We start from the raw sequence: 72089 nt of genomic DNA, 5'->3' as shown, positions 1-72089 counted from the left end.
ATCAACGTCGACGAAGATTCGAAGACTTCGGCAATTGACTCGCCGGAACGGCAAGTTTACCATCCGGCATCACCGGCATAGCGCGCACAAGGCGCGCCGCCTCCTCTTCCCTTCGCGGCATGTGTACACCGCGACTCCCTCCGTCCTGACCGACCATCCCACGGCCTTCGACCGCGATGTTCCGGCGAACTCCCACTCAACCGGCAGCTTCGCGCGAACCAGCAGCTGTAGCGCAAGGCGCGGCTGCTCTCGGTCGTGCGTTGTCGGTGGCGGGCGACTAGGGTTCTAGGGTTTAGGGTTGGTTAGGGTTTTAGTAGAGACTCGGCGCCTCGGCGGCTCTCGGACGAGCCACCGCGCCTCTTCTCCTCCTCGCGATACAGCAGGCTCCGGCTGGGGGTCGCGGTCTCGATCGGCGGCGCGCACGAGCCCATGCTCGTCAGCGCGTCGCCGCGTGATCGCCCCCTTCGGCTCCCACTCATCGTCGGGAATCGTTGTACTCGATCCGGGCGCCGGCTAGGGTTTTATCGGGCTTGGCCGGTGGCGCGCGCGAGCCCTTGCTCGCCGGCGCGTCGCCCCATGGCCGTTGCCCTCGGCTCCCACTCAATTCGACAACCCTACTCCGATCGCACGTAGTGCGATTCGTCCCGGCGCAAGCGCCGACGAATCGCACATCTCGTTCGTTCGAATAATTCAAGTTCTATGATTCGAATGTTCTTGAGTTCATCATGCATAAACATAAAAATAACAAAAACACAAGAACATGCTTCGCAATCAAATAAGACATGCATACATGAATTTCGCGAAATTTAATCCAAATAATTAGAGCCAAAGATTGGCTCTGATACCAATTGTTGGAACTGGCAGCGGAAGCGCTCACATAAATCAATCACATAATAATCAGATCTAATTAGCAGATTATTTAGACAAAACCTATTCGCATAATTATCACATGTATCATGCTCATAACTTGAATTAATCATGCTTTAAGAATATTGAAACCTAAAACATACTTTTCTACGAATCAGAAAAATACCTAATTAATTCTCCAAAGAATTGAAGATGGCTAGCTTCTTCTCCACGTGATGCTTTGAGTACTAGACCACAAATCTTCTCTCTGGTTCCCGAACTGTATCCCAATATCAGTGTGGGCTGGTCTTACTAGAATACTAGGACTTAAATAAAGAAGACAGAAGAAATCCTTTTGGGAATAGGAGAGGAATTCGAAAATCTCCTAGCTGGGGAAGGGAATTTTCGAAAATTACAATAATGAAAATTGTGTTATTTCTGTCTCCTTTATTCTCCTATTTATATTAAGTTCCTTTTGGGCCCAGACAGGGATCTATGAAAGGTTTTGGATATGGGCTCATCCAATTTACTTTTTACTAATTAAATTGAACCCACAATTTAATATAAGTTATAATTGGAATATTACGAGCAGCCACTACAGAAGTAATATTGAACTCTCCACATCCAAATCCGAAATTACAAGTAATCCGGGTTTCCGTTTAACTTTTATTTCCCGTGCTTAAGATTAAAATGTCCATTAATTAATTAATGTCTGCTATTGACTTAATTAATTAACTTCTTATTAATTCCAAGAGTGGACTTAGCATGAAACGCTTATTTATTATTCATAGAGTAATCAAACTCCAACTAGCTAGGTTTCGAATAATAAAACCTTGTTTCGCACTCCTCTCGAGGACATTATCAAACGAGACTCAGCTCGTGCACGATTCAATATAATAGCAATCCTAGCACCGCTAGATATTGATCACCACTACCCAATATATCAGGATAATTGGGTTACGAAAAACCCGCACCATTTGATAAGTCAAAGTAGTGCATAATCAATACCGTATGCTCAATGCTAACCTACATTGATTAAGAAATAAATATTTATCAAGACCTCGCCTTTCAGTAGATAGCCTAAGGGCAAGTCTTGCTGTTAGATCCGTTCAGTGCTATACCACACCAATGTCATCTTATTTCAGTAAGGCTTAGAAATATGCGGACTGACATTGCAACCTTTCTCGATGGATAGTCAAATTCCAACTAGGTTGTGAAATTCATCTTTTTCTTTGTTTAGAACTGACCGTGTTACCTTAAAGTGGACGACGCCCACAACCGGTCTACTAAAACAAAGACTTAGACTTTGTTAAGTTAACTTATACATTTAAACATGCATTAACATCCATTAAATTTAAAACATAACAACATTATGACAAAAACAATCTGTTTTATTTATTGGAAAATAAAATAAGAGTTTTACAGTATTCAATCACTCGAAACGTGATTTCTAGTATACAAACTCTAACATTCCTTGGGTTAGTTAGTTTTTGCTATCTTATTTTGTAAAGGAATTGGAGAGATAAGGAGGAAAGTATAAAAAGTAGTGTGCTTAATATAAAGAAAGTACAAGTTGTGAAATTGAGAAAAATTCCAAATATGTGCTTGATCTTAAAAAAAAAAGGATGTGTAAGAAAGAAAAAAAAAAGTGTGAAAGGTTGTGATAAGAAAAGAAAATAAAAGGTTTGGAAAGTGAGTTGAAGGAGAAATAAATAAAGTTTTAAAAGTGTCTTGGGTTTAGAAAAGTGAAGTTATCTTTACTCTACTTGGGATATTTTTATTTTTAAGTCACTTTTTAGCCAAATATTCCTCACCTACCAAAGAGCCTACATTACAACCAAAGATAAAGACCTTTCGGACTTTTGTAGCTTAATCACATTTAGTAGAGGAGAGATTAGACTTTGAGCAAGCCTATGGTAAACTTTGCATGATGCATGATTTGAGTGTTTATATACACATTACCTTCATACACTTCGAGAGTGAGAGAACACTTCCCATATTTGGATGTTTGCCACATGTGAGGGCTTGAATTCAAGGTGTTCCACGAGTTAGTAATGAAAGTGCACTAATAAGCCTTGCTTGATTTGATTGCGTTAATACATGCTTAATCTATTCTTTCATCTTTTGAGGCAATTATGACGTCTAGTCCTTGTGCATTCCGTGCATCTATTCTTGTGTCTTTATTATTTTGTTCGAGGACAAACAAAACTGTAAGTTTGGGGGAGTTGATTCGCTCGGATTTTGCACTGTTTTAAGGCCATTATTTTGTCCATTTTTTATGTCAAACTCACTCTACACGTCCATTATTTGCATAATTTGTCTATTTTGGTATTTTGACGTGTTTTGTGAGAAATGTGCATAAAATGAGCCGAAAAAGGGAGCCAAAATGCCAAGTTCGGAAATCTGGAGTCAGACGGCGACCGGCGACCGCCGCGGATGTGTGCGGCGACCGCAGGCGCCCGGCGGGCAAATCAATGCAGCGGTCCGCCGCGGAAAAATGTGCTTGGAAGAGAAGTCTCGTCCGGCGACCGCTGGAAGATGTGCGGCGGTCCGCCGCCGAGGGAACAGACTCTCTGGACTCCAATGCGGCGACCGCCGGCCAAGGTGCGGCAGCCCGCCGGAGAAAGGCGGCGAATCCGAGAAGCCCTAGATTTGCGCCCAGTTTTACCATATTTTGGAGATTTTTTTCCTTCTACAACAAGGCATGGCTTTTCCCTATAAATAAGGCCTCAAGCTTCATCAAAAAGAGAGAACTTCTACTTGCAAAATACTTCATAGAGATCAAGACCTAGAGTACTTCATTGGTGCAAGGAGTTGGAGAAGGATTTCAAGAACATCAAGAACGACAAGGATTCAACCCACAGGTTTATTTGCTTTAGTTTTATGTTCAAATTGTCTTCCCTTCAATCTATGTTTTTAGCTTATTCAATTATGTGTAACTAAACTCATAGGATTCTAGGGATGTGTTAGTAACGACTTTGGTTATACAAATTCCTTTTTCTATTTAATATCTGTAACGCCCTGCTTTTTCGAACCCTAATTTTTTGTGACGTGGAAACTTTTGCATTAAATGCTTTTAATGCTATGATATGTGAAATTAAATGATGAGTGATAAATTGCAATATTCTTTGTGACCTAATTGCGATTGTGAGTTGAGATTGAGTTGAATGGTCAACTTGTGGAATATGTGACGTGGCTATTGAATAGTCAATTTTGTGGAAAATATGACGTGGCCGTGGAATGGTCAAAGTCGTTGGAAAATGTGAAGTGGAGATGAAATCTGAATATGTGGATATTTTTGATGTGGGAAAAATTGTGGTAAAATAATATCCTAAGGGATGAGTGAGAATTTAATAGGAGCATTATTTAATCATGTGGAATTTTCGACCCTCCTATTTATTGAAGAAGAAATCCTATTTTTCTTGGATTTAATTATTGCTTGGGATAATTATCCAAATTAAATCCAAAGTCCGATTATTCCTTTTATTTGATGAAATTTTCGGCCCCTATATTATTTCTAAAGGAGATTTTCGAAATCTCCTATTTTATGGGAGAAGAGATTATTTTATTATTTTATTTGATCCCTTGTTTATTCTCTTCCATAATTAAATTCAAATATCCTAGCATATCTTGCGAAATCTAAGAAGATCTTACCAAATCCTAATTAAATTAGGATTTCAGTTAAATTCCTTGTAGGAATTTAATATCACACGCCACTTTTGGCTATTATTGGGGGAGTCTATTATTTTTATTCTTGCTCCGTGATATTTTATTCTACTCCGTGAAATATTCAAATTAAATCATAGGCTAATTAAATAGCCTAAATTTCGAATTCCCTACTTTTCCTCAACCAAATTTAACGCCACTTCCCCAACAAATCTCTCCCAAATCTTTATTTATTTAATTATTGGATTATATCTTGCACTCTATAAATAAGAGGAGAGAAATCAAAACCCTAGCACTACAGAAACCCCCCCCCCCCTCTCTTCACGTCGACCTCTCTCTCCCCACTCTCTCTCAAATTTTTATTCAACTTTCTCCATTAATTCTGCATCTTTTGGAGAAGAATTGAAGCTGCAATTCAAGAATTCATTGAAGAATCAAGATTCTACTTGTTTCTACTGTTTGTTTTGCAAGAAAAGGTACTTCTATTATTAATCTTCTCTTCTTCTACCGATTAATCAATGTTTCTGAGTCCACATGCATTTAGAACGAGTGAAGGGGAAATTAATCGGTGAAATTTTGATGCATGTGTGTGTGTGACCGTGTGTGTGTGTGTGTGCACGCCTCGGTAGGCGTGTACATGCGTGGTGTGTGCGCGTGTGTTGTGTGTGGAAGAACACTCATGCGTGACACGATTTGATGAAAGATCTGGAGTTGTTGTGTGAATAAAAATGATATGATAATCGTACTTTGATTTTGATTGTTGATTTTGAAAATAATCGAAGGGAAAAGGGAAATGTGAGATCATGCATAATTTGAATCCATGATTTGAGACTTATTTGAAAAATATGAACTAAAGGTGATAGTTCGCGTTCCCGGTGGGATATCAAGAAGAAGTGCATTTTTGTTGAACTCGAAAGAAATCGAGGTGGGCTTTATTCTAAACTCTCTTCTATGTGCAAATTTATGATGTTGGAGAAATAAGGGTGGATTGAACTGTTATGCCATGCCTATAAATTATTTTGGATATTGTGATTGCCTGATGCCTAGATTGTGAGTACGCTCCATTAGGCTACAGCGGCTATAAAAACGAATTCGGGTCTGAGTAGGGCCGCAAACCCTATCAGGCTAGTGTACACGGTGGGATCGAGGGCCGTCCTTGCTAGTCGGCCGGTCTCGTGGGCGAATAGTGTGGCCACACTTTCGTCGCACTATGAAATGATGATTGATGAGAAAATGGGAGGTATTATTTGACTGGCCAGTCCATGATATATTTTTGTGATACTCGATGCTTATCTTTAAATAAATGCAAACTTCGAGTTCACTATGGTAAGGGTGGCATAAATATAAAATGTTTTGGCATGAGTCCACTGAGTATGTTTAAAATACTCAGAGCCCTGCATGTGTTTTCCCTATGTGCAGGTTGAGCGGCGATGGGCGGTCGGTGGTGTTGAGATGGTTGATTCGAATAAAATGGATGGTTGGGATTTTGAGTGTTGTCGTGTCTTCATACATGGCTTCGCTTCTCTTGAAATGCTTTCGCTGAATATTTTGAAACTTATTATCTTTGGTTGTGGTGAACTTAAATTCTTTGTTTTGGAATGAGGGGAATTATTGCGTTTTGTTGGAATTATGCTAAACCTTTGACTTTTGAGCCTAATCTATTAAGTCTTGATTCTCGTAAGTTAGTCGTTGACTTATTGCCTTGATCTTCATTAAATACTCTGTAAATCTCTTTAATTGAAACCCTAGTCTTTGTTCTTGTTGCATTTAAGTTCGCCTAAGTAGCAGTCGCCGCATTTATTATACCCTAAAAAATGTCGGGCTGTTACAATATCCGTTTTGTTTTTACTTTGTTTCTTCCCTAAGTAGTTTTGATGCTGCATGATTGAGTGACACAATCGTGTATGATTTAATATAACTTGCTTCATAACTGTGACAGAGTTCTAGCGAGTTAGATTCACTTAGTAGACACTACAGTTAGCTTCCCTTAAAACGACACTGTTAATTGAGAGTGAGGACTTTTCAAGGGTCTTAGGAGCTTTTTGGAGTTACGTGTTAGGATTGACAACCCTAATCTTGTAATCAACATTTGTATCGCATGAGCATAAGCTAGGTGACTCGTCCTTTCAAAGTATAAACTGTGCTAGGGTATTATAGTTGGAATTTTGTATAACCATAACAGTGAACACACATCCCTGGGATTCCCTTATCTCTATTGTCTTCCTCTTGATTTATCTGCTTTTAGTTGATCTATGCTCTTATTGTTTTTTAGTTTTTCAAAAGTTTTCAAACCCCAATTGTTTTTCCAGATAGTATTTGAGTCTTAGTAGAGGATAGACACTTTGTGTTCGTCTTCCCCGTGTTCGATATCCGGTACTAACCTTTAGCTATACTATATATACTCTGTATACTTGCATGTTTATTTAGTGCTAATAAAAAGTGCATCAGTCTCGCTGGCCGGTTGGCACGCTACAATGGCGGCCAGCGCATCGGCCAGCGCCAGGCGATCGGCTAGCCCACGCCGCTTTTTTTGCCGATTTCGGGCTGACCTGCTGCAATGGTTCGGCTAGCCGACCGGCTAGCGACGCGAATCGGCTAGCCGGCATTGGAGATGCTCTAAAGTCATTTATCATGAAATTTTAAAAATGAAATGATACTACTAATTAGACCTGCTTAATAGATTCTCTAGTTCTCAGGTACCCGGAATCGGATGAACTGACCGGATAATTGAGAAACCGGAAATCGGTTTTCTGGTTCCGGTACTGGTTCTAATGTTCCAAAAATTCCGATTTCGGTTCTACCCTGAACCGAATAATAAATCAATTTTAGATTTTCAATTTTATATTTTATAAGATATTAATTAGTATCCAATTATATTATAGGGGATGTGTGTCTATGTTGAGGTTATGTGTGTGCATGGGGTTGTGTTTGTGTGTGTGTAACATGCGGTGTGTGTGTATGTGTTTAAGGTGTTGTGTGTATGTGTTTAAGATGTTGTGTTTGTATGGTGCTCAGTGGCGAAGCCACGTTCGAGCCAGGGGTCCCTGGTCCCCCCTTCAATTTATGTATTACCTACGTATTATATAGGGATGTATTCATATCCTTTTTCCAACTTTTGTTCTATTGTTCTTCTCAATCTCAGCCATTAAATTTCAAGATCTGATGGCCTAGATTCATGCCTCTACTATTAATAAAATTATTATTTTAATATGAAAAAGGGTAGTTTTGGGAGTGATAGTTTTAGACGGTTAATTACTTCCCTTAATTCACTCCTTTTAACTTTGGTAAATATATAATATGATTTATTTTCTTTATTGATTTGTTTCATTTACCTTCTTTACGGTTAATTCACTGGAGTTCGACGTTCTTCTGCAAATTTTTGAGTTATTCTTCAAGTTTTTTTTCGAGAAGCTCTTGTAATATTCCTTAATTGCTTTCGGTTTTGTCAACAATGGAAGAAAGTAATTTCATTTATTTCGTCGTTTTAGTCCAATTTATATGTTTTGAGTTTGAGAATTTTTCATCAATTTTATTAGAAAGACATTCTCCGTTAAAGATATTCTCCCTCAAATCTCACCCATAATTTCTCTTTCTTCTCTCACGTAACTGACTCAAATCTCATGCATAATCAATCTTCCTTCTATTTTATTTCCTTTAATTCAATATTATTGATTCTGATTTTGTGTTCATGATTACACAATAATTTCTCTTTCTTCTCTCACATAACTAACTCGATTTCTCCACGTCTGGTGGTGTAGTTTCTCGCCTAAACCCGAATTTTGGAAGTATTCCTTGATTGCTTTCATTTTTTCAACAATAAGAAAGTAATTTAATTAATTCGTTCATTGATTTACAGATTTCGCGTTTTCTTTTTGTAAGTTACAGTTTGTAAATTTTCGACAAGCAATGTACTATATTAAGTGTATAATGTAGATTGTATTAATGTACAATTATAGTTGTATAATGTATATGCCGTCTTTGAATAATGTACATTACAATGGGTTTAATGTGTGACAGAAGTTAAATCCATTCCCCAAAGGGTTTAGCCATCCATGGGGCTAGAGTATAGTACCGACTCACTAACAAAACCTTGACAACGGGAATGGAGTTAGAGTCATTCCCATAGGGTTTAGCAATCCATAGGACTAGGACATATTACCAACCCATACATCAAAATTCATTTTTGAAATATGTACGTGTTTCAGGGAATAAATGTTTAGGCTAAGTAGAACTAAATAATGTACGGCAAATGGCCTTTAATGTCCACGTATAATACTAAATTATTTACTTGTGTAAGTATTTAATGTTTGGCGAGGGTTGAATCCATACCTTTTGGGTTTAGCAATCCATGGGGCTAGGTTGTAGTACTCACTCACAAACGGAAATCTCACAAAGGGCAGAGAGTTTGAATCATTTCCCTTGGGTTTAGCAACCCATGGGGCTAAGTTATAGCACCACCACATGAATTAAATTTCATTTTTTAATGTGTTTAAGTTCTGGTACGGTAAATAATGTACCAATAGTATCTAATAATGTACATTCGGATCAGTGAATAATGTACAGATTAAAGAGAATAATGTTGAAAAGAAATTAAATAATGTACAGATTGGAGAGAATAATGTTGAAAGGAAATTGAATTCAAACCATCCCAATTGCTTTACATCGTCATAAATCTAGACAAAATATCCTACAAATTTATTTCAAATCAGTTGGACACCTCCTGAACAAGAAAGAAAAAAGCTCCAAAACCCAGTTCATGGATGGCTTCCATCTGCTGTGGAGTTAGGCTTTTTAAACAGTTCAGGAACTCGGTTGGGGTCCGTCGACAGTAGAGATGGTCGACTTTCTTCCCCCTCGACTACCTTTTCTCTGTGTCTTCATGAGAGGTACTCGTCTCGGCCCTTTGCTCAATCAATCTCCCGGAACTTCAAAAATCAATAATGTATTGCATTAATATTATATAATGCACACTACTAGTTGTATAATGTACACATTGAAGCAAATAATGCACGATTGAATATAACATTCAATCAACAATTGATCGATTTTTTTAAAAAAAACACAAAACATAATGTATACCACTGTCTACAGTAATGTACGAATAGCAGCAAATAATGCACATATGAATACAAATTTCACTCATTTTCAGGTATTTTATCACAGCGTACAATAATGAACAACAGAGTGCTATATAATGTACAAAACCCAACAAATAATGCACAATTCAAGGGAACCAATCATTGTAGCTGAACACAAACTCATCATATACACCATATTCTACTATAATGAACAACTTCTCGACGCTAACAAAATGCAAGTGCAACATATTGCTATATGATGTACAAAAACCAACAAATAATGCACAACTTCAAATGACACAATTCCAAGTAGCTTAACACACAAAATTCATATAAACAACTGGCTTGAATAAGGTATAACTTCTTGAAGACTACAAATGGAAAAGACATCATATTGCTCACCTGCACTTTTGGTGTTTTGGGTATTAGATTGTCTGCCTCTTTTCGTCATGGTTGTTCTGTCAGACAAACCAACAATCAATTAAAAATAATAAGATGTAGTCTGCAAAATCCACCATTACATAATTATAAAGCAGTAATTAACTACAAACTTCAACAATGGACAAAACCCTGACAAAAACGACAACGATTTCATGATTTACGGAAAAATAAACAGACGATTTGTGAAAATCGTGAAAAATCAACCCAAGGTTTGTGAAAATCGGAGATTCAAAGTGTCCATTAACCAAAAAATGGAACTTTTAACACCTACCTGTTGTCGACTGGAGATTGACGGTCACGCGCGAAGGGATTGAGTCTTCAACTGCGAAATGACAGCGGAAAGTTGATTTAACGGCGAAAATCGAAGGTTGGGTTGATTTTCGGTGGCTTGGAGTAGCGGCTAGGGTTTGGAAATGAGGGGGAATTAGAGGAGACGAAATTCAATCGTGGGTTTGAGGAGTGAAGCGGTTGGAGTGAGAGAGAGAGAGTACATGGAAAATCCCGCTTAATTCTTGTTCCTTCCATTTTTATTCATTGTTGTTTTACAATTATACCCGTATAATGCACAGAATGAACCTAATAATGCAACACGAGATCAGATCTCTCCTCTTAATCAAGTCCATCCATTCCATCAATCTAATGGATGATATTAAGAAGGAAATAGACACTAAGGGGGCAATAGGACCTTAATGCTCCCCGTATTATATATATTCAAACAACCGTGTATATATAATATAATTGGTTAGATATGGGATCAGGTTGTCCAAAGGACACGAGTTCGACTCTCTATAGCAAAATATTTTCTTTGGCTTTGTTTTTTGTGCTACACCTTTTTTCTCATTTCACACATATTTCCCTTCACTTTGTTTTTTCTCTTTTCTTTCTGCTTATATAATACTAGTATAATGTGTATATTCTGATTTTATTAGCTTTTTTATTTGCTCTTTTATACGCCAGTAATTAGCTTAATTTTAAATCTTTGTCACTTTATGATTGAAAATTGTTTCTATCTATATTAAACTTAAATAAAATTGAAAATATTAAATATTAATTATTTTGAGTCTTCCGACTTTACCAACATTGAATGAACCCTATTATTATTATCAGTGACTTGGGCCCCCCATCATAAAAATCCTGGCTTCGCCACTGATGGTGTTGCATGTGTTTAGGTGTATATTTGTTAGTATTTTGTTGTGTGTTGATTTTAATTTTTAGGTGTTATACTTTTAGGCATTTATTGAATTATTGTTTTTAGGTATTGGAATATTGGATGATGAATATTGTTATCTTATTGGTTTGTATTTTTGTGTGTTTCTTTAAATTTTTAGGTATAAATTGCTATAATTCTAGATGTTGAATTATTCAAAAAAATTAAAATTAAAACTACAAATTGGATCCGATTCATAACCAGAATCGGCCGGGTAAGAACCGGTCGGTTCTGAATCGAAACAGGTTGGATCCAATTCTGAAATTCATGAAAATTTGTAACCGGGTACCCATTCAAACCGGACCGGATAGAACCGGAACCGGCCGGTTAAGCAGGCCTACTACTAGTATATTTTACCGTGGACATCCATTTTTATTAAAATGGGACAATTTATGGTGTCCGAAGAAAATATATCTTCATCAATTCATGTTGTAGATACCAACAATTGCCACCCTTCAAGAAAGATGTCACTGGTCTCCATAATCATGGTAACTCAATCACCTGGAGCTTGAACTCTTGCATTTACCTTGTACTCCATCCGTCTGTCATTAGGAGTCTCATTTCTTGGCAGCACGCGTTTTAAAAATTGTTAAGAAAAGTGGGTGGAAAAAAGTTAGTGAAATAGATGTCTCATTTGTATATATTAGTTTTAAATGTAATGTGAGTGGAATGAGTTAGTAGAAGGTGGGACCCTATTACCATTTATGGTAAAAGTGAACCGAGACTCCTATTCGCAGACAGACTAAAATGGAAAAATGGGACTCGTATTCGTGGACGGAGGGAGTAATTGGCATCACAAACATCAATGACCACTGCAGGACGAATGCTACCATAATGGTCTGCCTAATTCTATTCACGATTTTTATAGTTGATTCACTAGAATTCTCGATTGGCATCCCTAAGAGCATCTTCAACAAGTAAAGAAAAATGAAATTATGAAATAGGTATATCATCTATTTACCTCCTCAAAAAGTGAAATATTACCTTCTAAAAAGTAACACATTCCAAAAGAAATAGGGTATATAGAAAGGTAAATCATTTTTTAAAAATAAAATAATACATAGTACAAAATGCATTAAAAAATATAAAGTGTAATATCTCTCTTGGAGAATGATTTTTCATTAAAAGAAGACAAATATGATAGTTATAAGATTTTACCTTTCCATTGATGGAGGTAAAGATACCTCTTCAAAATGGAAAAAAGGTATAATACCTTCTTGTTGGAATTGTGGTCCGGTCGGCGCAAATGGACCAGTCGTACAACTGTCTGATTATTAATTTTGAAATAATTAAATAATTTATAATCGATCTACGCTTTGAGTAGATGATTGTGGTATATTCACTTTCTCTAAACCGATTTTCGGTGAGTGAGAAATAATATATTAAAGCATGTCACGATATATGGAAATATGTAATTAATTAATTAATCAATTGATTATATCTTATTTGGGACACGTAGATAAAATAATGTGGCAAATGAGCATACAGAGAAAGCTTCGTAAAATGCGTGCACATTGATCGGGTCGTCCAGATACACTTCTGGATTGAACAACTACGTGAGAGGTGTCTAGATACATCCGTTCAGGTTCATGCTCCATGATTAACGTTTGTAACGTCTGTAACCACCGACCGTTACAAATTAGCCTTAATGGCATGTTTGACTCCATATCCTCCGATGACCTATAAATAGTGGTGCATACTCTTGCATTCTTTACAAGACATTTCAAGATATACTTGAAATCTCTACACTCAAGCATTCTCTGCATTCATAAGTTGTCTCTCCCTTCGTGCATTGTTCTTCTGTCAAAGCTCTGTTGATAGCGGTGTTGCTTCATTAGAGACGAAGCCGTTTTATCTTTGCGGATGACACGCTAATCCGAGAGCACTACCGGGGCGTATCTCGTCTTGCAAAAAGAGGACTCCTCGACTTGGCTTACTACTGCATTTATGGTTTATTGTTTCGAATTCTTCATTGTTATTTAGTTTCATTTTACCTTTTCTTTATTCCTTCTTTTGAGTTGTATTACGTCCGGGTAGTGTTTATCTCTTGTAATCTAGAAAATTCAACACTTCTCAAATACTTCTCCCCTTGGAGGATGATTTTTCATAGAAAAAAAGAAGATAAATAAGGTAGTTATATGACTTTACCTTTCTATTGCCTCTCCTTTTGGAGATGCTCTGCATACATTGATTTTCTCAAACTTACATAATGATGCACGTTTTATTAGCACTAAATAAATCTGCAAGTATACAGAGTATATATAGTATATCTAAAGGTCAGTACCGGATATCAAACACGGAGAATAAAGTCACAGACTGTCTACCTTCTTCTATTAAACTTCTTTCACTATTTGGAGAACCGAGAATTTTAAAGAATTTTTAAAACAAGAACAACTTGAAACCAAGTAAACTGAAGAAATAAACTTGGGGATCGAAATTGTGTATTTTCTGGAATGAATCATCGTTACACACTGATTTACCTATCTATAGGTCTAGAGATATTTACATAAGGAAAAACTAATCTTTGCCTATTTTACAGGGATTGCATTCTATCTACGGAAGGAGATCAATCAAGGATCAATCCCAATATTCTCGTGATACCCTCCAATATCTTCCAACACTCCCTCTCAAGTTAAGTAGTGGGATTGCCAATACTTAACTTGTCCAATACTTCTCTGAATGACTTCGAGTTGACCGCCTTAGTCAATATATCTGCCAACTGATCTTCTGACTTGACATACGGAAACTCGACAATCTTAGCTTCAAGATTTTCCTTTATGAAGTGTCGATCCACCTCCACATGCTTGGTTCTGTCATGTTGCACCGGATTTTCTGAAATGCTAATTGCAGCTTTATTATCGCAAAACAGTCTGCAAGGTTGCTCCGATTGAAGTTCAAGCTCTGTCATGAGCCTCTTCAACCACAATATCTCTGTGAGACCACTCTTAATCCCTCTAAACTCTGCTTCGGCACTTGAGAGGGCTACCACCTTCTGTTTCTTGCTCCTCCAAGTGACCAGATTTCCTCCAACAAAAGTGAAATATCCAGCAGTTGACTTTCTATCATTCGGGTTACCAGCCCAGTCTGCATCAGTGAACCCATGTACTTCCAAGTGGCCATGTTTCTCGAAAAGCACCCCATGTTCAACCGTCCCCTTCAAATATCGGACGATCTTCAGTGTTGCCTCCCAATGGTCTTCCTGTGGCGAATGCATGAACTGACTGACTATTCCCACGGCATATGCTATGTCAGGCCGAGTGTGGGAAAGGTAGATGAGCTTCCCCACTAACCGATGATACCTCCCCCTGTCCGCTAACTTTGCTCCTTCGCGTATCTGTAATCCATGGTTCTGTATCATTGGAGTGTCTGTCGGTTTACAGTCTATCATTCCCACTTCTGCAAGTAAATCGAGTACATACTTCTTTTGGCTGATGAAGATTCCCCTTTTCGACCGTAGGACCTCAATTCCCAAAAAATATTTGAGAGGGCCTAGATCCTTCATTTCAAACTCCTTGAACAAATTTTGCCGTAGTTCACCTATTTCCTCCTCGTCATCCCCAGTGATAGTCATATCATCTACATAAATGATCAAACATGTAATCTTTCCGTCTTTCTTCTTGAGAAATAGTGTATGATCTGAGTTGCTCTGCTTGTACCCATACTTTTTCATCACTTCAGTGAACCGGCCAAACCACGCCCTCGGCGACTGCTTCAGTCCATACAACGTTCTTCCGAGCTTGCACACCTCACCTGGTTGGAAATTATCAGTAAACCCCGGTGGTGGAACCATGTACACAGGTTTTGGTAGTTCCCCATGTAGGAAGGCGTTTGTTACGTCAAACTGGTGGAGGGGCCAGTCTTTATTCGCTGCGACTGAAAACAACACCCTTACGGTATTAATCTTCACCACTGGGGAGAAAGTTTCAGCATAATCAACTCCGTATGTCTGTGTATACCCTTTCTCCACAAGCCAAGCCTTATACCGCTTAATTGATCCATCGGGCCTCCGTTTGATGGTAAACACCCATCTACATCCCACTGCCTTTACTCCTTCTGGTAACTTCCCTTTCACCCAGGTATTGTTCCTCATTAGGACTTTTATCTCAGTGAACATCGCCTCTCTCCAATGCTTGATTTTCATTGCCTCTTCGGCAGTTTGTGGAATCTCCTCTTCCTCGTATAATGTTGCCTCAAATGCTCGGGCCATCTTAGTCAGATTAGCCTGTGCAAAATTCGCCACTCCATACTTGCTTTTCGCCCCTATCTGTCCAGGGGAGTACCGGTTTGGAGGAACTCCCCGATTGATTCGATGTGGAAGCATATATCGGCCAGTATCTCCATCCACTGCGTTCTCCTCAATTTCTGCATTATTAGTATCAACAGTAGTACTTTCTTCGGATTCCAGACATACCTCGGATACCGGAGGAGGCGAAACGGTAGGTCGCAGATGAGATGACTCTGACCGGGCATGCTCGGCGGGAGTGACAAGAACAATCTCTATTGGCCCCTCAATCGAAGGGCTTGGAAGTGGCACAAACCAACTTAGACAGTCCCCATACTTATTTTTAGGCTCTAGCTCTCTCTCCCCCTGATTGTTAAGGTGGTAAAAGAATTCGGTTTCCAAAAAATTACAGTTTATGGTAGTGATGATTGTCTTGGTGCTCGGGTCGTAGCATCGGTAACCCTTTCGATTTACCCCATACCCCATGAAGACACACTTTGTTGCACACAGGGAAAGTTTGGTTCTCTCGTGTTTAGGAATGTGAACGTAGGCAGTGCACCCAAAAACTTTTGGTGACATACTAAGGGATTCTGGTATGTTGGCTTGTTTGGAAAGAATGTCAAGGGGTGTTTTCTTGTTTAGTATTTTGGTAGGGAGTCTGTTGATGAGGTAAACAGCGGATGCTATTGCTTCGGGCCAAAGAAAGGTAGGGACTTTGGAATTGATCATGAGAGCACGAGTTACTTATAGGATGGTTCGGTTTTTTCTCTCGGCTACCCCATTTTGTTCGGGTGTATAGGCACATGAGGTTTGGTGAATTAGACCTTTCCCCTTTAAAAATTCTGACATGGTATTATTAACAAATTCCCTCCCATTGTCTGACCGAATGACTTTAATGGTGGTATGAAATTGGGTTTGGACCATTTCAAAAAACAAGATAAATTTTTCAACTACCTCAGATTTATGTTTCAAGAAATATATCCAAGTCATTCGTGTGCAGTCATCAATAAAGGTCACAAAATACCTAAAACCATTCCCCCCAATAACAGGTGCAGGACCCCACACATCAGCATGAATCAAATCAAACATAGATTGCATACGGGTATTAGAAGGTTTAAAAGATTGTCTGTGGCTTTCCGCCAAAACACATGTCTCACACGAAAAATCTCTAGGCAGTAAAAAATCTGGAAACAAAAGTTTAAAATAACCATGGGAAGGGTGTCCTAGTCTTCTGTGCCACAGCCAAGCCTCTTCTTTTGTGGATCCGCGAGCCAGCATTGCTCTCCCATGGTGAGCTACCCCGTCCACATAGTAGAGTCCTCGGTTCTCAGTGCCACGCCCAACGATCCTCCTCGTCCGAATATCCTGTAAGATGCAAAAATTCGGGTACATTAGCAGTGTACAATTCAACTCCCTTGTTACATGACTTACAGACATCAATCGTTGAGATAGACTAGGAACGAATAAACAGTGTGACAATCGAAGATTCGGAGAGATTTCTATGGTTCCAGTCCCTTCCACAGTAATTAATTCCCCATTCGCAGTTCGGATATAGGTTTTAGTAATTTCCCCAAAATCAATAAAATCAGATCTCTCTGGAGTCATAGTATCTGTAGCTCCGCAGTAAAAAATCCACCCCCTTTTCTCAATATTATCAGTATTTTGCACACTAAATGCAGCGGAAATATTCAATAAAGGTGCAAAACGGTTTTGGGTCCTAATTTGGTCAACATTTGGGGTTAATCTGGAATTAAAAGTACTCATGGGGTATTTTTCACAATTTAGCACAGTATGGGGCATTGGAGATGATTTAGCCAAAATATTGGGGTTATGGCAGAAATTAGGAATATTAGAGTTATTAGGGTTTGATAAATTATCAAACCCTTTACCTCCTTCATAGCCGCCGCCTCCTCTCGACTGCGATTCCGATCTACCGGCTTTCTCCACAAAATTCCCGACACAGACGCCGCTGATTCCGCCGCCGCCGCCACTCCCGGTGCTCGCTTTCAGAGGGTTGTGCGGTTGATTTCCTCCTCCGATTCCTCCATCGCGGCTGGGATTTGTACCCTGGTTTTGCTACTCTGTTATCCCGATGGCGGCGAACTTCGCCTGAAATCGAGTTTTCTGCCTTTCGTCCCACCAATCCGGGTAGCCCACACGGAGAAAACAACTCTCCTTTGTGTGTTTGTTCTTGCCGCAATGAGAGCACCACAGTTTGCTCTTGTCTGGCTTTCCTCCGGCTTGGTGAGCGGTGGCTCCGGCAGGTGGATGACGCGGTGGTCCGTTCCGATTGGTCGATCTGTCTCTCTGGGCTCCAAATCCATACCCGATCTCCCACGATGATGTATCGGCATTTCCTATGCCAGTGGCATCTCCGGTGGGTGATGAAGATGCCGGTGACATGATCTGGCATCGAGTCACCTCCTTCTTCACCACCGCGTATGCCTCTTCGACTGAGGGGTACGGCTCCATCTTGAGGATATCTTGCCGAATTGTAGCATACTCTGGGTTTAATCCGGTGAGAAATTTGAATAACCTTTTCTTGCTTGTGCAATCCCTGAATTGTTTTATCCCTTTATCGCAGCATGTCACGGGCTGCTTCTGGCTCCTATCGACGTTGATCCATAATCCATGGATCCGACGGTAATATGTCTCAAGATCCAAGTTGCCCTGTCTGATTGCTATTACTTTGTCTTCCAGATCATAGATGTGGAACGAATCTGCCTTGCTTTCGAATGTTATTCGAAGGTTGTCCCACAGAGCTTTGGACGTTTGATGGTGAGCAAAATCAGCAATTATATCGTGTTCGACATTATCGATTATCCACGAAAAAACCACGAGATCGGTTTCCTCCCACTCTCGGTATCCCTTGCTTTCTGGTTCTGGCGGTTCATCAACTATGTGAGAGTATCCTCTCCTTCCTCCTATCGCGACTTTCATAAGTCGAGACCATAGCGGGTAGTTCTTCTCGTTTAGTTTGAACGTTACGGTAACGTTCTTGCTTGACCTCAATTTCGAGGGTTCAATTGTTGGTTTCTCCTCATCGGAGTCTGATATTTTGGTGTGTATAAGGATGAATTTCTGGTTTCTGGTTTGGTTTCAGCCTCTTGGCCGAGTTTTGGTATGATTGGGCTAGGATGAAATTTTTCTGAGCCCTAAGAAATCCTGCTCTGACGCCATGAAGAAATAAACTTAGGGATCGAAATTGTGTATTTTCTGGAATGAATCATCGTTACACACTGATTTACCTATTTATAGGTCTAGAGATATTTACATATGGAAAAACTAATCTTTGCCTATTTTACAGGGATTGCATTCTATCTACGGAAGGAGATTAATCAAGGATCAATCCCAATATTCTCGTGATATCCTCTAATATCTTCCAACATAAACGACTAATTGCAAATAATCAAAGAGGTAAAAATATGAGAGATAAGAGAATTTCAGGGATGTGCATTCATAGTTATGGTTATACAAATTCCAACTACAATACCCTAGCACAGTTTACACATCACTAAAATCCTATGAATTTAGTTACACATAATTAAATAAGCTAAAAATATAGAATGAAAGGAAAACAAAGTGAACATAAGAACTAAAGTAATAGAACCCAAAGGTTGAATCCTTGTAGTCTTGATCTTCTCTTGATTCCTTCTTCAACCTCTTGCACAATGAAGAACTTTCTCAATTTTATGCTCTAGAATTATGAGACAAAAAGAAGATCCTAATGAAGAGGTTTGAGGGGTATATATACTGGGAAAATCGAATTCTATGAAATAAGGTAAAAGATGGCTAAGTTTGGTAAATCTTGGGGAGAAAGTAGGTCAAATTCGTGCACCGCGCTTTCGCAGCGGGCCGCTGCACCTTAGCCAGCGGTCGCTGCATAATGATCCGTAGCCTGACACTTGGATAGCGGTTGCTACACAATGTTGCAGCGATTGCTATGAATAAACTCGTAGCTTCAAAAACTTCTCGAGCGATCGCTAGGCATTTTCTTTGTTTTAGCACAACTTTCTCCGGAGCGGACCGCTACTGGTTCGACGATCGCTAGGCTCCAGCGGTCGCTGTGCATGTTGCAGCGGACCGTTGGACTTCTTGAACGCTCCAGATTTTCAACTTCGAATTTTTCTTGTCTTTTCAGGCTCAAATATGCACAAATCTCACAAAACACGTCAAAATACCAAAGTAGAGAAAATATGCAAAATATGAACATGAATTGTGATTTTGATATTAAAAACAGATCAAATGAAGGCCTTAAAACAGTGCAAAATCCGAGTGTATCAACTCCCCCAAACTTACATTTTTGTTTGTCCTTGAACAAAACAATAAAGACACAAGAATAGACACACAGAATGCATAAGGACTAGACGTCGTAATTGCCTCAAAAGATGGAAGAATAGATTAAACATGTATTAACGCAATCAAATCAAGCAAGTCTTATTAGTGCACTTTCATTACTAACTCGTGGAACACCTTGAATTGATGCACTCACATGTGGCAAACTTCCAAAGATGGGAAGTGTTCTTTCTCTCACTCTCAAAGTGTATAAAGGTTAAGTGTATAAACACTTAAATTATGCATCATGCAAAGTTTACCATAGGCTTGTTCAAAGTCTAATCCATCCTCTACTAGATGTGATTAAACATCAAAAGTTCGAAAGATCGTTATTTTTTTTTTCTAATGTAGGCTCTTTGGTAGGTGAGAAATATTTGACTAAAAAGTGACTCAAACTTAAAATATCCCAAGTAGAGTAAAATTGACTCCACTTTTCTAAAAACCCAAGACACTTCTAACACTTATTTTTCTCCTTCAACTCACTTTCCAATTCTTTGATTTTTTTTTTCTTTTCTTTTCACAACCTTTCTTTCGTTTTCTTTTTCTTTTCTTTTCTGCTCATAAACATCATTTCTAAATCAGCACATATTTTGAATTTTCTATTTCACAACTTGAACTTTTCTCCATCTTTAAGCACACTACTTTTTACAACTTTCCTCCTTATCTCTCCAATTCATTTACAAAAGATAATAAAAGCTAGTTAATCCAAGGAATTGTCCCCATTTATTTGGCTTCCAAATAATAAGCTTAAAGGCTCAAAATTGGCTCTAGGGGGAAAAATTTGAGAAATTTTGAGAAGGTTGAAAATTTTAGGTATAGAAGTAGCTAAGACCATCTCCAACAGTACTGCAAAACCAAAAAAGCAGTAGAAAAATACCTCCAACAGTACTGCAAAACCAATCCTATTATAGGTTTTTGAAGAAAAAATACCTATCTTTAGGTTTGCACTAAAAGTATACCAAAAACACTTTTCATAGTTTGAGTTATTGCATTCAAGTCCAAATCAGTACATATTTATCAAAATAGAAGAAGAGGGGGAAGAGAAATTAAAATACAGAGATTGAAAAACTTACAGAGAGATGCAGCGGCGTGGGTAAGAAGACTGAAATAATAACCTAATCTAATTTTTTTAATAATTGATTAGTTATTAAATAGTGGGCTGGCCCATATTAATATTATGGAGTAGTATTATTCAACGTAATTGAAAAAAAGAATCTATTATTTTACTAATAAAGAGTCGTTATTTTATTTCAATACAGAATCAAATTTTATTAGATTGATTGATAACTTATGGTACGTATAAATAGTATATATAAATCTACGGAATGATTTATTTTATTAGTTAATTAAATACTATATGTATATTAATATTATTCAAACTAAATATGCTATCAAATATAACAAAATATAGTTAAACATTAGTAATTAACAATATGTAATATGGAAATTCCAAAATAAAGAAACCTAAGCCAAATACATAAAATTAAAAATAGAAGACGAATAATTAAAATTACAAAAACTAATAAAAACTTAATCTAATAATAAAACTTATATTATACTTATTTAATTTAATTTAATTTAAGATATTGACAAAGTGTCATGGGTTTAGTGTGTAATTTAGATAAAATATATAGGTACAATTGAAAGGTATAAAAAGTTAGTGGGAGAGGAATATTCTTTTGAGTTTGAGTTTAGTGTAAATGGTTGGAGCAAAATCAATATTTAGTGTGACATTCACACTAAAATGAGTTTGAGTTTAGTGTAATGGTTGGAGATGCTATAAGAAAAGATGGCCTAACATCCTCCTAAATCAACTTAAACACTATGTAAACTTAGGCAGACTAGGAGCAAGTTCTAGAAACATATACATGAATGCAGATAAATCACACAAAAAAGAATTAAGGCTCAAATCTCACAAGGTATAAGCAATAAGCATGATTCAAGGCGAACAAGCAATTCACTAACTATGCACCTTTTCACCAAACCATCAAATCAAAACGTCAAGCCATACTTAAAACTGGATGGAATTAAATATCATCGGCAACTCGGTCTAATGTGTCCCTAAGCATGCGTGTTTCTAAGTTCTTCATGCTAAGTTCATGACATGGATTCACCTTCGGGTTTTTAAAACAAAAACTGGACTAACCAAAACCACCTTCTGCCACATCACTAGGACTTCCCACAGCATGCCACATCATTAGGACTTCCCGCAGCCAGTAATAAGCTAGCACTAGGACTAGCCGACGCCCTAGCCAAGGAAACAAATTTACAAATATGGAATTAAAAATTCGACACGAATTCAGAGAAAGTGCAACCATTTTATTTCATAAAAAAGATAAACATAGTTCAAATTTAAAAAAATACGATTGGTGTTTATCAAATATTAAAAAAATAAAGTGCAATGAGTTGTAAATATAGAGTATAAAAAAATTTAAAAATTTAAAAAATCGGCTAGACGACGCTTGTCTGCACAATAGCGGACGAGCGATCGGGTAGCACTAGGACTAGCTGACGTAGTCCGTCGATGAGAGTTCGTCCTACTTCGAGACGTCTGTCGCGTTAGCCTAACGGAGGACGTCCCCATGCTCTTCTCGCTAGTCCCTACTCTAATCCGCTATTGTGGATGCTCTTACGTAGAAATGTTTTTGTATTGATATAGTATTGCATTGAGAGAATTCAAGCTTTAGTACAGTTGCTAGAATTCCTAAATTTAAACATACTCCCTTCGTCACCGTAAAGTATGAACTCTTTTCTTTTTAGTTTGTCCCTGAAAAGTATGAACATTCTAATTTGGAATCTATTTTCTCTCTAATGAGGTGAGACTCATTCTACACTAACAATACTTTAAAATCTTTTTCCTTTTTCTATCTTATCTCTCTATTACTTTACTAATTATGCATTTAACCCCGTGACAAATTAAATGTTCATACTTTTCAGAAACAGAAGGAGTATTATTTGAAGACGAATTAATGACTATCTTTTTATAAGATTTTTAATTAGATAAAATTAGAACAAAATAAATAGTGGGGTATTGGCGCTTAATATCACAAAACTTTCCAAAATTTTGTTTTTTACACGAACTTTAAACTTGGCGTATAATACCACGAACTTGTTGCACTTTTATCACCTATGACAAAATCCGACTACATTCACTTACATTCATCACAACACGTCGGATATGGTTATTACTGAAAAATGATAGTTATGTGATTACAAAGTTCCTAGAATGCAGATATGATTATTTATCTCATTCTAATGTAGTCGAATTTTGTCCCCGGTGATATAAATGCAACAACTATATATAAGTTTGTGATGAGGTTGATCAATTGCTAACTTTCTTAGGTTGTTATCTTTGCTAACTCATCAACGCAGTGCATTAAAAACTTCAATACGATGACATTAGTATGTCAACTCATAATTTTGTTGACATTTCAATATATTGTGTTGATATTTTTAATACACTGCGTAGAGTTAGCGATGCTACCAACTTAAAAAGTAACCATATAAAGTTTTGTAACACTGGATATTTTTAATACACTTTAAAAAAATTGAAATTTGCATTTAGCCAAAATTAGAAGAAAATAAAAAAATTGAATGAATCAAACAACGGATAACACTGGAAAACCATAAGTTTTGTAATATTAGGAGTCGATACACCGTAAAAAAAATTGAAATTTGCATTTAACCAAAATTAGAGGAAAATAACAAAAAAAAATTAAAAGAATCAAACAACGGATAACACTGGAAAACCACAATTTTTATTGGCCCTCCAAAAAAATCCATTCACGACCTGAAAAACTGTCGTTTCTACTCACAAAAATTAGTTGTGAGAGAAATTGAATCCCTTATTGAATTCCTCTTCCATGGCGAGGATCCTGATTTCCTCCCCCTCTTTCTTCGGAACTCGCCTTCCCTCCCTTTCCCGCCATGGAATGATTCCCTCTACCAGACGCATCAGCACCGGAGTGAGCTTCAGCCTCCATCAGCTGCCGCCTACCGACCACTTCAGTGCGATTGTTCAGAGAGCTGAGACCTTGCTCTTCACGCTCGCTGACGCTGCCGTCGCCCTTGACGGCGGCGCTGGGTCGTCCGACTCGGCTACTGCTGCCGCCGCCCAGAAGAGCGGAGGATGGTTCGGCTTTATTTCGGACGCTATGGAAGTTGTGCTCAAGGTAGGTAAAAGGTCTTCTAACTTCTCTGAGACTCGTCGGATTTTTGTTGAATATTTGAGGGGTAATTTCAATACAATATATATTGCACGAATTGCTCTATAATGCAAAACCTTATCGCGATCAAGTAGTTGGAGTCAATGCTATGAATAGAAATTGCTATAGGTAGAATTGAAGGCCCCTCCGTTCCTCGTTAATTTCGGCATTTCTTTCGGCATGGAGATTAAGAATAGTTTGGTGAATAAAACAAGAGAGCAAGTTATTTTTCGCCAAAAATAAAAACGACTCAATTAACTTGGAATTATCTAAAACAGAAAAATGACTCAATTAACATGGAACGGAAGGAGTATTTTATAGTACTGTAGAACAAGTAGTTATACCCCACCCTGAACAGAAACGAATATGGTTGCTGTAGCAGCACAACTCAATTAGGATGCAAATCCTATACGGATGAGGGAAAACTATCCAAACCTTTTTCCGTATTATTTAAAGCTTAAGGACTGTCTCCGAGGTTATTCTCTTCTACTTCCTTGCACTCTCTATGTGTTTATTCCGCACTTCTTCATGTCACATGAGGTCATTGCATGGCCAGGATTTTACAACCAATCGCCACATCCTCATGATGTTTTCTTCTAAAATTGACATGGTCATACAAATAGGAAATCAGATTGATAACTTGGCAACTTCTGTAGAAATTGCAGAAGAAATCAATATTTTTCTTCACTCTTCTACTTTATCAGCAGGCTCAATAATCTATATTTGGTGAAATACTTTTTATCTGTCATCATGTTACTAGCACTTTTTTTCCCTTTTCGATTGGCGCAGGGCTGTTTCAAAAATTTTTGTATGCATCATGAGATTGGCTTGAAGTTCCACATTATTTATATGTGGCTTGAAATCTTTTTATGAATGAAGGATTAAATACATCAGTTCTACAGATAAAAATGATTTCGGACTAGCAGAAACTGAACAAATTATGAAAATGGTGTCCTGCAAGGAATTACCCTAAGGCAATGTAAATTTGGTTTGATAAACATTGATTAGCTTTCAAACAGGGTCAGCCATTTTTTGGTATTTTAATCCATTATTAAAAATTATGATAAATGTATCAGCACTTTTGGTTAACAAGTGACTTTTATTGTGTCAGATACTTAAGGATGGACTTGCAACTGTTCATGTTCCGTACGCATATGGATTTGCCATAATACTACTGACCGTTATTGTTAAAGTTGCCACACTCCCTTTAACAAAGCAACAGGTAATATGTTGCTTCAGTACATGTTCTATTTGGCATTTGCCACTAATAAATCCCTTGCCATCTCACAAATTTCTTTTCTTTATCAAGGCTTTCTTGGTTATGTTTTTTGTGTAATTATCACATGTTATTTCCTTTTGTAAATATCGTTTACTAGCTAAGATAGTATCTGTAGAGTAATGTGCACTTCATTCTATGTAAGGTTGAGTCTACACTAGCAATGCAGAATCTTCAACCAAAGATAAAAGCAATCCAACAAAGATATGCTGGAAATCAGGTGAGCATCTTAACTGTGTCACTCAATATTTTTTGCTAATTGAGAGGTGAACAAAAACATTTTTGCTAAATATTTTTGTGATTTGAGTTAATTAAAAATCTTAGAGCCTTAACAATCTTGAGCGTGAGAGGTGAACAAAAACACAAAGTATCAGTTTTTGATTGGAATGGAGGCTTCATTTAATTCATATTCATATAAGTCTATTATTTAATAAGGTGAATTGTTTCACAGTTATCCTTGCGGATCATAACTGTTTTATACAGAATTGTCTTGAACATCACTGACGGATGGATTTAATCTGTTCCTCTTATCATGCATTCAAGTTTTGGTTCTCAGCATTTCTGTTCATGTTGTCATGGAGGTTGGAAAAGCCTAAATTAACAGTCATGCAGATCGGTAGTTTAAAAATATATTGGCTTCTTAATCTGCTGAGAGGCCAACTCATGTAAATGCTTTAGTGAATCCTATTACATGATCAACACAACACACTTCACCATCATTATGGTGTTGGCCATTGTTGAGATTGAATTAGAACTGTAAGCAATCTTTGCTTTGAAGTCTTGATTCTTCTGCTTAAATTTTGAGTCATAGAGACAAACAAACTACTATAAATTCTTGCCACTTGCCATGATGAACTAGAATCTAATGTGGTAAATTTTCAGGAAAGAATACAACTCGAAACTTCTCGTCTATACAAACAAGCAGGGGTTAATCCTCTAGCAGGTATAGTTTTTATCTATCTATCAGTTCAAGTTTTCCGTCTATTTTAACTTTTTATTTGCTTGATGCTGCACAATTGACAGATATATGCAACTATATAGCATTTTGGGAATACACAGTTCCCTCCCTACCATACATGGGCATTCTTAATGTCCCAAGTCAATTAATTTATTTTTTCTTATTGATCCAGTAAAACCAGTTGTTTCCCCCTCAATTGGTGTGGTCATTTAGGTATTTTTGGAATTATAATTTGCAAAGGTGTTCTAGTCCTACTGTATCCAGCCATTTTCACGTGGCAGATTATCTGTCATGTCTAGCCGTGCTGTAGTTTTCTGCAATACTGGATAGATAATGCATTTTGCAGTCATTACATATCTTTTTCGTACTTCTGACATCCACCCATACTCTTGGTAAATGAAGTCATTTATTTGTGTTGCAAAGAAGTATTCTTAAAAGAAGTACTATTACTGAAAAAAATGGTTTTGAGCAGGATTAGTCGGATTCCACCAAAGGTGGGTTCGGTACACCTGTGGTCAAACCAAAAAAAAATGTTAAATCGTTTGTAAAATACAATTCTTTATCATTCTAACTTATAACTAAGTCTTCACCAAAAAATTGCTCCATTCTGGTTGTAAATCTCATCATCACTTGTATGATTTGGGTGGGCTACTCAAGATAGTTTCTTATAGATTGGTGTTTTTCCCTTGTCAAACTATTATCACCAGGATGTTTACCAACTTTGGCTACAATACCAGTCTGGATAGGTTTATATCAAGCTCTTTCAAATGTAGCAAATGAGGTAAACAAGAAACTGATTGATAGCATTGACATATTTACCTACCGTCACTTGGTCTGTAATGATGACTGTTCTCTTTTTCCTCGTGTTACTTTAATGCTAAACAGGGATTGCTGACTGAAGGGTTCTTTTGGATTCCTTCTTTGGGAGGACCCACAACAATAGCTGCTCGACAAAGCGGAGCAGGAATTTCCTGGTTGTTTCCATTTGTGGTAATTGAACTTTAGCAATAACACGACTTGGAGAAAAATTGCAAAAGATAATGCTATACTTCAATACGTGTATCTCCATCAAACATGATACGTGTACATGAACCTAGCTGAAACATGCATAATGGAATGAAGGTTTAGTTGGTCTCATTGTCATCGTATATTTTCATACAATTCTTTCTACCAGTGGAATATAGATTATCATGATTCATACAGAATAAATAGTTAATATGTATTCTCCATGGGGCATTTTGCAGGATGGACATCCACCACTTGGTTGGCAAGACACTGCAGCTTACCTTGTTTTACCTGTTCTACTTGTTGTATCACAGTATGTCTCCATGGAAATAATGAAGCCTCCACAAGTAAGTTTCCACATAGTTATCTCTCCCTCTATCTCTTCAGCATCATTTCTCTTGCTACATTGCACTGATATCTTAATCCTCTCCTCTGCTAGACAGATGATCCAAATCAAAAGAACACACTTCTTGTATTAAAGTTTCTTCCCCTCATGATTGGCTACTTTTCATTATCTGTTCCATCTGGATTGTCAATATACTGGTAATTTTCATCAGCTTTTAGTTATATTTCACGGGATGCATATCTTCTGAAGTGTATACCTTATAGTACAAGTTTGACTGTCATGTGTTTATAATACTCCCTCCGTCCCAAGATAAGTGACTTGTATTCCCTTTTGGGGTGTCCCACTATAAGTGACATATATCCATTTTTAGCAAAAAGTCATCTCTCTTACTTTATTCTCCACCTACTTTATTCTCTCTTCTCGCCTCTACTTTTCCCTCTCTCATACTTTACTCTCTCCACTTTAACTTATTTAAATACCATTCCTTAAATCCTGTGCCCAAAAGAAGTAGGTCACTTATCTTGGGACGGAGGGAGTACGTGCTAAGATCTATCCTTAATCATATAATCACCCTAGGCAATAAAAACTCTAAAACATCCACATTATTTTTTAAATATTGTATGCTACTATAACTGATAAATTGTAGAATGAGTAATTAAAATGGCAATATCGAGGATGCAGGTATTATAGAGAATAAGACTAACAAAATAATAAAGGCTACAATAAGGTATTCTGTAATATTATCAGCGAGGATTATGCTCTAAGTTTGATTCGTCAAAAACTGCTGATATGGTCTTGTCAAACAGCCAACAAAGCAATTGTTACGAGTAATTATATGATAACTGTATGAGTGACATTTTATGCTACTGTAAAACTTAAAGCTAACCACTAACACTCTAACATGTTCTATCACTTAGGTTCACAAATAATGTGCTTAGCACAGCACAACAAGTATGGCTACGCAAATTGGGAGGAGCGAAGCCTGTTGTAGCTGAGAATGCCGGTGGGATAATCAGTGCTGGACGTGCAAAACGGTCAGGTGCTCAGCAGGAACGAACGGGTGAAAGGTGGGGTTCTGATTCAGTAGTTTCTATTGTTTGCCTTTTCAATGTCCGTCAGATTATAACTAAATTGTTTCTAAAACAGATTCAAGCAGCTTAAAGAGGCTGAGAAGAAGCAAAAGCCTAGTGCTCTGCCTGCAGATGATGTCTTGGCGTCAGATCCAGCTGATCCTGACTCTGAAGATGAATCTGACAATGATGATACTGAACCGAAGGTACATTTTGGCTCATTATTCTCATGAGAAAAACTACTAATTTTCTTTTCTTGCCTTATTGTGTCAAAATGTGTTCGAACAATCAAACTTATAACTTGATTTTTCGCTTGGAAAAGAAATCTGTCCTCCGATTTTATGTTCCATGAACATCTTATAGTTGCTCTGGAGGTGGATGCATCCAAGATGCTTTATTCCCATTCGTGCACATCATTCTTGATATGCACCTAATATTTGTACTATGTCTCAACTTTTTTTTTTCTTTTAAAGCGAATGTAAAGAACTATTCTTGTTTGGGATGCCCATCAATAACTTTCCATTTCTTAATAAATGAATTTAATTCTTTATCATTGTTAAATTATGAAGTATACTTTAGTTTTCAAACACCACTCTTTCAGCCCAAGTTGTATATTTTTACCCTCTCTCATCTTTCATCTTAAACATTAACATTTCCTTTTTTATAAGAAGAGTTGTATTTGTATTTTTGCAAAAAGCTAATAGGTTTTTACTGTAGGAGCTTCATGTTTTATTGAGTATTCAGATCAATGTATACCATTAGAGAGAGAGCATCCATATCTACATCATGTTATGACTTATCCATCTATCCATGTTCTCTTTTAAATGGTGAATTAACTTAGAGAGTACCAATTGGTTACTATATCAGGATAAGGAAGTTCTTGAAGAAGCATATGCATCTAGTAGTGCAAAAACAGTTCCTTCAGGACCTAGGAGAAGTAAGCGATCAAAGCGAAAGCGTGCGGTATGATCCTATAAATTTTGTAGTTACAATGAATTTTGTATATTGTTTGAAATTTCAAATTAATATTTAGTGGCCATTTTCTTTCCGGTGAATAGTTTAAGGTCCACAATATCATTATTGTCATACTATTTTGTTAGGTTGAGATTGGTTATGGCCTGTAATGTGAACTGGTCATTCAGCCTTCAAGTGTATAAGTTGTGCATATCAGAGGTTATAGCTTACAACTGCAAAAAATCATGAATAGTATTTCATTTCTTATCTGACTGGAAGAGAATTGCAACATTGTTTAAAACTGAAGTCATATTATAATTATACTTTGAACCAAGATTCGGTCCAATTCTATATTCTTATCCTTCATTTCCTTTCAGGCAATGCCACGCTTTTTTTTGCTTGCCATTCTAATTCTGTATATATTGCATGTATGAATTATAGGCTGCTTTTAGAGCTTACTAGATACTACATTCTGCAACTAAACTTTTTTGAATTTGAAAATGACTTAAAATGATGAAACTGATAATGTACCAGAATTCATTAGGAATTCACACAAGCAATTGTTGACAGAAATGTGGTAAAAATTCCATTAGCAATATAATGGGGTGACAAAAATGCCCTTATATGGTGTGAGGGTGAGGGTATTATAGTCTGAAAAAATCTCATTTGTGATTATACAAATTGTTAGGGTTATATGGGGATATTTTTTTGTTAAGGGTTTGCTAGGGTTTGGGTTTTGGGAGTCACGTTTATATATAGAGGTATTCTAAGAAGAGTGAATTTTTCCACATAATAGAAAGAGAATGAAAAGTGCTTGAATTATGAACTACAGTATTACAATTAGGGATATAAAAATGCAACCTGAATATAAAATCGGATTATTTGGGCCAGCTCATTTGGACTGACGCTCGGTCGAGTTACAGGCCAGCCATCCAGTTACTAAATTGAATTTCAAAAGAAAATTGTCATGTTTGTTTGTCGTGATTTTGTCTATAAAAATTATCTGATTTTTAAATTTTTAAATTTTGGTATTTTTCATTTAAATCAAACCGAGAAAGTAATCAGAATCCTGAAAATAAAGAGATTAGTACTCCTTATGTTCCATTGAAGATGACTCACTTTCCTTTTTAGTTTGTCCCAACCAAGATGACTCATTACTAAAAATGGAAACACATTTGTATCTACGTTATTCCTTCTCTCTTACTTTACTCTCTCCACTTTACACACAAAATAAAGTTGCATGAATTCTTGTGCCGCCCAAGGAAGATGACTAAGGGAGTATAACTTTACAGGATTAGGATTCCTAGTTTTGTTCTAAGTACTCCCTTCATCCACGATTAAGAGTCTCATTTCTAAATGACACGAGTTTTAAGAAATATTAAGAAAAGTGGGTGGAAGAAAGTTAGTGGAATAGGGGAGTCCCACTTGTATATATTAGTTTTAAATTATATGTGAGTGGAATGAGTTAGTGGAATGTGAGGTCTCTTTACCATTTATGGTAATTATGAACCGGGACTTTTATTCGTGGATGGACCAAAATGAAAAAACGGGACTCTTATTCGTGGACGAAGGGAGTACTATTTTTCCCAACTTTTAGAATTCGTACTTATTTAGGTTTTTAATAATGTATACTCTCTCCCCCCCCCCCCCCACCCCCAATAAAAATAGGGACATTTGGAACGCCATGGGAATTAATGTTTAGTTGGTAAAATAGGAGAGAAGATGATAATGTAGTTAAAATAATCTTATTCACATGGTGGATTCTAGAATAAAGGCCAAAAGTGGTCCCTAATATATGACCGTTTTATCAATTTGGTCCTAAACATTATCTTTTTTATTATTTGGTCCCTCACAAATGAACTCGGACTAGAATTGGTCCTAAGTTGACAGAACCGTCTAAAACTAACGGTCAATGGCAGCAGCGGCGGTGCTGGCAGAGAGGGAGACCAAGAGAGAATAAGAAGAAAGGAGAGGAGGAGAGGAAGGGATTAATAAATAAAAATATTAATTAGAATGGTTAATTTTGGTCAAAACATGCTTAATATTGACAGTTAGTTTTAGACGGTTCTGTCAAGTTAGGACCGATTTCAGTTCGAGTTCATTTGTGATGGACCAAATAATCAAAAAGATAATGTTTAGGACCAAATTGATAAAATGGATATATGTTAGGGACCACTTTGGCCTTTACTCTTAAAATAATCTTGGTGGATAGTAATACCTACATTATTATTATTGTTTAATGGTGGATTCTAGTGATATAAGTTGTAAATAAATTGATGTATATTGGTAATAAGTTGGGGAGAACTTTCCATAAATGGAATGTACTATTTTTATGGGACGTATGAAAAGGAAAATGTCCCTATATTTATGGGACGAAGGGAGTACAATTTTTAATTTTATACAATTATTATTATCAAGTTAAAATATTAATTATTAATTATTTTTAATGTAATTTAAATTATAAATAATACTTAATCATAATTATAAATATTGTTATTATCACTCCCTCCGTTCCTAAAAAGTATGAACGAATTCCTTAAAAATCCATCTCTGAAAAGTATGAAATTTTTAATTTTAGAATAGTTAAACAACATATTACCCTTACATATCATTTTATTTACAAACTATATTATTACACTTCACTCCTAATGATGTGAAGTCCGATGTGAAGTCCACGCTCTGCTAATATTATTTACACAGGCCTTACACAGCATTTTGTCTTTCTCTCTTACTTTACTAATTATATATTAAAACTCGTGTCAAACCAAATCTTCGTACTTTTGGTGGGAGCATTAAATTTTTTTTATAATAAAATTAATAATTATAATATAATTATTTAAAGTTTGAATAATTATCCATTAGATTCTCCATCCCAAGGGCTCACTACTCCATTAACCCATTCTTCCCTCAACTGCAACCAATGGCGGGCACACGTTGAAATGGGGGAGGGCTAAACATTTTTCCGATATTTTCTATTTCAGAAATTATTAAAAATTTTGAAATTTATCTCTATACCTCACCAAATTAATATTGTTGAACACTAAATCATCAAAGGTTTGCCGATGAAAAAGGGCTAAAAAAATCAAGAAGTTAAATAATATAGACGATGAAATGAAGAACTACGTCTTCTGAGATGGTTGAGGGAGAAGATGAGTCGATTACAATTAATATTATTAACTTCCTAGTAAATTAAGATATTATGTTTTATTTTAAAACACCCGTTCATTTATTGGCTACTAAATTAAATTCAAAGTGCAACAACTATGAGTTCATTTTGATGGAAATATTTGTATTTCTTTAACAATGTGCTTTGTTAAACTTTCTGAATCAGGGAGTGTAAATTAAATTTCAATTTAATAACTTAGTTTTGAGTTATTAAATTTTAAATTTTCTCGTCTCCACTATAACTATTTCCAAAATTTTTATTTACAAAGTACTATTTCAATTTTCTTTCCAAATAATTGATGCAAAGTGCAAACTCAGTTTTTATTTTCTTAGTGACTTTAATCCATAAGATAAACTTGTAGACTTTCTTTTTTTCACCTTAATTATTCAAAAATGTGTTTTTTTTACTATATTTTTAATCATGAATAATACTACATCATTTACGAAAAATAGTTATTTATTTTTATTTTAGTATGTCCATCAATAAGCATTAAAACTTATTTATTCCACCGGTCTATTTTTCGTAGATAATGAGAATATATATAGTAGAGCCTCTACTAACAAAAAATTTTCACATCCACCCCTACCTGCAACTACCAAAGCCACCGCCGGAGTAGTCTGGCCACTGCATGATTCATTGGCGCTAAATTCTATAAATAGGTGATTCTGGAAAACTACTTCCGTGGATAGGTGGTTTTTTTTTGCTTCTATCACTGGGTGTTACGCATTCTAAGAATGCGTGTTTGAATACTATGCTTTCTTGTAGGATATTTCAACATGATACTTTTGCTTCACATCCTCAATAATGGAGTTAGGCGTATACTCGGGGTCCTTTAGAATATGATGCTTAACACACAAAGCCACCATACCTGATGAAACGTTAGCGTGGTCCCTGGAGTTGGGATTACCTACACAAGTATGTCTATCAGTCCATTGTCTGATTTCCCATTTGCGGTCGTGCTTCCCCAATGTTGCTCTGAGTTTCCAAATACATCCACCTGTTTGCTTCCGTCGTCTCCTATTTGTGCTCGTGCTCCCCGTCTCTTTCGGTTCTTTCAGAGTTTTGCATTCCACATTCCATTTTGTTGGTTTACTTTCCACCACGTAGTATTCTTATGTCGATGACTCCAAATGCCATAAAGTAACAGCAGTCTTCAACTGTAGCTTGGTATCAAATTTAGTTCCTAACCCAATCCGCGTGGGATTCTTCTCATCCCAAAACCAACTGCTAGATTCAGAATCATCGTGGTTACTTTCATAGTAATTACCTTATGTCGTCGGTAGAGTACGAAAATAACATAACCTTGGATGCTCATACTCCTGTTCACTTCGCTCTTCAGGGACTAATGGGACATACCTACGAGGCACATTCAATGTCTCATCATAAGATGCATCTTGGGTTGCTTCTGATTCTTCACTCAATTCAGGTGGGGTTGTTGATTTTTCTGACACAGTCTTCAGATTCAGAATCGTCACTAACTTTATTATGGGGAGATAGTCCACCTTCCCCAGAACCAGGCCCATCATCCCCAAAACTAGGCTCAGCATCCCCAAAATTAGCCGGCTCATGACTAACTTCATTATGTCCAGATGGACCATCATCATATTGTACTATATCTTGAACTTGTCGTTGTTGTGCTAACTTAGCTTGATAGTCAACAAATAACTCAATTTGACCTGATTGAATAGTTGTTGCAAACATATCCCTCATATATGCATCGCAAAGTCGAACGCCCACAAAGTTATATTCATGACCCACTTGAATTGCACGCTTCCATGTCAAACTAATCATATACTCATTAATATTGATTCCAATGCAATCACATATTCTGTTAACCAACTCATTGTATGGAACAAACTTATCTAACACAAGGTATGCATTTGCCACGGGTGGCTCATAAGACAAACCAATTCCTCCAATTTGTACTATTCTTCCATCCCAATATAAAAGGACACAAATAGATTCTGTGTCCATAATCCTGCGATACACAACTTTATCTCAAAATTTAAATAATTCAAAATAAACTATATACCAAATCTTTAGAAATTAACAATTCAAAAGACACTACATACCAATCCTAGTAGCTAATAACACACATTGAACATACAATTTATACCAATAACATAAAATTTTAATTTTTAACTACAAAACCTAAATTATAATTTTTAACTACTAAACCTAAATGAAGAAGAAAAGCATGTAACTTACCTTGAGGGAGAAACAATTAGACGAATTTGGGCGATTTATGCAAGAATCGGACGACAAGGTAGCATTCTTGGAAGGGTTTCGCGAGAAAGTGTAGTAGTTTAGAAGCGGCGCGTCTGCGATTCTGTTATGTTGTGCACTAATTTTATTCACATTAGACAGACATTCTAAGAATGCGTGTTTAGTTTGATTTTTCTGATCGCGATAATATTCACCTAAGTTACGTATTAAGAATGCGTAACACCCACTAATAGAAACAAAACCACCTATCCATGGAAGCAGTTTTCCAGAATCACCTATTTATAGAATTTTGTCATTAGCATTTGATTAAACCTCAATTTTGCATGATCAAATTTGCTTGTGTTGCTGCCATCTCCCGATATATTTGTTTGTTTATTGATTATTTCGCTGAAATTGTAGTTTTATTCACAATTCCACCATGGTGAGATATGTTCTTTGTGTTGGAAAAACAGCCAAAAAATTTTAAATTATTAAATTCTTAAATCAGTTTTTAGTTTGTTTCATTATAGCTAAATACTCAATTTTTCCTATTAAATATAAAATATTTATTTTTATCGAAAATTTTATATGTTAGTATTATTTTACTAAGTTATTGCAGTGAAAATAAAATAAGAAAGATACAAAATAGAGATTATGTTGTACTGTGGAGTATTAATTTTGGGTTATTTTTCATAGTATTTAATACAATAGGATAATCCTGAAAAGAAATAAAAAAAAATGAGATTTGTTTGATAACTTTATTCAAAATATTGCTTAATCTGTGTAAGTAGAGTAATATTTATTTAACTCATTCGATCTGAATATTGCATATTTAGAATGGAGGTGAGGAAAGAGAAATTTCGTTATTAGGAGTTAATTATGCTGACCTTTCGAAATTAGGAGTTAATTTCCCTGACCTTAAGAATATGAGATCCAGGCGTGCGTATTTTTCGGAACAAGGGATTTCTGGTTTTTTTTATCCTTTTTCTATTCTTTTTTCCTATTATTTATTTCTTATCATTTATAAGTGGACTAAACTACCCTTTTTATATTTTTATCTAAATTCTAATAAATCAACATAATCATCTTTCATATTTTTTCCGTATATTCTAAATATCAAACAGAATCACATTCCAATTGAGAGACACCAAACTCCCATCTCTTTACACTAGAAAACCAGATTGGCCTCCACCTATTTCCTCTACTGAGCCTCCACTCTCCACCCTTTGCTGCTTCTTTTCTTTACTCCAGACCCGTGTCCACCCTCCTCGACGGGCGCCTCCACCGTTCGCCGCCTCCGTCTCCACCTTTCTCTGCCCGCCGTCTCTTCAATCCAAAATAAATGATTCGGGATGATATACGATTAGATATTGTCTACTTTTTCACATAGCTTGTTAGTTAATAGGAGTAGTGATGATAAATTATTTAGTGAATAAAATTGTTATTTAATGAACACTACAATAGTTCACTCACAAAGATAATATGGAAAAGAGAAAGATATTCAAATCAATATTTTAATATTTTTATATCATTTGTATGATCGGCTGATTAAAGAGAAGATAATTTATAAGAATTTAGATAAAAATATAAAAAGGTAATAGGAAAAAAAATAGAAAAAGCATAAAAAATCAGAAATTCCATTGTTCCACGCCTCGATCCCATATTCCGAAAGGTCAATGTAGTTAACCTAACGAAGTTTCTAGGTGAGGAAATTAGGGCATGGTTTTCTCTTCTCTCAAATCTTGGACGGCCGACAGCAGCAGCCAGTAGCCGCTCGGCTCCCAGCCTGAGCAGCCTCCTATCACTGGTACCCTAACTTTGATTTTGAGTTGGACTTTGATGGACTTGTGTGTGATTATGTTTTAATTTCTTCGTACATTTTCGTTGCTGTGTCGATTTTGCTTTAAATACTCCATACTTAAATACTGTATATAATTGAGGCCCACAACTGTCAATTCCATGTAGATACACCTTAATAAAATAGCCTCCATCGTCTTCTTCATATGAAGAAATACAGAACCCATCGTCTCTCTCTCTACGGTTCTTGTTTCCTCTTCATCAGGCCACAGGCATGTTTCTTCCCCCAATAAATACATAATATGAAGGGTGTTTTGCAATTTTTCACAAATTATGCAGTAGCTACAGTGCTACCCCATATTTGGGTGCCTACTGCCTACTGTTCAAAAAACGCAAAAATGGTAATTTGAGATGCGTTTTGGTGTTGGTTGGGGCTGTTTAACTGGAAAAATGGGTTTTCCAGTATAGTTGGAGTTGCCCTTAGGATATTAGATAATTTTATTTCAGCTGTAAAGATTTGATTCTCCTCCATGTTTTGTGTTTTCATTTTTTGGTATCGCTTAATTGATCAATAAGTGAAAAAAAAATCAAATTATGGTTATAATTTTTTATGATAGCTATAGATACATACATCATGCTATCTTTAGATATGATTTAAGTATCAATGGTGAAATAATAGTGAAGTTTGGATGGATAAGTGGCTGTAGCTATGATTATGAAACTAATTGCAAACATAATTTCGTTAAAAGGGTGTAAATTTCGAAAACAAAAGGGAGTAGTATACTAAAAAGAGACATTATTTTTAAAACCAATAAGTGACATTAAATGGGTGTATATACAAACAAAACTAGTAGTACTCTGTAATTAGTAATTTTGTTTCATCCTCATTTGAAAGCTAGGGTTTAAGATTTAAATTCATCCTCACTTTGAAATTGAGCAAAACTATGTGTAAACCCAATCTTTTGATGGTTTCCTAAGCCTCCTTTGAGAAGTGAATAGAATGATTGTTGAACTTAATGCTTGAATGTAGGGGCAATATGGAGTTGTTAATAAAGTTTTGGAAACTTGGTTTGCTAATTTGATTTAGCTTGAGAATGTACTTTACATGCATAATTTAAATTTAGATTGTGAGAAAGATGTGTTTTTGGTAAAAGATGATTTTGGACAGCCTTTATTTTATGCAAAGTGGAATTGTGAGGATTTTGCATACGTTTGGGGCATCGGTCAATTGAATAAATCTACACTCTTGCAGATTATTTTGATCAAAATTCTTTTGTTTTAATAGGTTATGAGGACCATTCATCCATGTTATATTTGTTTACTGTCTTACCTGAATCTTAGACATTTATTTGCCCACTTTCTCATTTCTGCCGACATATTTTAGTCATTCCAAGTATTGTACAGTTATAAGGCTAAATTATCCAAGGCATAAGTGTTCTACCTACCTCTTTATTTTTCTCATTTACGGAGTCTGTTTCATGTATGAATGGTTTCTCTTGTCTGTTCAAAGCCAAAATTGCATGTATATATGTCGGAAAATACCTAACTCAGTGTTTTCTTTGTATATTTTGCACCTCCTTTTGTTACCGAATTCATTAAATATTAAATATCTTTGTTGTGTTCTTCTTTATTCTTAAGTGTTCCATGCTATCCCTCCATTCGAAAATCTCTCAAATACCTCTATAGAATCTGAGATTTGTAAGTCAATCTACAAATTCTGAAAAATGTAACACAAGTTATTCAGACCGACCTTGTTCTATAAGTTATGATTTTGGAATGCATTTGCTACATTAATATGGTAATCTGTTCACCTTTCCATTTTACCTTTGTTTTCTGACATCATTGGTCTACTGATCAATTTTTTTTTTTTGCATTGATGACTCCAATTCTGTTCTTGACCTTGCAATCTTTGAGTTTTAGTATTCCACGACTTTTATTTGTATCTGTTACTTTTGACCTTCTTGTGTATGTTTGGTTTTTTCTTTTTTTTATCACCATGATGAATTGTCCAGCCAATTCTATTTCAGGAATACCTTTGCCGATAAAACTTCTTTATTTTGTGATTAAGATGTCACTTAGACTGGCTTCTTTTCGGTAGTGCACTGTATTTCTCTTGTCAACATTGAACTGCGACCTATTTTCCGTTTTACATGAGCCCCATGTCTGACCTAGTACTTTGGGATTCATTATATTAACACTTTTGTGTGCAACTTCTTGATCTCGCGATTTTTGCCACTAAACCCTGTATCTAAAGCTGCCTAGATTTATGATATCTATAATAAAACCCAATAGGCGGCTGGTCTGAAATGTCTGGGCATTGATCCTATTTTTTCACTTGCAACATAATATTGACGTTCCTCTCCGCCGAAGTTGCACTAATATTTTGCTCAATCCTACGGCTTGCTTTGAACCTTTCTGCGTCAAAAATTTAAGTTTAGCATTTTGCCTTTTCCTTATTGGCATTGTTCTATTCTTTTCATGAGTTTACTTCCTTGTGCTATCTTCATAACTTGTGGGTCTATTGACATGATGGAGCATATAGGATAAAAATGGAGCTTTCAATCACACGACCTGATGATTGGCATCTCCATCTTCGTGATGGGCAGCTTCTTCAAGCAGTTGTCCCGCACAGGTTGTAGCTGTACTACTAAAAATCCATGTGTAGACTTTAGTTTGTTCTCTTGTTGAGTTTAGTACTTTCCCCTTATTTGCATACAGTTCACAACACTTTGGGAGAGCCATAGTCATGCCAAATCTGAGACCTCCCATCACCACTACTGCTGCCGCTATGACCTACCGACAATCAATTTTGAAGGCTCTGCCAAAGGACAGTGATTTCAATCCTTTGATGACACTTTATTTGACAGACACTACAAGCCCTAATGAGATTAAGCTAGCAAGTGAGTTTGTGAAACTCCTTTTTTACGAGGTGCATAGTTCCAGAGGGAGCTTGTATGCTGTTATCTTTGACAACCTCATGTTTTAATATTAGATTGCTAAACTGCTTCATGGAAGTAGGGAATGCGTTTTCTCCACCACAAGTTTTTGTTTCGATTTCATGTATTCTTTCACATCAAAGATGTTGTTTTAAAAGTTAATGGCTCCATGATTTATATAAATTATTGCTATTGCAGGAGAGAGTGGAGTTGTATATGCTGTGAAATTGTATCCAGCTGGTGCTACCACAAATTCTCAAGATGGTGTAACCGACCTCTTTGGGAAGTGTTTACCTGTACTTGAGGAAATGGTTCAGCTGAAAATGCCTTTGCTGGTAAGCTTACTTTTGTTTCTTCATAGCGAATTGTGCTTCAAGTGTGAAATATATTATGTTTGTGCAGCCTAATCACCACTTTTGCTTATTATACTCTTGGATAAAAATAAATACTTACAAATACTATGTTGGTGAACAAGTTGTTTTAATGCTCATTGAATTGCCATTTTGTATTTTGAAAGCTAATAATATACATATAGACAACGTGTTCGCTTGAACTATATAAGTCAATAGAAAAATAAAAGCAAGATTTAACATGAATGTGACATGACCATTGACCACACATCAAATATTGTAGGCGCACAAAAATTGGCAAAACCCTACTGCGAATGAAAACTGTGCAGGTGGGGAGGTATCAAGTCCAGATGTTGATTAATTGTGTTAGTGGGTGAATTTTTGATGTCTGCCACCCTTTTGGCAGAAGTTCACTAAGAGATAATCAATGTTGTCGATCCCGTATGGCGGTCCGCCTGACAGGGATATGGCGTATCGGTATGGTGGGATATAGTGGTCTGTGTTTTATGGCTCTATTATCTCAGAGCTATAAAACACAGGCACACATACACACACACACCACCTGCACGATGAAACTATCCAAAGGGAAATTAGGGATAAGGGTGAAGGACTTCTCTTACGAGGCTTTCACTGTGCAACCCTTAGTGTCCCTTTTTTCTAAGTCTAAAATACTAGGCAAGTGATTGACCTACTAGTTCTAGGCCATGTACACTCTAGAGCTTGTACTCTTGTTGCTGTTTCCAATGTAGCTTCCCCCAGATCCGTACTAAAAAAGGGCTAGGGGAGCGGCTATTAGAGTGAGACAAGCGAGTGAGTGAGCTACTAGCTGTAGGGTATGAGTGCTCTATTAGCGCTTGCGAGAGCTAGTTTACCACTATGAGGCCGTAGGTATCTTGCCTTCCTAGTATGGAGCCAGTGTCTTGTTTGTTCTTGTTGCTCTGCTTTCTAGTACCCGTAACCTAGTATGGAGCCAGCATATTCTCTTCATCCTTATCGAGTTCTTTGGCACGAGCCTTTAGTATGCGTCTACAAAGGCTGGTCCTTATTAAATTGGTGCATAAAAATAATTGGCAAGGACCTCAGTGAATGAATTCTCTGCAGGTCCATGGGGAGGTAACAAATCCCGATGTTGATGTGTTTGATCGTGAAAAGGTGTTCATCGATACAGTTCTCCGCCCCTTAATTCAGAAGTTCCCCCAATTGAAGGTTGTCATGGAACACATTACGACTAAGGATGCTGTGGACTTTGTTTTGTCTAGTGATGAAAGTATGCCCTCGTGTCAAATGCTTTTAAATGCAGAAGTTCCATTATGTTTGATCAATCAAGATGATGTCATTGCCACTGTCTAATATTTTTATTTTCATGCTTTATAGGATTTGTTGCAGCAACAGTCACTCCACAACATATTGTTCTTAACAGAAATTCCCTTTTCCAAGGTGGATTGCAACCTCACAATTATTGTCTTCCAGTACTGAAGAGAGAGATACATAGTACGTATGCCTTTAGTTATCAATAATGTTGTGGTCTTCGGAATCACACATAATTAGCAAACATTGTTTCTACTGTTGCGTGAATCAATTTGACATTCTTTCAGGGCAGGCAATAGCATCAGCCATCACGAGTGGAAGCAAAAGGTTCTTCCTTGGAACTGATAGTGCCCCTCATGATAGAAGGAACAAGGAGTGTCCTTGTGGGTGTGCTGGAATCTACAATTCGCCTGTGGCCCTATCACTGTATGCAAAGGTTTTTGAAGAGGTAAATTTGTGTGCATTATTAGTACAAGGAAATTTGAAGTCCTAATTAATGATCGCATTACTACAGGCTGGTGCGCTGGACAAGTTGGAGGCTTTTGCGAGCTTCAACGGACCAGACTTCTATGGTCTACCAAGAAACAGCTCGAAGATAAGATTGAGCAAGACCCCCTGGACAGTACCAGCATCATTTTCTTTTGGATTGGGTGATATCGTTCCAATGTTTGCTGGTCAGGTACTCGACTGGCTACCATCTCCTATCTAGAATAACAAAATTTACGCACTTTGAATAATTTATGATCGGCATCATCCAGGATTATGTTATGTACACACCTTAAATTTGAGGTTGATGGAATTTAATTTAATTTTGACAAATTAAGACTACAATATTGTAGAGGTGATGTGATGATGGATGCGTGTGATAAAAATACTAAAAATTTGAGTAATTGCATGTATAAGTAAGAATATGGGGTGGAGAGGTGTGGTCGCCCCCTCCCTACCGTCCGGAAAGCCTAAATATCCCCCTATAGTCGGAGTCGTAAATAGCATAATTGCGCCCTTCTATTGTAGAAATATACTATTCCCTCCGTCCCACGATAAGTCATATTTTGTCATTTCGGTCCGTCCCACAATAAAAGTCACAATTCACTTTACCATAAATGGTAAGCAGTCTCACATTCCACTAATTTACTTTACTCACATTTTATTATAAAATCAATATAAAAAAGTGGATCTAATATTTTACTAGTAATTTTTTCAATTCACTATTCTTTATATTTCTTAAAACTCGTATCCACATCAAATGTGCCTCCTATTGTGAGACGAGGAGAGTATTTGTTATCAATTCATATTACTTATTATTATCAAAATAAACTCTTAAATTTTTTGAAATCGTAACATTTACTAGTTTGCACACTACTCCCTCCATTTCATAAAAGTTACTCCCTCCGTCCCAAATTTATAGTCACATTTAGTTATGGCACGGGTTTTAAGGAATTGGTGGAGTGTGTAATTAATGAAGTGAGATGGTGGAGTGTGTAATAAATGAAGTGAGTTGATTAAAGGTGAGTCCATTTTTGACTTTTTGCTTTGGTTTATTTTTGTGTTGATAATGGCATTTGAGTGTAATTTTAGTGAATAATGGGGTAAAATTTTATGTTCAAATATGAAAAATTCTAAATGTGACTATAAATGTGGGACGGAATTTTATGGCAAAATGTAACTATAAAACTGGGACAGAGAGAGTATATCACTTTCCTTTTTGATTTGTTTCACTTAAGATGTGATATTTCTATTTTGAAAAAATATTTCTCTCATATTAATATAAAAATTATATTTTCTTTCTTAACTTCTTAACACACAAAATAAAAATCTCCTAAACTCTCATGCATTCCATAGGTATAATATATTTTGTGGGATGTGGGAGTATTATAAGTTCTCAGTGGAAATATTTTTTTTCTTTACTTTATTCTATCTTTCTTTAATTTTTCAATTGATATTATTTCTTATTAATAAAATAAATTCTTTAAATACTTCATGAAATCTAAACTTTTACTAGTCTTCCTCCGTCCCAAGGAAAATGACTCTTTCTTTGGGTGACACGGAATTTTATGCAATTTAATTTTGTATGTTCAATGGAAAGAATAAAGCAAGAGAGAGAGAATAAAGTAGAGATATGTGTTTCTATTTTAGTAATGAGTCATCTTAGTTGGAACAAATCAAAAAGAAAAGTGAGTCATCATCGATGGGACGGAGGGAGTACTAAATTATTTATTTTAAAAAGTTTTATTATAAACATTAGTAAAAAGTTTATAGAATTAAAAAGTCAATAAAATGATTTTAAATTTTACATATTTTTTCTTTCTAGTTTTAGAGTCATGTAAAATCTTCAGATTTCATAGTTTTCTTCAATAATAGTTGGAGAGAAAACTTTCATCTCAATCAACTACAATATAAACAAAGAGAAATCAAAATTTAATCAATCAATTTGAATTAAAGCTTGTGTTCGTGTCATTATTTTGGCATTGTTCGTAATTAATTCTTTATGAAAATTAAAAATCGTATCTTACATGAATTATTATTAAAATGATAAATATATTAAGACTTTGATGGGTTAGTTCTTAATTTTGTCTTGATTGACTTTGGTTGTAACGACCCGCCCATTTAGGGTATAATAAATGCGGCGTTCGCTAACTAGGTAGACTTAAATGCATCAAAGAATCATAGGCTAGGGTTTCATTAAGAAGGGATTTTACCATAGCATTAAATGAACAATTAAGTAGAGGAAGAATAATGCCTTAGCAAGAGAATCCATCAAAAGATTAAAAGCTTAACCAAGTTCTTCAAAAGAGTATTTCTAACTGTTCATATTCCAAAACATACCCACGAAAATAAAAGCATTTATCCCAACAAAAGATCATAAGTTTTCATAAAAATAGCATAGCGGAAGCGACCAAGAAAGAAGTGAGGCTATGTATAAGGACACAACGACACCTTAAATACCAAAAGATCATCTTATTATTCTCTACTCAACACCGCCGCCCGCTCGTCACCACTCAACCTGCACATAAGGAAAACACATGCAGGGCTGAGTACGATAATCATACTCAATGGGCTCATTGCCGAAAACAGTTTTATCACAAATATAGTCATTATCATGCCATTTTCAAGTGTCCGTCGGGGTTTTAACTTTAGAAAGACCCGAGGCACCAAAATATCTTCTTTCTCAAATATCACGGTCGCGCAACCATTTTTCTCATAGACGTTTACCATATCCTCATTCTACATGACAAGGACTGCGGCCGCAATCCAGGTCACTAGACCGGCCAATCCGTACGCTGACTCTCGGTCTAACATTGGTGTACACTAACCCAAGTAGAGTTTGCGGCTCTACAAGGATCCGAATTCGATTATTACAATAGTGGCATAGCCACGAGGGATAGGCACGACAAAACAAATCAAGGCATGATAACACATATTTCATTCTCATCAATATCAGTTTAGGACAATGTCCTTATTTTAAAAGAAAGCCCACCTCGTAGGTTTAGCTCGATAGAATTCTTTTCTCCTCGTTTATCACGCTGAGAGCGCGAAGTATCACCTTTAAATTAGGCATATCTCAAATCAGTTTCAATCATGGATTTCAAATCATGCATGATCTCACGTTTCCCTTTTCCCCATCGATTATTTTCAAAATCATCAATCAAAATCGAAGTATGATTAGCATATCATTTTTATTCAAATAAAAACTCCAAATTCACCATTAAATCGTGTCACGCATGAGTGTTCCACACACACAACATACGCACACGATCATCACACTTGTGCACGCCGACCGAGGCGTGCACACACACACACACGGTCAAAAACACACACACATCCATGCATCCCAAATTTCATCAATTTATTTCCCCTTCACTCATCTAAATGCATGTGGACTCAAGAATACCGATTAATCGGTAGATGAAGAGGAGATCAAAATTTAAAGTACCTTTTTCCAAAAGAACGAACGGTAGAAACAAGGAATTAGTCTTGATTCTTCAATAATCTCTTGAATTTCACTTGAATTCTTCTCAATTGATGAAGAAATCTTGAAGAAAACTTGAAGAAAACTTGGAGAAAACTTGGAGAAAACTTGGAGAAAGTGGGAGAGAAGATTTCGAAATTTTTGGGAGTGGGAGGCGCCGGTTTTGTGATCTCTAGGGTTAGGGTTTCTCTCCTATTTATAGAGTCACAAATAATAATATCCCAATAATTAAATAAATAAAGATTTGGAAGATTTGGTAGAGAATATGGGGGAGTGGCGTTAAATTTGTTGAGAAGTAAGAGGATTTTTGAAAATCTAGGCTTAAATAATTAGCCTATGATTTAATTTGAATATTTCACGGAGCAGAATAATATATCACGGAGCAAGAATAAAATAAAATACTCCCCAAATTAAAAGGAGAAGTGGCGTTAATTTACTTCTCTCCACAAAGAATTAAATTCAAATCCTAATTTAATTAGGATATGGTAAGATCTTCTTAGATTTGGCAAGATATGCTAGGATATTTTAGCATATTTATATTTATTCATGGAATAGAATAAATAAGGAATCAATAAAATAACAAATAAATCCTCCCTCCTTTCCAGATGAGATTTTCGAAAATCTCATGAATATCAAAGGTGAAAATTTCGAAAATTCCATGTAGGAATTATAGAGTATTTGGACTTTGGATTTAATTTGGATAACTATCCCAAACAAAAATAATTAAATCCAAGAATAATATTATTCCTTCTCCAATAATCAAGATGGCCGAAAATTTCACATGCTTTAAGAAATGCTCTTATTAAATTCTCACTCATCCCTTAGGAAAATAATTCCCCACAATTATATTACTCCGCATCAAATATTCACATATTCAGATCAATCATCTCTTCACTTCCACTCCATTTTCTCAACGTATTGACCTTTCAACGGCCACATCATTTTTCTACATCTTTGACTATTCCATAGCCACGTCAACATTTTAACAAGTTGACTATTCAACTCAATCTCCATTCTCATACGCAATTAGGTCACAAAGACACTATGCAATTAATCACTAATCAAATAATTCACATATCATAGCATTTAAAGCATTTAATGCAAAAATTTTTATAACCCGAAAATTAGGGTTTGAAAAACTGGGGCGTTACATTGGTGGTGGTAAGACAATAGTAACAGATGATGAGACGATGGAATAATGAGTCGAGGTGGAACTTGAAAGTTGATAGTGTGAGATCGAGTGAAAAAGTGTAGAATGGAGATTGACGAAGACTAATGATTATGTCACTTAAAATTCAAAACTACCAAAAACCCCTAAAACATAAATTTTTTTAATTAAAAGTTGCAACCCACCGGGCCGATTCGCAACCCATTCGAGCTAATCAGTTTGGCCGGTTTTGTATTCACAAAATTAGAGCCCAACCCACTAATTTTACTAGGCTATTTGGACCGGCCCATGAATTTCGGGTTGAAATTACATCCCTAAGAGCATCCAACCCCATCCCAAATTCAGGCCCCAAGTCCCCACGTCATCATTCCCCTAAATTTGAGCCCCATGCCACAACTCCTCTAATCCTGCAAGCCCCAACCCGGGCCACAACTATTAAATTGCACTATTCACAACTCTAACCTATTTTACTTGTAAAATAGAATATGTTGAACAATTAAAATACGAAAAATTCATTTTTAATTCAAAAATAATAAATTATAAACTAAAAAATAAAAACATTGAACAAAATAAGAAATTCAAAATGAGAGCTCCACTTCCAAATTTCCAACATATAATTATAAATTATACTCCATTCGTCCCATAGTAGATGTCACACTTTCCTTTTTAGTTTGTCCCACAAAAGATGTCACATTTCTTCTTTTGGAAAAAATTCCCTCTCACATCAATTGTAAAATTATATTTTCTCTCACCACTTAACACAAAATAACATCTCCTAAAAGCCCGTGTCATTTTCCAAGTGTGACATCTACTATGGGATGGGGGTATAAACTAAAAGTAAAATGAAAATGAGAGAATCAAAATAGTCTCCATTTCTCAATAAAAATGAGAAAATTAAAATAGGCTCCTCATCCCAAAATAAATTAAAATGTACGCCTCTTTCCCTTTCCCTCTCCCCCTCCTTCTTCTTCCTCTTCTCCATTCTTCTTCCATTCTTCCTCTTCCTCAAATGCTAAAGAAATCAGAAAAAAAGAAAAAAACAAAAAGGAATGGGGTTTGGGGCACGGCCCAAGAGGCTCCAACTCATGGACGGGCCGGACCCCGGGAGCGGCCCAGGGACGCAACTGCGGCCCCGGGACCGTCCCAGGCCGTGACTCTCCTCTGTCTAATGCATGGCCCGGGCCGGGACTCGCGATTTGCGGCCCGTCCCCTAGCTTTGGGCATGCTCTAATATTGTTTCATCTAGCTTTTAGATGAACAAAATTCTACTCCCTCCGTCCTCAAAGAATATGCACTTTGGGGACTGCACGAGTTTGAATGCAAAATTGGTAAAAAAGTAAGAGAGAGGTAGAGAGAAAAATTATTGTTAGTAGAGAATGGGTCCCAGCTCAATAGAGAGAACAAAGTTTCTAAAATTAGAAAGTGCATATTCTTGTGAGACGGATTAAAAAGAAAAGAGTGCATATTCTTGTGGGACAGAAGGAGTACTATTTTCTCAATATATTCAAATACTCCATCCGTCCAAAAAAAAATAGATCACAATTACCATATTTGGTCATCCAAAAAAATAGATCACAATCATTTATGGAAAGATTCCCTCTTACTTTTTCTTCTTCTCTCTTATTCCACATTCCACTAACACTACTTCTCTCTTACTTTTTTTTCCTTCTCTCTTACTTTACCAATTCTACATTAAAACTCGTGTCATACACAAAGTGATCTATTATTTTGTGGACGGAGGGAGTAGTATTTATAGTGGTTTGATTAGTATTTAACTTTAATTTTTGCAATGAGTAATCAATTTATATTCAAAATCTTTTCACTTTCACTTCCTCATTAAATTTAGTTTCAAACACTTTCACTTCTACTTTCCCTAATTATCATAAAGATAAATAAAAAATTCATTTTTTATTAAAAATAATTATAATGACGACACTTTTGTTATTTTCCCAAAATTCCTGTTTTGAGCTCTTCTGAGCTCTATATGAAAAGAGCAGCCAAGATTTACGGAGATCGAGCCAAAGACAAAAAAGAAGCAACTCCATAGCATTAAGTAATCAACAACACAAATACCTCTGATTGAGATTTACTAGGAATATTTTGTATGATTAAACAATGAAAATATCTAGTTTATTTATTTAACATACCAAACACTCAGTCAAGCAAACTTATTCACATAAAACTGAATAACTTAATCTTATTTAGTGATAGAAGAATATATTGTAAATTTGGATAATGGAGTATATCTTTACTAAAGTAGTAATAACCGAAAGAATTGGGAAAAATCTGCATGATTGAGTAAGTATTACTAATAGTCTTTGATCATATTAAATGTATAAATATGTGAACTTGCATAATTTAAAACTATAGTATGATTAGTATCCAACTCTGAAATAAGGAATATGATAATTTGTTTGATGCGATTTGTATAATTAACCTAAAACAAATTTAATACTCCTATATATGTGTAAAAGATACTAGTACAACTGTATAACACATTTGATTTACATAAACAGAGAAGGAAGAAATGATGACAGCCGCGTAATTTTTTGATTTCGTTTATGGAAATAACGTGTAATTTTTCTTCCTTGTGAATTTCATAACAAACAATAATTTACGTATAAATACTACTACTCTATGCTCCCCAAAACAATCATCAATCACCCATGGATTCGGCCCAGCAGTCTTTGTGGTGCTATCAGTGCAAGAGGATGGTCATGGTTGAGTCGCAATTCTGTCCGCACTGCCGCGACACCTCCTTCAATCCGCTCATAGTCCTCCGGAACGAGGCCGTGGGGCGGGGCTTCCAGTTCTACTACGATGACGAGTCGGGTGGAGGGGTCCGGCCTCTGCCTTCCTCTGTTTCGGAGTCATTGCTCGGGTTCGGATCCCAGGCGATGCTGGAGCGCGTCTTGGGGATCGGCTTCAGCATGTGGGCCTGCCCGGATAATCCGCCCGCCAGCAAGCACGCTGTGGCGTCCCTGCCCGCGGTGCAGATCCAGGCCTGCCACGTGGACGTGGAGCCACACTGCGCCGTGTGCACGGACGCCTTCGTGCTCGGTTCGGAGGCCCTCAAGATGCCCTGCAAGCACCTCTTCCACGCCGAATGCATATTCCCGTGGCTCAATCTCCACAACTCCTGCCCGGTTTGCCGCCACGAGTTGCCGGCCGGTCAGTCGGGGGCCGTGGGGATTGCCATCTGGCGGTTGCCCGGCGCCGGATTCGCCTTGGGGAGATTCGTTGTGGGAGAGATGCCGCGGCCGGTGGTGTTCTCCGATGTGGAATGGGGTCTCGCCTTCACCGGCGGCGCGCTGAGGGCAATTCAGTGGCGGCCGCGGAGGGCCGGTGCTTTGCGTCGATTTTTCTGTTCGATTTTTCGGAGGGGGCGGTCGAGTTCGGGTCCGGGTCCGTTGAGGAGGAGCAGGAGCTCAACTTCGACACCCATTGAGCAGCAATAGATATTGGCCTATTAATTTGTTTTCATTTTAAATTACTCTTTAGTAATCTTAGTTACTCAGTATTGTGGCAGAATATTCTTTCAATCTTAACAAAACCTCAATACTATCACTATTCATTGTTTTTCTCAATTCATTTTATGGAGAAAGTATTTAGTTAGATTTAGTTCATGTATACACATTATTTCATCGTCTAATGATGCATACCAAAAAAATATAGTCAAAAATACATCTGTACTCATTATATCAAACAATTAGAATATCCCTAATAAACTAAGTTAATTTCATAAATGGTTATGTTTGTATCAATTTGGTTACTAAAGTTTGTTTTATTTCAAAATTTATAGTATTATTTTTAGTTTAATTCAATTTAACTTATTAATGCATTCCGCATTACAATTAAAACGCCACATAATATTTCTATTTATGTTAATTTTATAAACAATTTACAATTCCTTCTATATTTCACACATATTTCTTTTTAAAAAAATAGTAAAAATATAATGTAGAAATTTTAATCAAATAAATATATTATCATTATAGTTTTTTTTTTTTAAATTGTATTGGTGTTTCAATGGCTAATTTTGGGACTGATTTTTAAGGTTTTTTTTAAATTTTCTAAGTAATTAAATTGAACTATTCAAATTCAATTCTACCGGTGAATCCTCGAAGTGCATTGTATTAATAAAATATTTTAAATCGTATAAATTCCCCATATATCGGCTATACAATTTATTTGACAAGGAAGAGGTGCGGATAAACAAATTCACATTAATTCTTGTCTATTTATTGACAATTTATTTCTAAGTTATTTAATTTTATTTATTTTCTATTTTTGACCCGCATTATTTTTTCGTTCCATTTTATTTTTCATGTTTTATATATGTTATATAGATTCATAAAATAGATGGATTGTATTATACATTTACGTGTATACCATATTATTATGATCCAGAAAAAATATTTTGAATGAATCATTTTTTGTGTGGAACAAAGTTATCAACATATTAATCATTTGTATTATGTTACATTTCATTTGGTAGAATCAACCTATATTAATTATTTATATTTCATTATATTTTATTCATATATTATTGGTAGAAGGAAGTCTAGGATCAAAATCATCCAGAAATAACAATTCAATTTCTTTTGTATTATATACTACTACTACTATGTATCACTACTAAGCAAGAGAATGAAATGAAATTATCATTATATTTTCATCTTCATATTACATTCTCATGTTCATTCCAATCTTTTCATCTTCGTTATATTCTTATTTTCATTCCAATCCTTCCTTATTCCATTCCATTACGTAGTAAGCGAACTACACAATGAGAATACTTCCGTATTGAAATGCATAATTCCCAAATATTACTATTACACGCAATGCTGTAATCAAGGGTATTGCTTTTACAACAAGTTTGCTTAGTTAAGTATTTGTGTTAGTGGACCTATACTTTACATTTCATGACAATTATGATTAGTGTACAGAAAAACATGCACAAAAGGCACACGCCACGAATATGAAATAATATGGATTTAAAATAAAAAGAAACTAGTACATATATATTGACACATTCGGAAATTAAGAAACGAGAGTGATCAATGGGAAGCATGAGAGATTCACAATGGATAGTTGAATTCAACGACACCACAGCCGAGTTAGCACATAATTGGGCTACCAATGTTAACAACGACCTGAGCAAACTCGCAGAGGCTCGCTCGGTCGAGTCGATGCAGTGGGCGAAGCACTCAATTTACCGGATCCCTCGGAGCGTGAAGGAACTCTGCAGCGGCGCGTACCAGCCGCAGACTGTGTCCATCGGGCCGTACCACCACGGAGATCACCATCTGCAGAGCATGGAGCAACACAAGCACCGCGCCCTCCTCACTTTTCTCGAAAGGTCGAAAAAGCCCCTCCGCTGCTACCTCGACGCCCTCTCCCCGGTGGTTGAGGATCTCAAACACGCCTACCACCACTTAGACCCGGTCTGGATGGACGACACCGAGGCCTTCCTCCGCCTGATGATCGTCGACGGCTGCTTCATATTGGAAATCATGCGGACAGCTGAGTCCGTAGAGAAGATGGGCTACGCACGCAACGATCCCGTGTTCAGCAGCCACGGCGCGCTCTACTTCGTGCCTTACCTCAAGCGCGATATGCTTATGCTGGAGAATCAAATTCCCCTTCTCGCTCTCGCCATACTGTTTGCCACCGAAGACGACAACCTCTTAGTCAATGGTTTGTCTAAGGTAATTCATACATTGCTGCTTGACTGTTTGATATTGTGCCGCTTAGTCAACAGTTTGTCTAAGGTAAGTCAAATATTAACTGCACTATTTTCGGGGTTGGACAACGCTTATATATTGATTTCAGCATGAGCAGCTGAGCATGCTGATCCTGAATTTCTTCTCCCACCCGCACGATGCGGAGAAAATCCATGAATACGGGAAATGCCTGCACATACTAGAGCTGTGCAGGCGGAGCATGCTGATGCGGCTGTCCTGCCAGAAGACGAAGAACCCGATGAAGAGTTGGCCGTTCGACTCGGAATGTTTCCCAAGCGGGGGCGCCCTGAAGAAGGGGGACGTGTATATCCGGTCGGCGATGGAGCTGACAGAAGCAGGTATCCGATTCAAGAAGAGCAAGACGCGCAGCCTCAACGACATCTCGTTCCAGGGAGGAGTGCTGAAGCTGCCGCATATAATGGTGGACGACGCGCTCGAGTCAGAGTACCTGAACATGATAGCGTTCGAGCGGTTCCACGTGGGGGCCGGGAACGAGGTGACGTCGTTCGTGTTCTTCATGGACAGGATCATCGACAGCGCGAGGGACGTGGGGCTGCTACACTCGTGCGGGATCATACAGAACGCGCTAGGAAGCGACAAAGCCGTGGCCAACTTGTTCAACTCCCTGTCGAGGGATGTCAGCCTCGATCCCGAGAGCAGCCTCGCAATTCTGCATCAGAAGGTGGCGGAGTACTGCGGGAAGCCGCTGCCGCGGTGGATGGCCTACGCCAAGCATAACTACTTCACCAATCCCTGGGTGGGTCTGTCTATTGTTGCTGCTATTTTCCTCTTTGCTCTCACTGGCATTCAGACCGTCTATACTGTCCTAGGCTATTATCATTCTAAATGATACTCTAATTTCAGTGTATGTGTGTGTGTTGGATATCACTGAAACCAATTTTTATTCTTTTGTTCCATATGTATAAGCTTGCTTTTCAGTTTCTTTTTCTCCCACTTATAATTACTACGCTTCAACCAAATATTTATGTTAAATAAATGGTACTTGATCTAGAATACTTGCAGTGGAGTTTTCTTAACGGGGTCTAACTAAAGCTACATAAGAATGAAAAGTTTTCTTAAATTACAAAGATTTATTGGGTATATTTTTCTCCCATTCATATTAAAATAACGAGATCAAGAATGCTTAACTTGATTAGAACTTTAGTGAAAACTATTAGAAAAGTAAAATGCAAAAAATAAAATTCAACAACTCTTGAAGACTATATTGTGATGGATTTGAATTGTTTTTGTTGATACATAGTACATAGGTATTTATAGGACTTTAGAGTCTAGATATAAATATACCTTGGAACTATATTTATTGGAACTCCACGTTATAATCTCTCCCAACAAGTTGGGACTTCACACATTCTTTTCTCCACATACTTGGACACTTCAAGTTATCTTTCCAACACTCGCCCTCAAGTTAAGTATCGAGTTTTTTCGACAGTAACTTGCACGATCTTCACTTTGATAAATAGTCTTCAATTTTCATTGATAGTTAATGCTCATATCATAGAGCTTCTTCAGTTCATCATTGATAGTTTTTATATACTCGTATCAAGGAGCCTTTTTTTTATTGAAAGTTTAGACTAGTTTCAAGGAGCTTCTTTTTTCTTCATTGAAAGTTTAGGCTCTTATCAAGGAACTCTTCATCATTAAAAGTTTAGACTGATTTCAAGGAGCTTCTTCAATTTTCTGTTGAGCTCTTCAATTTTTAGTTGACAGTTTTAACTCGTGTCAAGGAGCCTTCTTAGACAGTTTTTACTGGTATCCAGGAGCCATCTTAGATAGTTTTAACTTGTATCCAGGAGCCATTTCAAATAGTTTTAGCTCGTATCCGAAAGTCATCTTATTTTTTTTCTTGACCAACAGTTTTTACTCGTGTCGAGGAGCTCACTCGTCTTTGGACTGAATTTAATTGGCAGCCCAAAGCTTAATTTTGGGAGACCATTCTCGACCCATTCCAGCTCAAACTCATATGAGCCCGATGAGACCAGCTCAAATGTTCTTTCAAACGCAAATTGAGAAGACCACTAACAACGCCTCATTTTTCTTTTCTCCTTCTATTCTCACCTCCAACGGCAACCTGCCGCTACTTGTTCGGTGGACGACGCTTCACCTCCCATTTTGCATCTCCCTTCTCTTGCTCTTCTCCGATTGAGGATGACCATGCCTTTTTATTTCTAAGCGCGGAATCATTCGCGCCATCTCCCTTGTCCTGACATTAGTGGCCCAGGTCGCAGCCACTCCCTTCTTCTGATCAGACCCTTTCGCAAAGCACCGTTGATGCGTTCGGATTACCGCCATTAGGTGGCGGTCTGTTATCGTCTTCATTGCGTCGAGTCTTCACGACTGCCCTCGATGGCAGCTTTTCTCTTTTCTCCGAGGACTGTCGCGGCATAGTGTACTCCAGCCTACTTCCGGATGCAAGTGATAGTTTCTTTGCTCCGAAGACTCTTCTCGGTTGTAGCGATGTCTGCTACGGATCGATCTTCTCCGGTTTTCATTTCCACCATCCATTGTCTTTTTTCTGTCACCAGAATTCTTGATAGGCTTTGACGATTGGCTACTTCGAAGGTTTTATTCCTACCATGGCCTTCACAGCAGCTGTGTGCCGACACTATCTCTCTCGAGTGTTTTAGATCTTCTCACCTTCTCAGCCGGAGGGCATCTTTGACTTTTTAGCCAACATACTTTTGGAGAGGGATTGTTCGGTCAGATACTTATTCTCCCTCTCAGCAGGACAAATCGAGGACTCCTCCGCTGTTTTCTTCTCTTGACGGTGGCTGGGTGGTGGCGCTCTATCGGTGACCACCAACAAACTCTTTCCCTTTTGGCGTCTCCATCTCAGAGACTCTTGATCTCTTGGTTGGGCTGCTTCTCAACAGCCTCGACTGTTCTATCTAGGGCTGTCGAAACGGGTAGCGGGTATCGGGTAATTTCCTACCCGACCCGATACCCGCTACCCGCTAAAATCGGGTTCGGGATCGGGGTCGGGTATTTAGAATGGTTGATTGTCGGGTATCGGGTATACCCGATACCCGATCGGGTATACCCGATTACCCGATAATTACCCGATTAGCATTTAGTATAGCCTACTAATTTATCTAACACTCTCCAAAACCAACAATCACTCCATGTTCGATGTGGGACGACAACAACAAATGACAAGCAATCTGAAAATAGTTCTACACTACAATATGTCATACTCAATCAATAGTATATTGTGATTAAAACTTAAAAGTTGGTTTTTTTTTTATCAAAAGTGGGAGCAAAATGGTTCTGCACTATGTTCAATCAATATTATATTGTGATTAAAACTTAAAGTTGGTATTTTTATTTATCAAAAGTAGAGCAGAATGGTTCTGTTAGAGTTTGTATACTAGAAATCACGTTTCGAGTGATTGAATACTGTAAAACTCGTATTTTATTTTCCAAGGAATAAAACAGATTATTTTTGTCATAATGTTGTTATGTTTTACATTTAATGGATGTTAATGCATGTTTAAATGTATAAGTTAACTTAACAAAGTCTAAGTCTTTGTTTTAGTAGACCGGTTGTGGGCGTCGTCCACTTTAAGGTAACACGGTCAGTTCTAAACAAAGAAAAAGATGAATTTCACAACCTAGATGGAATTTGACTATCCATCGAGAAAAGGTTGCAATGTCAGTCCGCATATTTCTAAGCCTTACTGAAATAAGATGACATTGGTGTGGTATAGCACTGAACGGATCTAACAGCAAGACTTGCCCTTAGGCTATCTACTGAAAGGCGAGGTCTTGATAAATATTTATTTCTTAATCAATGTAGGTTAGCATTGAGCATACGGTATTGATTATGCACTACTTTGACTTATCAAATGGTGCGGGTTTTTCGTAACCCAATTATCCTGATATATTGGGTAGTGGTGATCAATATCTAGCGGTGCTAGGATTGCTATTATATTGAATCGTGCACGAGCTGAGTCTCGTTTGATAATGTCCTCAAGAGGAGCGCGAAACAAGGTTTTATTATTCGAAACCTAGCTAGTTGGAGTTTGATTACTCTATGAATAATAAATAAGCGTTTCATGCTAAGTCCACTCTTGGAATTAATAAGAAGTTAATTAATTAAGTTAATAGCAGACATTAATTAATTAATGGACATTTTAATCTTAAGCACGGGAAATAAAAGTTAAACGGAAACCCGGATTACTTGTAATTTCGGATTTGGATGGGGAGAGTTCAATATTACTTCTGTAGTGGCTGCTCGTAATATTCCAATTATAACTTATATTAAATTGTGGGTTCAATTTAATTAGTAAAAAGTAAATTAGTTGAGCCTATATCCAAAACCTTCCATAGATCCCTGTCTGGGCCCAAAAGGAACTTAATATAAATAGGAGAATAAAGGAGACAGAAATAACACAATTTTCATTATTGTAATTTTCGAAAATTCCCTTCCCCAGCTAAGGAGATTTTCGAATTCCTCTCCTATTCCCAAAAGGATTTCTTCTGTCTTCTTTATTTATGTCCTAGTATTCTAGTAAGATCAGCCCACACTGATATTGGGATACAGTTCGGGAACCAAAGACAAGATTTGTGGTCTAGTACTCAAAGCATCACGTGGAGAAGAAGCTAGCCATCTTCAATTCTTTGGAGAATTAATTAGGTATTTTTCTGCTCCGTAGAAAAGCATGTTTTAGGTTTCAATATTCTTAAAACATGATTAATTCAAGTTATGAGCATGATACATGTGATAATTACACGAATAGGTTTTGTCTAAATAATCTGCTAAATAGATCTGATTATTATGTGATTGAAATATGTGAGCGCTTCCGCTGCCAGTTCCAACAGATTCTGCATTATGATTATTGCAGTAAGTAAAACTTTAACTTTGCAAGAAAAGTTAGTGCTTGATGGGGGTTATATTGCAAAAACATATACAGCTCAATATTCCTCAAAGAAATCTTTGAAATATATATTTTAAATGATGAAACATCATTAGTCATAGAAAATAAAAGATATGAATCAGCTGTATTAGAAATGATTCCACAATGTATAATTGTTCTATGTAAATGCTTCAAATCAGCATCTTCATGGTTGTATCTCTTCAACCTTTTGATTTAATCCCAGAATAGAGTGATTTGGTTGCAGTGAATGAATAAATTTACAGCATCTTGTAGCAAATGAATCTGTAACCTATCTTTGTGATGTTCCCCCTATTGGGTCTAAACTTTCTAAATGCAGTTGGTTGGGAGGAAATCCCACATCGCACTGAGACCAAAGAAGCGTCTACAATAGCATAGATAAATGCTGACAATTTGGTATTCCTTTGTCCAGCATCGGGTGCGGGTATCCAGACCATCGGGTGTGGGATACCCGCAGCGGGTATCGGGACACCCGCACTGCTCCTCGGGTCGGGTAACGAGTACAAAAATATTGATTTTAAATATTGATTTTTCGGGTGCGGGTACCCGAAAATTCGGGTGCGGATACCCGCGGGTACCCGTTTCGACAGCCCTAGTTCTATCGGTGGTACACACTGTCCTGCTCTCTTCTCGGCATTCTTCTAAGCGCGATGAATCGTTTGGTAGTGTTTCTCGTCTCCCCCTCGCCGGACGATTCATCGAATTCTCTTCTTCCATTTTTTGTGTTTGTAAGATTGTGATAGATGGCTTGGTAGGGCTGCTACTCTGCGGCCTTTTTGACAGCATCACTTCTTTCCTCTATTCGAAGAAGAATTGTTCAGCTATTTTCTTTCTCTCCCCTCGGCTGGATGATTCATTATCTCCATCTTTGGAGCCATCATCTCTTATCTAGAGAAACGGACTTACCTCCTATGGCTGTCCGACATCTTCCCGTTTTATTCTTCTTGCCTTCCTTTCTTAGATCTCTCTTGCTCGCTGCCACCTCCTGATTGACGCTCTCCACCGACGGCCAATCGACCCTTACTTGCAACCTTGCTCCTCCTATCCCGACGGTGTTCTGCCACTCCTCTCATCTCCTCCATCCGTTTTACTATTTCGGAGAGGAAACGTCTAACAGAATGTTAATTATGTGAACAAGTGATGAGATCGTCGGGAAAGCTGGACGGCGAACTCGCCGTTCCGATGAGCATCTCGCTGGTGAATCCTCGTCGTTCGTCGTGCGTGCAAACCTCACACGATGAGATAACGATGAAGGAATATTTTAATGATTATTTAATTCCTAAATTAAAAGATATCATTAAAAATAATATTATTTAATGAAATAAAATATTTTGGGAAGATTTCCCTAGATTTTAGGAATATTTTGATTATTTTCTATATCTATGGAATATTTTATATCCTGGATGATATAGATAAGAATAATTTAATAGTTTCCTAATTATTATATATATCTAAAATCCTTATTAGGATAGATATGTAAGATTACATTAAATAATATAATTATTTTCTTCCTATCTTGAACATGGATATTATATGAATTTAATTTTTCATGTCTAATTAAGATTTAATTAATGTATTTTATTTTAGATATATCTTATAGTATGACATGAATAAGAATTAAATTCTAGATTAATTAATTCCTAAACTAAGATACTAAAGATAATAAAAGATTTAATTATCCAGTCAATTAAATACCAACAGAATTTAATTAGTCTTAATCTGCCTTAAGGCTAAAGAATAATTAATGAAAAACCATAACCCAAATATCTAAGCGATAATTATGAACTTAAAGTTTATATATGGTCTCCATCGGTTGGACTGCCAAATTTTGTGAAGCTAGTTTCTAATATTATCGCCACCCACTCTGTGGGAACAATAATCCTATGAAACAGTAAGTTCATAAGGGAGGACTTCTCACATAATAAATAGAATGAACTAGAAAGTGGTTCCTAATATTATCGCCACCTGCTCTGTTGGGACAATAATCCTAAGGAACTACGAGTTTCAAGGTTCAATCAGGATTTATGAGATAGCTTGATTTTGTTATCAACACATGAACATTGTCATGGAATTGTGTTGTAGAAATAAAATTTTGTAATGCTAAATCTGATGGTCGTGCTTAGGAAACATTAGGCGGTCATGCCATTTTGTGGTCTCTGGACTATTCGTCGGTATTGTGACCAGTAAAATTGTCAAAATTTTAATGCGTATTAACCTTCTCTGGAGGGTACAAAATTTTAATTTTGCTGTTGTAAGATTTTGAAAAGTTTTATGGTTAATCTACTCAATTTCCTTACGTAAGTTTATGACAAATAGTAAATTTTTCTGTTTGCAGTGCAATAAAATCCGTCAAGATGTCTTTTAATCATTTTTCTGCAATTCTCAAAGAAAACAAACTCGAGGGCCAAAATTACATATAATGCAAACAAAATTTGGATATCGTTCTCACAACAGAAGAGTACAAGTTTGTGCTCACTACTCCACAGCCTCCAGTTCCCGCTGCTAACGCATCGGTGGGAGTTCAGAATGCGCACAAACGGTGGCATAAAGCGAATGAGATGGCTAAGTGCTACATGTTGGCATCTATGTCTTCAGTACTCAAGTTTCAGCATTCTGCCATGGCGACTGCCGCCGAGATTATGCAAAATCTTGCAAATCTTTTTGGTACTCAGAATCGAACGGCTAAGTCTCAAGCCTTTCGGAGTATCATGACGAAGAATATGAAGGAAGGCACATTTGTGAGGCAACATGTCCTCGAGATGATGAGCTACCTCAACCAGATTGAGGTTTTGGGAGGGACGATCGATCCCGAGTCCCAGATTACTATAATCCTTCAAAGTCTTCCCCCTAGCTTCCAGCAGTTCAAGCTCAACTTCGAGATGAACATGCGGGATTACACTTCGGCTGAGCTGCTGACTGAGCTTCAGTCGGAGGAGGACCTTATGGTTCAAGCTAAGGTAGTTATGCTGAGTTTGACACCTAATTCCTCTGGCTCTAAGCCTCGCATAGGAAAGAAAAAGGCACTGAACCCAGTGGCAGCTAAGAATGCTAACAGAAAGAAGAAGAAGAAGGCCAATAAGAAGCCTACTGGAAAATGCTTCAACTGTGGAGAGAAAGGTCATTGGAAGTCAGACTGTCCTATAAAGGGCAAGGCTACAGGTATGCACTATGCTCTAGTAGTCGAGTCATGTTTGGCTTCGACATCTACTCATACGTGGGTTATTGATACTGGAGCAACTGATCATATATGTTTTGATCCTGACTTAATGCAGGTGACAAGATGGTTACATGATCGTGAGATCGAAGTCCAACTGGGCGACGCTACTAAAGTGGCGGCCGTTGCAGTGAGAGACGTTTATTTGCGTTTTTCTAGTGATAGATTTTTTATTATAAAGAATGTTTTGTTGATACCTTCTTTTAGAAGAAATTTAATTTCAGTTTCTAAATTGTCTTTTGATGGATATTTGGTTTCTTTTAATGACAATTGCGTTATTAAGAAAGATGGTTCTTATATCTGTCGTGGTATCATGGAAAACAATCTGTACACAATCGCTTCTACACAGTTTAATCATCGTAAATCAGAACTCAATGCTACATCAAAAGTTTCTAAGAAAAGAAAAGAACCTTCAATTTCAATGAACGAAACGTACTTATGGCACCTTAGAATTGGTCACGCCAACGAGAGAAGGTTTCATGCGATGGTTGATCAAGATCTTATTAAAGGTCTTGAGAAGGAACCGTTTTCAAAGTGTGAATCCTGTTTGGAAGGCAAGATGACTAAGAGACCTTTTAGGTCAAAGGGTAATAGGGCCAAGGAAGTACTTGAGCTCGTTCATACTGATGTGTGTGGACCAATGTCAACCGAGGCAAGGGGCGGTTTTCGATATTTCATCACCTTCATTGATGACTTCTCGAAAATTGGATACGTCTATTTGATGCGCTACAAGTCTGAAACTTTTGACAAGCTCAAGGAGTTTAAGGCTGTTGTAGAGATGCGTCATGGCAAGAGTATCAAATGCATGCGATCTGATCGCGGATGCGAGTACTTAAGTGCCGAGTTTTTGGACTACTTATCAGCGTCGGGAATTCAATTCCAACTGACTGCGCCGGGCACACCCCAGCAAAATGGCGTAGCTGAAAGAAGGAATAGGATCTTGTTAAACATGGTCCGTTCGATGATGAGTTATGCACGGTTACCAATTTTGTTTCGGGGACATGCCTTGCTATCTGCAAGTCATATATTAGACAATTTACCTTCTAAATCAGTTCCCACTACCCCATATGAGTTGTGGACTGGCCGTAAGCCCAATCTGGAACATCTCAGAGTATGAGGTTGTCCGGCTCATGTATTGGAAAAGGATCCAACTAAGCTGGAATCTAGGACGGAGGTATGTGTGTTTATAGGTTACCCTAGAGGATCGAAAGCTTATGAATTCTATAGTCTCCGAGATAAGAAAGTCATTGTGAGCATACATGCCACATTCTTAGAGGAAGACTTTGTAATGAATCATAAGTCCAACGCTGAGATAGCTCTTGAAGAGCTAACTTCAGTCACAAGTTCCATTAACCAAGAACAGACACCTAATGTAACAACAATTCCAGAAATTTCAACTAATACACCAAATATTGTAGTGCTGCGTCGCAGTGGGAGGGTCTCTCATGAGCCTGAAAGATACATAGGTTTGGGAGAGTGCATGGATCCCTCCTTGGACAGCAATGTACTTGATCCCTGGAATCTCGCAGAGGCGCATGCAGAAGTCGATCATTGCGAATGGGTGAAAGCAATGGATTCGGAACTATAATCAATGGTAGACAAAGACGTCTATGATTTGTCTATCCTACCGAAGGCTGTACTGCCATTGGGAACAAGTGGATATACAAACTTAAACGTGGACCCGATGGACGAGTTAAAGTCTTTAAGGCAAGACTAGTGGCTAAGGGGTATACCCAAAGGGAAGGCATCGATTGCGATAAGACCTTCTCCCCAATGGCCATGCTCAAATCGATCTGTATTCTTTGTCTATAGCAGTTTACATGGATTGGGAAGTATGGCAGATGGACGTTAAGACTGCGTTTTTAAACGGGAGTCTTGAGGAGACCATCTACATGGAACAATCCGAAGGCTATGTGGTAAAGGGCAAGGAACACATGGTTTGGAAGCTTAAGAAGGCCATCTATGGCCTCAAGCAAGCATCTAGATCATGGAACCAGTGTTTTGATCAAACTGTTCAAAAGTTTGGATTCGAAAAGTGCCCTAATGAAAGCTGCGTGTATAAGAAGGTTGAAAAAGGAAATGTTGTGTTCTTAGTTTTGTATGTAGATGACATTCTTCTAATTGGAAACAATAAAAAGATGTTGTCATCAGTACGAACTTGGTTGTCCAGCCAGTTCGAGATGAAAGATATGGGTGATGCATGACACATTCTCGGTATCAAGGTTCTTCGCAACCGTGCAAAGAGAACGTTGTGCTTATCCCAAGAATCTTACATCGATATAGTACTTAGACGCTTTAGCATGAAAGATGCCAAGAAAGGTTTCTTACCTTTTAGACATGGCATCCATTTATCTTAAGAGATGTGTCCAAAGACAGCATCTGAGATAGCAGAGATGAGAAGGATACCATATGCCTCAGCTGTTGGTAGTCTCATGTATGCTATGCTTTGTACTAGACCTGATATCTGCTTTGTTGTTGGCATGGTAACAAGATATCAATCAAATCTCGGCCAAGGACATTGGACTGCCGTAAAGAACATACTCAAGTACCTTAATCGGACTAAGGACTATGTTCTAGTTTACAATGCACCCGAGCTCTGTCCTTTAGGATATACAGATTTAGACTTTCAAGCTGATGTAGATTCGAGAAAAAATTAACTTCCGGATATGTGCTTACCTTAGGAGGTGGAGCTGTAATTTGGAAGAGTGTAAAGCAGAAATGCATTGCAGACTCTACCATGGAAGCCGAATATGTGGCCGCTTCGGAGGCTGCAAAAGAGGTAGTATGGCTTAAGAACTTCCTTCTGGACTTAGGTGTGGTTACGAATATGCCCAAGAGCATCACCATTTATTGTGACAATTCTGGTGCTGTGGCAAATTCAAGGGAACCACGGGCTCATATAGCGAGCAAGCACATAGAGAGGAAGTATCATATCATTAGAGATATAGTGTAGAGAAGAGACATACAAGTGGTCAAGATTGAGCCAGAAAACAACCTGGCAGATCCTTTCACAATGGCATTAGCGGTCAAGCCGTTTGAGAGCCATGTTGAAGGAATGGGAGTTCGACTAATACAAGACCTCAATCCGCTTTCAGTATAAGTGGGAGAATTAGACGTTAGCACATTTTTGTATACTCGAAAGTGTTTTGAGTATAAGTGGGAGATTGTTAGAGTTTGTATACTAGAAATCACGTTTCGAGTGATTGAATACTGTAAAACTCTTATTTTATTTTCCAAGGAATAAAACAGATTATTTTTGTCATAATGTTGTTATGTTTTACATTTAATGGATGTTAATTGCATGTTTAAATGTACAAGTTAGCTTATCAAATTCTAAGTCTTTGTTTTTGTAGACTGGTTGTGGGCGGCGTCCACTTTAAGGTAACACAGTCAGTCCTAAACAAAGAAAAAGAAGAATTTCACGACCTAGATGGAATTAGACTATCCATCGTGAAAGGTTGCAATGTTAGTCCGCATATTTCTAAGCCTTACTGAAATAAGATGACATTGGTGTGGTAAAGCACTGAACGGATCTAACAGCAAGACTTGTCCTTGGGCTATACTGAAAGGCGAGGTCTTGATAAATATTTGTTTTTAATCAATGTAGGTTAGCATTGAGCATACGGTATTGATTATGCATTACTTTGACTTATCAAATGGTGCGGGTTTTTCGTAACCCAATAATCCTGATATATTAGGTAGTGGTGATTAATATCTAGCGATGCTAGGATTGCTATTATATTGAATCGTGCGCGAGGTGAGTCTCGTTTGATAATGTCCTCAAGAGGAGCGCGAAACAAGGTTTTATTATTCAGAACCTAGCTAGTTGGAGTTTGATTACTCTATGAATAATAAATAAGCGTTTCATGCTAAGTCCACTCTTGGAATTAATAAGAAGTTAATTAATTAAGTCCATAGCAGACATTAATTAATTAATGAACATTTTTATCTTAAGCGCGAGAAATGAAAGTTAAAACGGAAACTCGGATTACTTATAATTTTGGATTTGGATGGGAAGAGTTCAATATTACTTCTGTAGTGGCTGCTCGTAATATTCCAAATAAAGCTTATATTAAATTGTGGGTTCAATTTAATTAGTAAAAAGTAAATTGGATGAGCCCATATCCAAAACCTTCCATAGATCTCTGTCTGAGCCAAAAAGGAACTTAATATAAATAGGAGAATAAAGGAGTCAGAAATCACAAGTTTTACAGTTAAAATTTTCGTCTCCCTCTAGTAAGAGGAGTTCGAATTTCTCTTCAAACTGGAAAAGGATTTATTCTGCCTTCTTTATTTAAGTCCTAGTATTCCGGTGAGATCATCAGCCCACACTGATATTGGAGTACAGTTCGGGAACCAGAGAGAAGACCCGTGGTCTAGTATTCAAAGCATCACGTGGAGAAGTCACTAGCCATCATCAATTCTTTGGAGAATTAATTAGGTATAATTTATGCTCCGTAGAAAAGCATGTTTTAGGTTTCAATGTTCTTAAAGCATGATTAACTCAAGTTATGAGCATGATACATGTGAGAATTACGCGAATAGATTTTGTCTAAATAATCTGTTAAATAGATCTGATTATTATGTGATTTATTTGTTCGATTAATAATTATTAAATTATGATAATTCGAAGCACGCTTCCGCTGCCAGTTCCTTCAGGTGCACGGTCTTTGGAATTGGATGTTGGCATATTTGGAAGAGAAGATGTGGTTTTGTCTTGAATGGGGAACGACTGGAGACGGTAAGTGCCAGCTCTCTAGCCATTATCATGGCGAAAATAATGATGATGCACGACTTGCTACCATAATAGATGAGCCTAGAGGACCGATATTAGTTTCCTGGAAGCTCCCTCCACCGATTGAAACTAAATACTAGCGCATCTTTGGAGAGACAAGCGTTTTGTGTTGGTGTGATTCGGGATGATACGGAGCAATGGAGACATGGATTTTTCGTGAATATATCAATTATCATGGTATGTTATATTCTTTTGGCTGAAATTTGGTGTGTTTTCCATGGATTGGAGCTTGCGAAGACACTTGGAATAAGAGTGTTGACGATAACTTTGTAGCGGTTGCTATGATAATGGAAAAGTTCGAGGTGTCTGTTAGTTGCAAGGCTGTAGTTGGAAGGATTTGTAAATTAATCTCAGAGTTTGAAGTTTGACTCAGCAGTGGTGCGCCATGTGCATCGTGAGAGGAATTTTGTGGTTGACTTTTTATCACACCATGCCTATAGCTTTGCTCGGGGGTACATGCTTTGGATCAACCACCATCTCATGTCTTAATATTTGGCTCCTTCATGATAGGTTAGTCATTTCATATCGTCATTAGTTTATTTTCAATTTATGCCAGTTTTTTTTACCAAAAAAAATATATAAATTAATAGAATATAAGGTCCACTCAACTAAAATAGCAAAAGCTAAATAAGATAAACGAAAAAAAAAATGAAATATTTAAGGACATACGGAAGAAATACAAGTAAATGTCAATACTCGTGACTCCCATGAAAAAGGACGATATTTCAACAATTTTGGTTAATAATTTAATTAGTTAATAGTTAGTCGTCTGAATTACAACTAAAAAGTCAATACTTTTGACTCAAGGAAAAAGCAATGTCAATTTCATTGAAAAAATTGAGATCATCTTCATCCCCACAAACCGACTTCAGTCGGTCTCAAAGAAAACAGTAATTCACTCGCATTTTATCTTGGGTGATCAACGATGGCGCCGCTTCTGACCCAACCACCACGCCCGACTGAAGATTTTTATTCCGGCATCTCCTCACCTGTGATTTCTGACACCGTGTATGTGGCGGTTGGGAAGTCAGTGGAGAAGACAGCGGCTTTGCTTCAGTGGACTTTCAGCATGTTTCCGGGGCGGGAAATTTGTTTGATTCATGTGCATCGACCTTCTCCTCTCATCCCAACTCTGTGTAAGTATTGTTTTTGTGTGTGTTGAAGTTATGGTGATGTTGCTTCATCTTTAATTTCTTGCAGTGGGTAAACTACCAGCTGCTCGAGCAAGTCCTGAAATCGTAGCAGCATTTAGAAATGAGGAGAGAGAGGAGATGGACAAACTCTTATCTACTTACTTAATCATTTGCACCAGATCAAGGGTATATTTATAGTAATGAAGATGATTCCTTTCTTGGGCACCATGGGATTTTATGCAGCTTTATTTTGTGCTAAGTAGAGATAGTCAAGTAAGAGAGCGAATAAAGTAGAGATAAAATGTGGTTCCAATTTTAGTAATGAGACAAACCAAAAAGGAAAGTGTGTCATCTTCAATGAGACGGATGGAGTATAAATTTACGACCCCGGAACCAAATGTTGATAAGATATGACTCTTAAAGTCTACTTGCTTATATAGCAAATGCTTTTGTCATCTTCGAGGCTCATGATTACTTATGATTAAAGGTCATGGCTAATTTTATCTTTTTGTTCAATTGCGTTTTCTCAAAATCTTGGCCCGTGACAATGTATATAGTGCCAAGATTAGACTGTATCTCATGATTAATCATCTCACCATCACCCCTATGACTAATTTAATCCTAGACAAATGTTATTGTAGCTTATCCCATATTGTTTCTCGCTGTTATCTTGTTTAACTAACCGAACGCCACCTCTAGATACCAAGTCATACAGCAGTCTCTAACAAATTGAATTGGAAACCAACTCTCATTGGATTAAGCTGTGCATCAGCTTTCAGTTTCAGTACACCTTAATTGCATCCACACAAGTTACAATGACCTCATTTGAATTGAATTCCATTTTTGTGTAGGTTAAAGCAGGCTTTATTACTGCTGAAGCTGGCGAAGTTCAGAAGGGAATCCTGAATTTAGTAAATCTGCACACCATAACAAAACTTGTTGTTGGAGCAATCCCAGAGTATGTTTGTCTTTCTTCCTTGTTCAAGTGGTCTTCGTCAATTGTTGACTTCTTGAAATCCTTTTCTGCATTTTTGAAGATTGAGAAGGGGTCATCGAACCTTGGTCAAGAATTTTATGTGTCACTGATCACTTCCGATATCTGCCTTCATTTTGTATTTGTTGATCTCACATAATCATATGACATTTTATCAGTCTATTTTGGACACTATCGACTGCCAATATTCCTTTAGTTATGGTCTTGTGTGTGTGCTCCAGTAATATTGGAAAAAGATTTTTGAGCACCCTCTGCTCCTTTATTTCGAAAAGATGTTCTATACCCATTGCAAAACAGAAAAACCATTTCTGTATTGGCTAATTAGTTTGGGAAAATGACTCAACAGCATGTAGTGATGACTTAATATGGAGTCCTGCAACTTTAGTCATAGCGATTCAATATTTTTCTCATCCTGATGGTTTGTAGAGTAAAGAAAACCTATATTTTGAAAAGCTAGGTATAGCTCATGGACTTGGATAAGTAAAACTTCCATGCTTTCAAAAATCTTTTTTTTGCTTATACTTATGCCTAATATTTGATCCAGTTTCATGAAAGGGAAAAAAAGCTCCTGCAAAGCCTGCCATGTCTCAAAGCATGCTCCTTCTTTCTGTGAGATGTGGTTTGTTGACAAAGGAAAGCTGATCTGGACTAAACAAGCTTTGACAAGCGTACGCATTCATCCACCTAACTGTCAGTTGGCTACATCCTTTACCGAGAATTTTAGATCTTGCTCCTTAGAATCCGTCCAGAATGAGGTTATATTTTGTCATAAAGTCTCTTCAGTTCTGGTTCAGATAGGCAATTATGCTGACATGGGGAGGAATCATGTACAGGCAGAATGTGTTAAAAGTTCATTTGATGTGCTGCATAGCCATAGCATGTCATCATCAATGAGCCTAAATTCCTGCGCGGGAAGCACCACTTTGACTGGACCAAGTGGATCTAGTACTTTGAGAGCAAAGTCCGAGGAAGAGAAATTGTGTATTCAGGTTGCAGAATTACATGGTGAAGTCGATGAATCAAAAGATGAAGCAAATCAAGAGCTCCTGGAGCAAAAAACGGTGGAAGAGGAGGCTCTAAAATCAATTAACGAGGTCTTACTAAAGTTGCTAAACGTCATTCTCACAGTGTCTTCCTATCATAATAGCAACTATTGTAATATGTGCTACCGCAGACTCTTCATGGCGAGTGTGATAGTTCTTATGTTTTTTTGCCACCTCACAGAGTATTGATACCTTGAAACTGAATCGTTACAGCCCTATTAGAGTTTTGATGTATCTTGGTTCTGTATATGATACCTGAACATCTTTCTCTGATCTCTTAGGTTAAAGCCTTGGAAAGTGCTTACTCTGATGAAGTGAAACATCGAATAGATGCTGAAGATGAACTTACAATTGCAATTCAAGAACAAGAAAAGCTACTGAAAGAAAGAGAGAGAATATCTCAAGAGTTACAGAGGACCATGCGGAATATAGCTGTCCTGGATAGTCGTGCACATGAAGCAAACCGCAGACGTGCAGAAGTTGCTGCTGAGTTGAAGCTCATTCAGGCTTCCATTGCTACTTTGCGGAAAGAGAGGCAGAAACTTCAGATTCAGAAGACTGAAGCTATGAGATGGCTTCATAGATGGAAAAGCCATGAACAATGTGAAGGTGAAAATGAGAACAAACTTTTTTGTTCAGTAGAAGATGTTTATGAAATGCCGGAGTTTTCATTGTCGGATCTGGAGGCTGCTACATGCTGTTTCTCAGAGACTTTCAGCATTGGCCAAGGAGGGTACGGCGTTGTGTACAAGGGGGAAATCTTAAATAAGACTGTTGCCATCAAGAAGCTCCATTTGTACAATATGCAGAGGCAACTAGAGTTCCACAGAGAGGTAGTTCCTTGTGCCTCTGATACCCTTCCCCCCCCTCTCTCTCTCTCTCTCTCACACTAACCCTCAATCCTTAAAATATGAAGGTTCTATGTCTCGGAAGACTGCATCATCCTAATATCGTGGATTTAATTGGAGTATGCCGAGAGTCATGGTTGCTCGTTTATGAGTATTTGCCCAGTGGTAGCCTTCGAGACCTGTTGGAAAACAACATTAATACCCTCACCTGGAAGGTCAGAGCACAAATTGTGGCCGATATTGCAAGTGGCATTTTGTTCCTGCATTCTTTCAAACCTAAAAAGATAATCCATGGAAACTTGAAACCCGAGAATATCCTCCTGGCTCCTCAAAACAGATGCAAAATAAGTGATTACATGGATCATATGCTTACGGCTGGCCAAGCTGCTCGGTGCCCTAGTTTTCGGGGTTGTTCTGGATCCAGTGGTTGTTTATATACCGATCCTGAAACTCATCGAACCGGAACACTGACCCATAAGTCTGACATATATTCATTTGGAATAATCACACTTCAGCTAGTTACAGGCAAAACTCATGGAGGTTTAGTTGGCGAGGTACGCAGGACATTATCGCGAGGCAAAGTCGAATCTCTCTTGGATTTTTCTGCAGGAGAGTGGTCAACATATGTGGCTCGAAGGCTGGTAGAATTGGGGTTGCAATTCTGTGAATTGAACAGTAGGGAAAGACCGGAGCTTACTTTATCGCTGGTTAAAGAGCTGCAGTGTATGCCTTTCTTGGAAGAGCTGACAGCACCATCTTTTTTCTTGTGCCCGATTCTTCGTGTAAGTAGTGTTCTTTAAAGACCAAATAATATCTCGTGTTATTGCCTTCTTTCTTGTATGCTCACATTAAACAGGTCTGGTTTCAGGAAATAATGCATGACCCTCAGGTGGCAGCAGATGGGTTCACCTACGAAGGAGAGGCGATACGTGAATGGCTAGGAAATGGGCACGAAACTTCACCAATGACGAACGCACAGTTAAGTGATGTAAACCTAACACCCAATCATTCTCTAAGGCTTGTTATTCAAGATTGGATTGCGAATCTCAAAATCAGCTCAGGATAAATGTTAAAGGTGCCATGTTACTCGGGATGTGCATAATGTATAGACAATCAAGAGTTGCTGTGATTATTAACATAGTATCACAAAAAGCTAGCTAATTTACTTCTAAGATGCTGAAAGCCTTTGCTTTAGTGTCTGAATTCTCTAACCTGTTGCTGCTAATTATTTAATTACAGGCATCATCACATAAAGCAATAAATTTGAAATGGAATTTTGGTAGTTGCATAGAAATATATAGCTCCTTGGCTTTTATTGATTCATCAGAGTCATATAGATAGATGATACCAGTGATCAATTTGATTTACCAGAAGTAAAGTGTGCATAAACTCAATAGTTTAATATGCATAGAAACCTGATGAATCAGTCAAATCTATCAGCAGTGATCCCATTTGATCTCAAACAGAATAGGAGTCTTCCTTCCAGCTGATTTAGTCTTTCAGTTCCTTGTGAAGATAGTCTTTTTTTGAGCCAGGTTCTGTTTTGAATCAACATAGGGCTTGAATACCCAGTTTGCGTTTAACTTAGCTGGGACGGAGGGAATAGTAATTACAACACATTTCACTTTATATTTTTATGGCTTTTAATGAAATAATTTGTTGTTTATGATGTTATTTATAAAATGGATGAGAAATAGTAAAATGAAAAATAAAGATTAAAATTGAGGGGAATGATAATGTGCAAATTAGATGTATAACAAGTGGTACCATTGTGGATGACCTAATAACATAAATGTCTCATATTTTCTTATACTTTAATTATTACTACATCAAAAATTAAAAAATTAAATTTTTTTATTATGAAACTATAAATGTTCCCTTATTTAGGATAACAAATGGTACTAGGCCTGTTTATTCGGCCGGTTCTGGTTCTAACTGGACCGGTTGACCGGTTAACCGGTTTTAAATTTTCTTAAATCCTAGAACTGGAACCGGAACCGGAACCGATCGGTTCCGATTTGGAACCGGCCGGTTAAGAACCGGTTGATTCCGGTTCCGAACCGGAACCGATGTGTAATTTTAATCCGAATTTATTTATAATTTTAAATAGTTCAATACTAAAAAAATAATAATCCAATATCTAAAAATATAGCAAATAATACCTAAAAATTCAAATAAATACAAAAAAAAATACAAACCAACAATACAATAATATTCATATATGGATAAGCGTGATGCCAAGTATAGTAGGTCGGACTAGTTTATGTTAGCAATTTTTTAATACAAAAATAGGAGTTCTAAACTTTAGCAATTTTTTTTAAAAATGATATTGAATTTCATTTTCCCTTTTTTGAATAAACAAATATTCATTGGAATTTCCAATACTAATTGATTTTGTTGTGACTTTTTGATTTATAACGGAACAGTTAATAAATTATTCACAAATAGGTTAAAATCGTATGTTAAATGAATTGTTACATAAATTTGTTATAAAGTTAAATTTCTATCATATGAAATGATATTGTATTTGTATAAGTTTTTTTGGAAATTAAAAACAAACTTAAGAAATCCTACTCATTGTAGTTAGTTCATAAAAAATGGATTAGGGAAATAATTATAGATTCAAAGTATCAAGGTTTAAACATTTTAAATACTTCGGAAAACAGAGCTCGTAAATCTAACACTGTTTAAATCTAACAATCACTCAATGTTTCAAATTATTTTACTTTAATTCAAAATTAATTTAATTAAATTAGATTTATTAGTATATTAAATTATAAAAAAAGTAAAATTGAATTATAATCCGATTCCCGGTTATGAACCGGTCGGTTCCGGTTGGAATCGGAACCGGTTTTATTTAAAAAGTTAGAACCGGTACCGGAACCAGACCAGA

At 37.1% G+C, this 72089-nt stretch overlaps 5 protein-coding genes and 1 pseudogene across 11 annotated transcripts; 5 read left to right on the top strand and 1 right to left on the bottom strand.

The window, feature by feature from the left end:
* Positions 1-17536: 17536 nt before the first annotated feature.
* On the bottom strand, positions 17537-18640 carry LOC148933384 (uncharacterized). The gene is made up of 2 exons (XM_089059868.1): positions 18636-18640; positions 17537-18548 (listed from the first exon to the last, which is right to left on the bottom strand). The coding sequence occupies exons 1-2, from the start codon at positions 18638-18640 to the stop codon at positions 17537-17539; spliced, it is 1017 nt and encodes a 338-aa protein (XP_088915994.1).
* A 4932-nt stretch (positions 18641-23572) lies between these two features.
* On the top strand, positions 23573-29881 carry LOC148933383 (inner membrane protein PPF-1, chloroplastic-like). The gene is made up of 11 exons (XM_089062916.1): positions 23573-23967; positions 25112-25222; positions 25422-25496; positions 26159-26219; positions 26942-27015; positions 27120-27224; positions 27479-27586; positions 27679-27782; positions 28503-28652; positions 28732-28861; positions 29523-29881. The coding sequence occupies exons 1-11, from the start codon at positions 23659-23661 to the stop codon at positions 29622-29624; spliced, it is 1329 nt and encodes a 442-aa protein (XP_088919042.1). The 5' UTR covers positions 23573-23658; the 3' UTR covers positions 29625-29881.
* A 6748-nt stretch (positions 29882-36629) lies between these two features.
* On the top strand, positions 36630-42190 carry PYR4 (pyrimidin 4). Of its 2 annotated transcripts, XM_048127305.2 has the most exons (9): positions 36637-36787; positions 36946-37049; positions 39320-39409; positions 39496-39677; positions 39912-40048; positions 41165-41330; positions 41438-41554; positions 41659-41819; positions 41886-42190. In XM_048127305.2, exons 3-9 carry the CDS (start codon positions 39327-39329, stop codon positions 42078-42080), a joined length of 1041 nt encoding a protein of 346 aa, XP_047983262.2. In that variant the 5' UTR covers positions 36637-36787; positions 36946-37049; positions 39320-39326; the 3' UTR covers positions 42081-42190. The 2 variants fall into 2 exon arrangements, with proteins under 2 accessions (XP_047983261.2, XP_047983262.2); XM_048127304.2 differs by lacking the exon at positions 36946-37049 and having other exon boundaries at positions 36630-36787.
* A 6985-nt stretch (positions 42191-49175) lies between these two features.
* Positions 49176-49967, top strand: LOC125221095 (E3 ubiquitin-protein ligase RDUF2 pseudogene; annotated as a pseudogene).
* Positions 49968-51571: 1604 nt separating this feature from the next.
* LOC125224059 (UPF0481 protein At3g47200-like) lies at positions 51572-53192 on the top strand. Its single transcript, XM_048127401.2, has 2 exons — positions 51572-52220; positions 52345-53192. Exons 1-2 carry the CDS (start codon positions 51573-51575, stop codon positions 53104-53106), a joined length of 1410 nt encoding a protein of 469 aa, XP_047983358.2. The 5' UTR covers position 51572; the 3' UTR covers positions 53107-53192.
* A 12803-nt stretch (positions 53193-65995) lies between these two features.
* Positions 65996-70407, top strand: LOC125223316 (U-box domain-containing protein 33-like). Of its 6 annotated transcripts, none has more exons than XM_048126403.2 (8): positions 65996-66314; positions 66379-66497; positions 67163-67269; positions 67850-67973; positions 68139-68399; positions 68630-69181; positions 69265-69978; positions 70053-70407. In XM_048126403.2, exons 1-8 carry the CDS (start codon positions 66104-66106, stop codon positions 70260-70262), a joined length of 2298 nt encoding a protein of 765 aa, XP_047982360.2. In that variant the 5' UTR covers positions 65996-66103; the 3' UTR covers positions 70263-70407. The 6 variants fall into 6 exon arrangements, with proteins under 6 accessions (XP_047982360.2, XP_088919319.1, XP_047982357.2 ...); XM_089063193.1 differs by having other exon boundaries at positions 68100-68399; XM_048126400.2 differs by having other exon boundaries at positions 65997-66314; positions 67850-68060.
* The last annotated feature ends 1682 nt before the right edge of the window (positions 70408-72089 follow it).

This window comes from Salvia hispanica, chromosome 1, assembly GCF_029641045.1.
Source record: "Salvia hispanica isolate PSC_SH4W2 chromosome 1, Shi_PSC_v1, whole genome shotgun sequence".
Taxonomy (NCBI): Eukaryota; Viridiplantae; Streptophyta; class Magnoliopsida; order Lamiales; family Lamiaceae; genus Salvia; species Salvia hispanica.
This window is presented reverse-complemented; position numbering and strand designations above follow the sequence as displayed.

Coding starts and splice junctions, on each gene's coding strand:
- LOC125223316 (XM_048126400.2), top strand. CDS start 66,104: ATGGCGCCGCTTCTGACCCAACCACCACGCCCGACTGAAGATTTTTAT. Junction 67,270..67,849: donor GTTGTTGGAGCAATCCCAGA/GTATGTTTGTCT, acceptor TATTTGATCCAG/TTTCATGAAAGGGAAAAAAA. Junction 69,182..69,264: donor AACTAGAGTTCCACAGAGAG/GTAGTTCCTTGT, acceptor TAAAATATGAAG/GTTCTATGTCTCGGAAGACT.
- PYR4 (XM_048127304.2), top strand. CDS start 39,327: ATGGAGCTTTCAATCACACGACCTGATGATTGGCATCTCCATCTTCGT. Junction 39,410..39,495: donor CAAGCAGTTGTCCCGCACAG/GTTGTAGCTGTA, acceptor ATTTGCATACAG/TTCACAACACTTTGGGAGAG. Junction 41,820..41,885: donor ATGCAAAGGTTTTTGAAGAG/GTAAATTTGTGT, acceptor GCATTACTACAG/GCTGGTGCGCTGGACAAGTT.
- LOC148933383 (XM_089062916.1), top strand. CDS start 23,659: ATGGCGAGGATCCTGATTTCCTCCCCCTCTTTCTTCGGAACTCGCCTT. Junction 27,783..28,502: donor TCTGGATTGTCAATATACTG/GTAATTTTCATC, acceptor TCTATCACTTAG/GTTCACAAATAATGTGCTTA. Junction 28,653..28,731: donor CAGGAACGAACGGGTGAAAG/GTGGGGTTCTGA, acceptor TTTCTAAAACAG/ATTCAAGCAGCTTAAAGAGG.
- LOC125224059 (XM_048127401.2), top strand. CDS start 51,573: ATGGGAAGCATGAGAGATTCACAATGGATAGTTGAATTCAACGACACC. Junction 52,221..52,344: donor TAGTCAATGGTTTGTCTAAG/GTAATTCATACA, acceptor TATTGATTTCAG/CATGAGCAGCTGAGCATGCT.